Raw genomic sequence first — 72,089 nt, 5'->3', positions numbered from 1 at the left:
AGTTATTCAAGATACTGAACTTCTTTCTGGGGAAAAGGTGGAAATACTAGGGGTACGACCAGAGAAAATGCTGATTGGAAAATGCTGGTTTTATTTGTTTAGAAACTTAGATCCCATCTCTCAGTTCCAGAATAGAACCAGTCAAGCTGGTTTACAAAAGTAAAAACAATATAACCAGCAATTAAAATATAGATGTTATAGACAAGCACAGAACACATTCGATGATAAGAGAGGAGACAAGCACTACTGAGCTGCAAATAAGGGCTTTTCAGGACAGCAAGCTATGAAAAGAGCTTGCAAATATAAGATGAGAATCCAGATGCTTCTGCGGATTGTTACTGTCTTTCCCCCTGGAATCTGATGGGGAGGTCACATGGGAAGCAGGCTTGTGGTGCGATTTCCGCTGCACCACGTGCCCGACAGCTCTTGCTTTCCATCATTAACCCACCATTTTCCAAACTACTTTTCTGGTCAATGTGAGTTAACCGAGTTCTTGTTTTCACAGAAAACAAGAACTGGCCAGCAGATGGTGCAGCAGAAATTGCACCACAAGCCTTCTTTCTGTGTGACCTCCCCGTCAGATTTGGGCAGAAAACAAAGGAACAATCTGTGGGAGTATCTGGATTCTTGGTAAGGTCTCGCCTTATACTTATTTGCAAGTTCTTTTCATAGTGTGTTTTACTGCTGTCGAGAAAAGCCCTAAATCAACAGTTAATCAGAAAAGAAAGGTCTCCAGCTCAGGGTAGAACTCTGGCACAGGTGGAAGTATATGAACTTCCTGGGGCAGAGAGTATCTTGCTGCCACCAGAAAAGGCTTCACATATTCCAGCCAAAACCACATCAGATTATGGTGGGATGTGCAGAAGGCCCTCATTAGATGACATTTGTGGAAAGGAAGATACGTCATGGGAAGCAGTCCTTTAGGTAATGATACTAAATAATGTAGGGCTTTAAAGTAGGAACCAGCACATTGAATCACACCCAGAAACAGAATGGTAGACAGTGCAACTGTTGTGAACTACACCTGGATTCACACTCTGTATATGCTCAGAGGGAAAGAGGGAAAGTCACATCATACACAAACTGAATTGGTTCTTGGAGATGGTGACCTGACCATGTAGGATCTGGGTGGACAAACAGAGATAGAGGGAGACACACTCAGAAAGTTCAATAGGCTTTATTATAGAATGTTGCTCATCAGGATAAAATTCAAACAGGTCATCCAAATTAAAAACATGTTTCCGATTCAAGGAAACAGTGCAATGTGCCTAGTTAACATAGGTGTGTGCGGTCAGTAATTACAGCTATCTAACAAATCCTAATAAAACATTTAGAGAGAAGCAGAGAAAGAAGAAAGAAGGGAGGGCTTAGGAGAGGGATGGCAGTCATTAGTAGGGCGGAGGGAAGGAAGGAGCAGGCTGCGCTGTGTGTTGAATAGGCATCTCACCAGGTTCACAAAGAAGGCTTCAAAGGACTTGTTTGTTGCTGGAGCTTCGAAACGATGCAGGCTTCAAGCAGTCAGGCAGGTTGGTGGTAAATGCTCAGAGCAAAGCAGACAGAGAGAGCACTGTGGCTGGGTAGTCTTGACTTCTCATTCGCAGCGGAGGTCACCGATGGTTCCTGTCCATGGAAAGAGTTCCTGCCATAGCCCTGCGGCTTGAACAACAAACTCTGGGATCGCTCTTAAGCAAAGATATGCTGGTGGGCAAAGCTTGCTGGCTCTATTCGGTGAGCCCAATTCTTTCAGGATACTAGCCCAGTCCAGGCTCTGAGTTCCCTCCCTGTTAGCTGCTGTTTGGGGAGGAGATTGTTCTATTGAGATTTGCCCCAAAGCAAATCTGCATCTCTGAGCTGCAAATGGGCATCTTTTCTTGTCCCCAGATTTCTGACGCCTGGTCCCCCAAGAGTGTTAAAAGGTGTTAGCAAAGAAGAATTGAAGCTATAGGTGTAAATCATTTTCTTTTGTGTGCATCTACTTAGAGTGGAATTCCTAAAGACAACAATTGGGTGTAACAATACTTCTAATTCTACATAGTGAATGACTCTCATTGAGAGAGAGGATTATCCCCTTTGGGCAGAGCAGAGCAATCATTAACAAGTATTAACATAGACTTTTTGCCAGAGGAAATGCAAGCTCAGCTTCTAGCTTCTTCCAGAGACATTATCTGATAGTAAGTTAAATTCTAGCACTTGGATAGACCAAGCTTGGCCATTGTATCTCTTTTGAGTACCCATTTCACAGACATTGAGAATACAATGCTGGATTGCCTCTTCCTTCACAGAGCAGTTAGCAGAGGCAATCATGAGACCTGGGTGTCATGCCCTGGTCAGTGCATCTGAATTCAAGCATTAATTTATTCCTTAATAAAACGGAATCAGACACAGACCTGAATTCTGCACAATTCTGGGTTGGTAACTCTGGGTTTAATGTTGGGGCCAGGGTGTCCCCAACACAACCAAGGAACACATGCTTTTAAAAACTTGGCACTGGTCAGAACTTTAGCAGTGGTGAAAACCAACAGAAGCTTCCAGTGTTCAAACCTGAGGTTATTCAAAATTCTGTCACTAGCAGCACATATAGCCTGAAAAAGAGGAAGAAGCACTGAATCCCAACAATCCAGAGACAAACTTCACAGCTAAGAAGAAATCTGCAGTTCTGTTGAAAGGTTCTGCTAAGGCAGAAACATCTGACTGTAAAGGCCAGAGTTCATTCAGTTGCCAGACTTCCAAGATGGAAACAAATAATGTATGGATGGTTTTAAGCTGGGAAAATGCAACACAAAAAATAAACGGGACACACTACAAAGTCAGAGTCAATCCATTGAACTTCAGGGAATCATAATCCATCAGGCTGGCCTCCAAATAATGGATCATCATTTGTTTTGGAGAACATTCAGGTGTCAGTTACTGGAGTGCTCTGGGAATTGTAGTTCAAATGACCTTTCAGTTAGTCATAACAATACTTCAAAGTGACTTTTCCACTTACAAATGGATTGTACTTTTCCCTCAACACGACCTGCATACAGTTACTGTTAAGTAGGCTGTCAGAAGCATTTAGGACTGCAAGAACTTTGCTAAAATGCTCCCTTTATTATTTCACTTGCAATTTGAATATAAGGAACATCTGGCTAATGGCAGACATATGATCTGATTGATAACTGCTACTCCCATAACTACTAAGCAGTATCAGTATAGCACGGGTAATTAAAAAGAAACCTGGAATTTACACAAAACTTGTCCAGAAAGCAGAGTCTGTAAATGTATATGACGTTTATTGGGAGCCTGCAAGGAATAATAAGAAGGGGGCCAACAATTGGAAAACTCATCCCCTAGCACAATCATGTGAGACTGTTGAAGTCTTTGGATAGGTAAATAGCTTCCTGCTTACCTAGCTCTGATTGTCAATAGTCTTGATAGTAAAGGTTATGGAATGCGCTCCCCAAGGATATGAGGACTGTCTTCCTTGGAGGCCTTCAGGAGAGCCTTAGACCCATCTCTTCAGCCTGGCTTTTAAGGATATCTAGCTCTAACCTTAATTTTAATGAGATTTAATCCGGTTTAAATGTGTCTTGATTTTAATTGTTTTATTCTGTGTTTTTAGTCTACTTTCCAGTAGGCTTATGAGATCCCACGGCTTTCTGTGTGTGTGTCCCACCCATCAACTTTGCAACGCCTGGACCAATATGAACCAAATCGGGTAGAGTTGTAGGGACACATAGGGACACCTCAACAACATAGTTTGTGATGATGTCATCCACCCCGATCCAAGATGGAGGATGCGTAAACATTTGAGGCACAAGTGGGCTAACTTGTGAACCACTTAACCGATTTGAACCAAATTTTCTATAGCAGTAGGGACACATAGGGATGCTCAAATGATATGGTGTGTGATGATGTCATCCACTCCAATTCAAGATGGCAACCATGTGAACATCTGAGGCACAAGCGGGCTAATTTGTGGACTGCCTAACCTATTGAACCAAATTGGGTACATTTGCAGTGAGTGACATACACGGACACCTCAGTGGCATAGCCTATGATGTCATCCATGGCAATTCAAAATGGCGGACACAAACATTTGAGGCGCAAGTGGGCTAACTTGTGAACCGCTTAACTGATTTGAACCAAATTTGCTGCAGCTGTAGGGATACATAGGGACACCTCAACAGCAAAGATTGTGATGATGTCATCCACCTCAAATCAAGATGGTGGACACATAAACCTTGGAGGCACAAGTGCACTAACTCTGGACAGTCTAACTGATTTGAACCACATTTGCTATAGCTGAATGGACACATAGGGATGCCCCAATGGTATAGTTTGTGACTATGTCACCCACCCCAATCCAAGATAGCTGATGCATAAACCTTTGAGGCACAAGTGCACTAACTTGAGGACTGTCTAACTGATTTGAATCAAATTTGGAACAGCTGTAGTGAATGACACACAGGGACACCTCAATGGTGCGGTTTGTAATGATGACATCCACCCCAATCCAAGGTGGGGGACACATGAACATTTGAGGCACAAGAGATCTAACTTGTGGACCTCATTTAATCCAGATGTAGAGACAGTGAAATGAAAGTAGGCTGATTAGTTCTTACTAGAATAACTTGTTTATTTAATGTAAACAGCCCTAAGCCTCTTCAGGAAGGATGGTATATAAATTGAATGAATAAATTAAAAAGTAATTGCCCTATAGCAAGGAGAAAAGCAAGTAAGAACAAAAGACAATAAAGGCCGGGTGTTATGTCAGGTGCCAAGTATAGCGTCCAAACTGCAGGTGATTCCAAGGTGTAAAGGCCAAATGAAGCACACTGGTCCAAGAAACCAAGGCCAGTTATAGCCCAGAACATGTCCTGAGGCAAGCATTCCAGTGACTCTTCTTTCCTGGGAAGGGTACTCTGGTGAATCTCAAAAGGATTCATTTCCAGTGTTTTCTGTACTTGAATAAAACACAATGAGGCTATTCACACATGCTGCGGAAACCAGGCTAAGGGAGCCCAGCCCAGTTTCCCCCGCACATGTGAACCACCGGGAGCTGCACGGCTCCCAGTGGCTAGCCCGCCTAATCCCCCCCCATTAAATAAGCTTAGCGGAGCAAACACTCCACTAACCCCGTTTTTTAGATCATGAGTCACAACAGCATGGCTCTGCACTGCAGTGACTCACGAGGAGACCCCCCCAACCAGGAGGCTACAGCAAGCCTCCCGATGTTGGGGGGCTCCCCAGAATGCCCTGCACACTTGATCAGGGCATTCTAGGGCTTCCAGGAGTCAGGCAGGCCCTGATCCCTGCCGCCCCTACAGGCTCCATCACAGAGCCAGTAATTGTTTTGGCAGTCGATCAGGCCCAGGGAGGGCTGAATGCTCATGTGAGGGGAGAGTGGGTCAAACCCGCTCTCCCTGCCGAACTGGTAAGCTAATCAGTATATTTTTAATGAGCACACCTCTGAGTTCCTATTGCCCACTCAGCTCTTTTGTGATGGGAAGGGTTACATTAGCAGTGCCTTATCTGACTTTCCTGCTGAGGCGATAATCACCAGATTATTGCCAGATAATTTTGTTCGAGGCAATTGCAGAGGAGGGGAAGTAAAGGGTCAGTCTTGGGACAGAAAGGCGTTGAGAGGAGGCAAACTTGAAAGTTACCTCCAGAGTCTACTTAGATGTTTCCTAATATAGGAAAAAGTGTGAGGCTAATCCCCTTTCAATTCGCTTGGCAGCTGTTGAACCTGGGGGCAACCATCCCACTAACTGCTAAGGGACTGGTCCCCATAAGCCCACAAACGGAGAGCCCACGATCCCGTGAGATTCCTAAGCTGTTAAGAGTGAGTGAGAACCTTAAGCCTGTGGACTCAGACATAAGCAGAGAGACTTCTGGGAGTCTGCAGAATAGCAGTGATAGCAACAAGTTCTCACTTCCTGCCCTGACAGTGAACCCTCTGCAATATTCCTGCCACTGCGGCAGCTGCCTGCTTCCAAGGGAAGTACTTTAAACATGTGCTGAATCAGAAGCCCTCAAACTCATACACCACGTTCTCCATCTGAAAGAAGCTATAAAGTAAGGTCTGATGCTGTTTCAGATTACCATGAGATTCTCTCTCTGGGCACTGAAGGAAGAAACCTACATTCCAGAAAAAGATAAGTCGCAGGCACATAAAACAGAGCTTTTGTAAAGAAGGTCCTCCAAAGTTCTTCCAACTCTAAAATTCTATGAATACATCATCAGTAGATAGTCATATGGAAGAGATGCAGACGTAGCTTTGGGGATGAGGCAAAAACTCAGTGGTAGTGCATCTGCCTTGCATGCAGAAGATCTCACATCCCTGGCATCTTTAGGTAGGTCTGAGACATTCCCACCTGAACCCTTGGAGAGCCACAGCCAGTCAGTATGGACAATATTGAGCTAGATGGATCATTTGGTATACATCGCTTCCTATGTTACAGTAATTGAACCGCAATTACTCCGATAATAAATGGGTCTTGCACCTCATGACTTTTAACATTCACGCTTCTATGTCACAGTATGCACCACTAAAAGTAAACAATTTCCATAACTGACTGATCTTCTTGATCCCATTTTTCATTTACAAGAGGCCTTACTATAACCATGGCTTTAGTTCAGACATCATATCAAAACATGTTTTACACTAGTTTGACACACAAGGCATGATATTAATTTCAAAATACAAAGGCAAACCATGGTTTAGAGCTGCTTAGTACTCCCATATCTAGATCAGCAGTCTACTCAAATGTCACACCAAAGCCTAGTTAGCACCAGGGGCGTAGTTATAATTGAGCAGATAGGTTCAAAGAACCTTGGGCCCCCAGCTCCTGAAAGCCCTCTAGCTTCACCCTACTGTCTTCATTATCTCCCTCACTCTGAGGGGCAGTGGGGAGAGGCGTGAACATGGGCCCCCTCTCCCCTAGCTACGGCCCTGGTTAGCACAAACCACGTTTGAAAATGCTGCTCACTATAATTTACCGCCCAATTGCAAACCATGGTTTGACATCAATTTAGATAATCACACAAAAACACAATTATTTTATTTTATTTATTTATTTTACATTTCTATACCGCCTTTCGTTAAAAGAAAACCCCAAGGCGGTTTACAAAAATTAAAACATACAATAAAAGCAATAAAAACACCAAGCAATAAAAACATCAAGCTAAAAACATATAAACAAGCATAAAAACACGACAACAGATAACAGATAAAACACAGAGAAGCTGCAGTAAAAACGATCATGTAAAAGCCTGGGTAAAAACCCAAGTCTTTAAAAGCTTTCTAAAAGCCGTGATGGAGTCTGAGGAATGAATGGCCACCAGGAGAGCATTCCAGAGTCTAGGGGCAGCAACAGAGAAGGCCCTGTCCCGAGTGCACGAATGCCGGGCCTCCCTCATTGTCGGCACCCGGAGCAGGATCCCCTCAGATGTCCTTATCAAGTGGGCAGCAACCCTTGGGAGCAGGCGGTCCCTCAAATACCCCGGGCCCAAACCGTTAAGGGCTTTAAAGGTCAAAACCAGCACCTTGAATTGGACCCGGAAATGAACCGGCAGCCAGTGCAGCTCTTTCAAAATGGGGGTGATATGTTCCCAACGGGCAGCTCCAGATAACACCCTCGCTGCCGCGTTTTGCACTAGCTGCAGTTTCCGGATATTCTTCAAGGGCAGCCCCACGTAGAGCGCGTTACAGTAATCCAGCCGCAACATGACTAAGGCGTGGGTAAAATTAAGCCCCCTTAAACCTGGTTTGATGTTTGAACTGAGCCACAGTCACTTGATCATGTCCTGCCCTATGCAGAAGGGATCCTCTAGACCTCTTCCTCTTCTAGATATTTTAGGGAGTACAGGTGAAACTCGGAAAATTAGAATATCGTGCAAAAGTCCATTAATTTCAGTAATGCAAATTAAAAGGTGAAACTGATATATGAGACAGACGCATTACATGCAAAGCGAGATAAGCCTTAATTTGTTATAATTGTGTGTACAGCTCATGAAAACCCCAAATCCACAATCCCAGAAAATTAGAATATTACATGGAACCAATAAGACAAGGATTGAAGAGCTGAGCCCGGTGGTTCTGGAGCGGCTAACCCGCTCCTGTAGTCCGCCCCTTAGCCTGGGTTTGTGGAGCGAACACTCTGCAAACCCGGGCTATCTGCTCATGAGTAGCCCCCTGACCGGGAGGCGAAAAGCCGCCTCCCGGCTCCAGGGGTCTCCCCAGTATGCCCTGCGCGATCGTATGCCCTGCATCTCAGTATGCCCTGCATCTCCGATGCAGCGATCAGTATGCCCTGCATATCTGTCTCAAAGCCAGCAATCTCTGCTCCCTTCCTGCTCACAGCCCCAAACCGGGTCTCATGGATTGTGAGACCCGGTCCAGTGAATCTTACAACACTCCATGGAGAGTTATGGAAATTTGGTTCAGTGGGGAAATGGCTTGACTACCAAGCCAGAGGCTGACGGTTTGAATCCCCGGTCATATGTTTCCCAGACTATGGGAAACACCTATATAGGGCAGCAGCAATATAGGAAGATGCTGAAAGGCATCATCTTATACTGCGCAGGATATGGCAATGGTAAACCTCTCTTGTATTCTACCAAAGACAACCACAGGGCTCTGTGGTCGACAGGAGTCAACACTGACTCGGCGGCACATTTTACCAACCTTTAATACTGTATTACTAGTAATGAAAGTCAAGCAGCACAGTGAAAAAATGTGACTACGACTAAATGTAAAGAAGACTAAAATAATGACAATAGGTACAGCTACCAGCCTCAGAATTGATAATGAAGACATTGAAGTGATGGATAGCTTCTGCCTTTTAGGATCGACTGTCAACACTGAAGGATCCAGCAATCAAGAAATACACCACAAACTAGCACTTGGTAGGGTTGCAATGAAGGTCTTGGAAAGGATACTTAGATGCCATGACATGTCTACACCTACAAAGATTAGAATCATTCAGACAGTGGCTTTTCCCGTGACAATCTATGGATGCGAAAGCTGGACTTCGAAGAAGCAAGACAGAAAAAGTATTGACAGTTTTGAACTTTGGTGCGGGAGAAGATTTTTGAGGATACCATAGACAGCCAGGGAAACAAACAAATGGATCATAGAACAAATCAATCCAGTATTTTCACTCAAGGCACAAATGACCAGGTTCAAACTATCATACTTCAGACACATTATGTGAAGACCCAGCTCCCTTGAGAAGTCCATAATGCTGGGAAAAGTTGAAGGAAAGAGAAGAAGAGGATGATCAGCAGCAAGGTGAATGGACTCAATTACGACAGCAATGAATGCACCACTGAGAGACCTTAAAGGCCAAGTTGAACACAGATCATCCTGGAGAGAATCTATGTGGTCGCTAAGAGTCCACACCGACTTGACGGCACTTAATTAATCAATCAATCAATACTGTATTACTTTTAATACTGTGGTCTGTATCGAACTACAAAGTAAAGGGGTAGTGCTTATAATCTGAGTGAAATAAAAGTATCCCCATCAGGATGCTTTACATCACTTTTCCATTTACTGTATATTTGGTTTGTATCGAGACTGTAACAGAGAAGTTATATGGGGTGGACACAAAGTCGGACATAGTGGTCTCATACATTTTCTTCCTTTTAGAAAGCAGGCTTAAAATATAGGCATTTCATGTTTGAACAATTCAGCTGGACTTCTAGAATTCATTCTCATTAACTCCAATGGGACTGCTGTACTGCCACCATAGTGGTGTTACAGTGCAGGCCTTTTTTATATACTAAATATGCTTATTAGCTAGCATACAAAATTAGGCCTGTCTCATAGTGTCACCAAGTGACCAAGTTCTTTTATATAGTGACCATGTAGGATCTGGGCGCAAGGAAGAAAGGAGATCAAGCCAATCCTAAATGATTCAATGGGCTTTATTGAGTATAAAAGAATAACAAGATCAATCAAGCTGAGCAGAAAACAGAACATCCTATCAGTATTATTAACAGTATTTCAACCCTAGCCCACAACAATATTCACCCATTGTTCCTAAATAATATGTGTGTGTGTATTAAATCTTCCTAGAGCCTAATACAATTCAGATATAGATGGAAAAGGTGGGGGTAAGGAAGGTTGAGGGCTGGCATGGTTTGGGGAGATCAGGAATTAGTAGAGGGAAAGGGGGGGAAGGAGAAGAAGGGGAAGGGATGAAGGGATCCAAGGCTTGTAGGGGCAGCATATTACCAAGATCAGAGGCTTTGAGAGCGGAGTATCTTTCAGCTGAAGGAGTGAGGCTTTTGGCTGGAGACAGGAGCTTTTGGATCAAGCATGCAGTTTGCTCAGAGCACAGCTGAGAGTCAGAGCACCATGGCTGGGGAAGTCTTGACTTCTCACTGCGCAGTAGAAATCACAGACAGCTCCTGTCCATGGACAGAGTTCCTGCTTGTTGCCCTGTGGCTTAGCCGCAAACTCTGGGATTGCTTGTGAGCAGATCTTGCATGTAGGCACAAGATTGCTGGCTCTCTGTCCAGTAGCCTCATTCTTTATAGTTGTATTTTCCTTTAATCTCTCATAGAGTCTATTCAAATCTCATCTTTTCCTGGGTCCTCAAAAAGGGGTGACAATGCTGTTACCTTCTGGATAATGTCTTTTAATTATTCAGGATATTGGCCAGTCCAGAGAACTCTGAATCTCATCTTCTGTAAACTGTGTGCTTAAAAGGGGGGACATTGCTCAAAGCAAATCTGCATCTCTGAGCTGCAAATGGGCATCTTCCCTTGTCCCAAAAAGGTGTTAAAGTGTTAGTAAAGTAAAAAATTATAGTCTATAGGTGTTTTCTTTGTATGCATCTACCTATGTTGAATTTCTATAGAGAGCAATTGAGTCAATCATTGACAAGGATTAACATAGATTTCTGGCAACAGGAGAGGTGAGATCAGCCTATGGCCTCTTCCACAGACATTATCTGATAGTGAGTCACATTTTAGCATTTGGATTGTTCGGGCCTGGCTTTTGTGCTTCCTTGAGTACCCGTTTCACAATACAATGCTGGATCGCCTCTTCCCTCACAGACCAGTTGAGCTCTGGCGTGTCAATTCACTCTGAGCCCAGGTATTATTTCCTATCTTAATAAAATGGAACCAGACACAGGCCTGAATTCCACATACTTCTGGGTTGGTACCTTTAAGTCTAAGGTTGGGGTACATGTGCCCGTACATGTGCCCCAACAGTGGGAAGAGAAGGATGACTGCAAGGAAGGAACTGACTAATCTGCCAGCACTCACTTCCTCATGGCCTCCTCCCTAAATCTAGCAAATTTTGCACCACATTCTCCAAAAAGGGTGGGGGAGGGAGACACAGAGACCAACTGATGCTGCAAAAACACTCTGTCCAGGAACCTCTAGGCGGTGTTCGATACCATCGACCAAGGTATCCTTCTGGGCCGCCTCTCGAGTATGGGAATCGGAGGTACTGTGTTGCAGTGGTTCCGGTCCTTTCTTGGGGGGAGGGTCCAGAAGGTGGTGCTGGGGGACTACTGCTCAACTCCGTGGCCATTGGCCTGTGGCATCCTGCAGAGTTCGGTCTTGTCCCCCACGCTGTTTAACATCTACATGAAACCGCTGGGAGAAATCATCTGGGGACTTGGACTTTGTTGTCAGAAATATGCAGATGACACTCAGCTCTATCTCTCCTTGTCACCTGATCCTAGGGAGGTGGTAGATGTCCTAAATCAGGGGCTGGAGGCCATGATGGCTTGGATGTGGGCTAATAAATTGAAATTGAATCTGGACAAGATGGAGGTACTGTTGGTCAGTAGGAGAGCCAATCAGGATGAGAAGATTTTACCGGTTCTGGATAGGGTTGCACTCCCCTTGAAGGAGCAAGTACGCAGCTTAGGGGTACTACTGGACCCGGCTCTGCTTTTGGAAGCTCATGTGATGGCGGTGGCCAGGAGTGCCTTTGCATGGCTTCAGCTAGTTCGCCAGTTGCGTCCCTTTCTCGAGAAGGCAGATCTGGCCACAGTTACCCATGCCTTAGTCACGTCACGACTGGATTACTGTAACACTCTCTACGTGGGGCTGCCCTTGAAGAATATCTGGAAACTGCAGCTAGTGCAAAACACGTCAGCTAGGGTTTTATCTGGAGCTGCCCGATGGGAGCACATCACACCCATTCTGAAAGAGTTGCACTGGCTGCCAGTTCGTTTCCGGGTCCAATTCAAGGTGCTGGTTTTGACCTTTAAAGCCCTTAAAGGTTGGGCCCGGGGTACTTGAGTAACGGCCTGCTCCCAAGGGTTGCTGCCCGCTTGACGAGGACATCTGAGGGGGCTCTGCTCTGGGTGCCGACAATGAGGGAGGCTAGGTTGTCGTGCACTTGGAACAGGGCCTTCTCTGTTGCTGCCCCCAGACTCTGGAATGCTCTCCCGGTGGGTATCCGCTCCTCAGCCTCCATCACAATTTTTAGAAAGCATGTCAAATCATGGCTTTTTACCCAGGCTTGTATACAATTGTCTCCACTGCTACTTCTTGTATTTTGTACTGTTTTTATGCTTGTGTTTTAATTTTTTTTTAAAAAAAAATCAGATTTGTTTTTATACTTTTTAGCTCAATATTTTAATGTGTCTTTTTATGATCGTGTTTTTAAATTTTATTGTGAGCCACCTTGGGATTTTCTTACCTTGGGATTTTCTTAATGAAAGGCGGGGTATAAATTTAACAATAAAATAAAAATAAAAACTAAAAACTTGCTAGGCTCACATAGTAGCAACCACACACAGGTCCTTCTGCATCACTAAGTGGACATTGCGAGACCTACCTCAATCTCAGCAAGCAAAGTCATGAGTGATGAGAAGAGGACAAAACAGAACATTCCCTCTCTCTGCAATGCCCCACCCATCCATAACTAGAAATGCTGGAACTGTCATGGCAGACACAAAGAAATAGAAAACTTTCCCACAATGATAAAAAAAAATTGTAATAAATATTTCAAATGCTTAACACAACTTACCAATTACACTTACCAGAACCACTTTCAGTCCTAATACTGAATGATATAGTTTCTATTCTTAATTCTACATTTCTTAAATTCTACTGTTAATTCTTATGTATTGTGAAGCCCACCTCTGTGATAATTCATTGCTAGTGCTTCAAGTGGTAACTATTGAACAGGAATGCACAAACATTTCTTCCTCAGGTTCTTTTTAAAATAAATAAATAAATAAATGATATCAGTGAAGCAAGAAGAAACAGAGGGGGAAAATATTTACCTTTCTTTTTCCTAATAGAGAACAATTCTACATTCCTAAAATGATTTCAGAGCATAATATTTTAACATCATTTTAATATTAATTCATTTTCAAGGCAATTACATTAAATTAACTCTATTTTACATGTAGGAAATCCATACATTCCTGTTTTATGCCCCATTCCAGATAAATTATTACTTTAAAAACAGTATGCTTCTTTTACAACTCAAGATTCCAATGTTGCCTTTGACTAGGTAGGCCATGTGTGTTTCTATGTATTGACAAATATGGTTCACATTACATACAGTAGGTCTAAATATCTGGTCCTATGTACACTTCCCTCACTCGTACATAAACCGAACTCTGCACAACAGAGTCCCTGAGTCCTTAAATTGGTCTTGGGGTTGGCATTGGAGTCTCCCAGGCTTATGGTGGCGGGGGACTTCAATGTTCACTTCGAGACCAAATTTGTCCAGGGTGACTCAGGAGTTCACAGCGGCCATGATAACTATGAGTCTATCCCAAGTGGTCTTTGGACCAATGCATGTTGCTCACACACCTGATCTGGTCTTTAACTTTTATCAGGGTGGTGTTCCAGGGGTGGAGACTCATGATTTTCCCATTGTCACGGATGAATCTGGTTAAGGTTGGACTCACAATCATGTCTCACCTCCTCAGGGGTGAAGGGACTGTTAGGATGGTCCACCTGAGAAGGTGATTAGATCCGATAGGATTCCAAGAAGCCTTGGAAGGGTTTAGTGTTGGCTCTGCCAATGATTCTGTTGATGCCCTCTTGGAGAACTGGAACAGCAAAGTCACCAGGGCAGTAGACATGATCACTCCTAGCATCCTCTCTGATCCACTTTGGAACCCACTGCATTTTTAATGAGTTCTTTTTGGATAAAATATCTCATATTTTGGCCAGCTTAGATTCAGACCCTACAGTTATTCCAGAGTATAATGTGTAGGTGTCCAGTAACTCCTCTTATGTGGTTATGCTGGATGAGTTTGTGACTCCTGATAATGTGGATAAGCTGCTTGGAATGGTGCAGCCTATTACCTGTTCTCTTCACCCTTGTCTGACATACTGTCCAGCAGGGGGACGTTGTAGAAGACCTGGTAGATATTCTAAATGCTTCTCTGAGGGAGGGCAAGATGCCTTCCTGTCTTAGGAAGTTATTAGACCTCTTCTGAAGAAGCCTGCATTGGATGCCTCAGAGTTAAGTAACTATAGGCCTGTCTCCAACCTTCTGTTGTTGGGCAAAGTAATTGAGAGGTTGGTAGCCTCCCAGCTCCAGACAGTATTGGAGGAAACTGATTATCTAGATGCTTTCAAACTGGTTTTCTGGCGAGCTATAGGGTGGAGACTGCCCTGGGCAACTTGATGGATGATCTCCAATGGACAGAGGGAGTGTGATTCGGTTAGCCCTTTTGGATCTCTCTGCAGTGTCTCAGGGGTTGGGAGTGGGAGGCACTGCTTTGCTGTGGTTCCGCTCCTATCTCAAGCAGATTGCAGATAGTGTCCCCTGGAGACTGTTCTCCAAAATATGAAATTTTATATGGCATCTCCTAGGACTCCATACTGTCTCCAATCCTCTTTAACATCTACATGAACCGCTGGGAGAGTTCATCAAGAGATTTGGTGCAGGGTAGTATCAGTATGATATGCTAATCCATTTCTCCATGTCAACACTATCAGGAGAAGGTGTAATTTCGCTAAATGCCTGCCTGGAGGCGGTGATGGGCCAAACGAGGGATAACAAACTGAGACTGAATTCAAGATGGAGGTACTTATTGTGCGGGGTCAGAACTGAGGAGACATTTTGATCTCCCTGTTCGGGATGTGGTCACACTTTCCCCAGGACGAACAGGTACACAATCCGAGAGTGCTTCTGGATCCAAGCCTCTCCCTGATGTCTCAGATTGAGGCAGTGGCCTAAAGTGCTTTCTGTCAGCTTTGGCAGATATGCCAGCTGCCTGTTTGAGATACAGGTGAAACTCGGAAAATTAGAATATTGTGCAAAAGTCCATTAATTTCAGTAATGCAAATTAAAAGGTGAAACTGATATATGAGACAGACGCATTACATGCAAAGCGAGATAAGTCAAGCCTTAATTTGTTATAATTGTGATGATCATGGCGTACAGCTCATGAAAACCCCAAATCCACAATCCCAGAAAATTAGAATATTACATGGAACCAAGAAGACAAGGATTGTAGAATAGAACAATATCAGACCTCTGAAAAGTACACAGTGTACTGTGCTTGATTGGCCAGCAAACTCGCCTGACCTGACCCCATAGAGAATCTATGGGGCATTGCCAAGAGAAGGATGAGAGACATGAGACCAAACAATGCAGAAGAGCTGAAGGCCACTAATGAAGCATCCTGGTCTTCCATAACACCTCATCAGTGCCACAGGCTGATAGCATCCATGCCACGCCGCATTGAGGCAGAATTGCTGCAAAAGGGGACCAAACCAAGTACTGAATACATATACATCCTTATACTTTTCAGAGGCCCGATATTGTTCTATTCTACAATCCTTGTCTTCTTGGTTCCATGCAATATTCTAATTTTCTGGGATTGTGGATTTGGGGTTTTCATGAGCTGTACGCCATGATCATCACAATTATAACAACTTAAGGCTTGACTTAAATTACCTCAGAACAGTGGTACATATGCTGGTAACCTCCACACTTGACTACTGCAATGTGTTCTATGTGGGGTTGCCTTTGTACATAGTCCAGAAACTGCAGTTGGTACAAAATGCTGCAGCCAGGTTGGTATCTGTGTCATCTCAAAGAGACCATATTACTCCTATATTAAAAGAACGACACTGGCTCCCAATATGTTTCTGGCAAAATACAAGGTGCTGGCTATAACCTATAAAGCCCTGAACAGTTTAGGCCCAGGGTATTTAAGAGAACGTCTTCTTCACTATGAGCCCCTTCACCCACTGAAATATCATAATTTGTCTGCAGTTGCCACCAGTTCATCTCATGTAGCTCATCTCATGGCTACACAGGAACTACACAGGCCTTCTCTGTTGCCGCCCCGAGAGACTGGAATGCACTCCCTGCTGAAGTAAAGGCCACCCCATCTCTGACAACTTCTAAGAAGTCACTAAAGACACATTTATTCACCCAAGCTTTTTAACTAGATGTGGTTTTTAATTGTTTGTTTTAAATTTGTTTACATTGCTGTAAACTGCCCAGAGATGAAAGTTTGGGGTGGTGTACAAATATAATAGGATAGTTATGTTTTTCTTACACAGCTGGCACCACATTAAAGTCAGGCTTCTGTCTAGGTGAGGCCCTTCTATCAGGCTGGCTAGGACCAACTGCCATTTGATCCCTCGAACAAGGATTCCTGTATGTTGTTGACTAGAACTCCCAGAATCCCCAGCTGCAATGGCTTTTGCTTGGGGATTATGGAAGTTGTAGTCAACAACATCTGGGAATCCCTGATGGAGGGAACAGTGCTCCCATGCCAGAACTGTCTCTTGAATTTTGCTATTGTTCCTTCCTCTCCTCGCTATTCCCTTTTGCAACATGTATATTAGACTGCAACTCAGTATTTTAAAACTAAACTGTCTTGGCAGAAAAGCAAGCTATACATATGAAGGAAGTAAACAAATATTGTCAACCTCATTTCAACTTCTGTGCAAAGGAAAGATCTTCCACACAAAACTACTTTGAACAACAATAAAATAAAGTATTGACACACTGGAAGTGTCATAGTCCATGGAACATCTGCAGTTTGTACTCACAGACTGATACAAATAAATGTTTATTGTAGGATACAATGAGATGAATATCTGAACTCTGAATATCTCTAACACATTCCTTCCTAAAAGTAACTTTATATCCAGTACCAAAATAAAAAGCTGCCCCTTAAAATAAGCATTTTGTTTAGCTCATAGATTACCAATATGAGCATTTTTACAAATATAACTTATGGGGCTTTTTTTAATTGACAAATAAAAATCCAAAAGAACAGTCATAAAAAAAAATCACTATTCTTCAACAAACACAAGTCAATAATCTGTGCCAAACCAGCTATTCACTTTTTGGGTGCTCAAATAGAGGACCAGATTGACTATATAGTATTCTTTTGTTTCTTCCATCCACACCAGCTCCACATATACTTCTCCAGTTGAATCAGTATGCTTCAGAAAATAGCTGGGTCCCAAATACTCATAGAGGGTTGATCGTTTTGAAGAGAGTTCCATATTGACTGGGGCACTAAAACACCAAAACGGCTTTTGTGAATCATCCAAAACAGTCACATCCATAATGAAACAATTCTACAACACAAAAAGGAGAGAGAGAAAAGCTGTATCAATCTCGATATTCTTCTTTTCATACAGTTACCACAACCATTTATCATGCAACAAAATCTTTATTCCCATCACCCTTATTGTTTTTAGTAGCTGTGACAAACAAAATAAAAGCAAACGAATAATATTCGTTGTAAGAAAACCCTAATGCAGACTTCCCCAAACTGCGGCCCTCCAGATGTTGCTGAACTACAACTTCCAGCATACCCAGCCACAAAAAATTGTGTCTAGGGATGCTGGGAGATGTAGTTCAGCAACATCTGGAGGGCCGCAGTTTGGGGAAGCCTGCCCTAATGCAAACAAATGGTACAGATAAGGTTCCCAATTCCTCAGTGCCTGAAGAGTAAGGTGAAGCTTCCATGTGTCTCCCTTGATTATATGAAAGGTGAGGTAAAAGGCACAAGTCGCACCCAGAAAGTATTCAGCCTTTCTAAAGAAACACTTTTTAAAAAAAGTTCGCAAACAACCAATATAAGACACTGTGCAAAACTGTGGGGCATGTTTTTTTTACTGACAAATATTTTCACCAAATCAAAAATTACCAGAGTTTTGAAGAGCAGTAGTGGGACCAGTGTTTAAACTGAAAGATACCCCTCACTGATCAATCCAATGTGCCTCCCATCCACATCTTGCAACTTGCCCACCTAGACCCAAGAAGACCCAGAGCTCTAAGCAGCCCACAATCGAACAACATGATGCTGGGTTACCCCCATGCCAATACAGCCTATATCACAACCATAAGCATGCCGTCTAAATTGCTTCTTCCACTGACCAGTCCCTTAGACTGTCCGGGACAGTTTACTTTCTGTTCTGGGGTTAAGTTCTCTGTTATTGATTATTTAGCGGTCTCACATGATCTATTTATGAGGATAAAGAACTTTAAAGTTATGACAAGACCAGAAAGCAACCATCACCCCCTCACTTTAATCTGCAGTTTTGAAGATCATCTTTCTAATATACAATTGAATCCAGCTGAACTGAATTCACCCCCCACCCCCAAACGTGCAGACAAAAGGCTCTCAATACTTATGTACGCTGACGATGCTGTGATACTTTCACAGACAAGGATAGGACTCAAGAGAGCATTGAGAGCTCTGGCCCTCTACTGTCAAGAGGAACATTTGGCTATTAACTACTCTAAATCTAGAATTGTCTGTTTCAATAATAAGAGCTAAGAATTTCACATGGTCCGTTGAGGGCCATCAAATCGAACAAGTGAAACAATTCAAATATCTTGGAGTGGTTTCTCAATACAACGGCAGGAAATCTGTACATGTCAGATTGGTTTCTGACATGGCAGAACAAAGTGCGACAGCTATTTTGAGATTTCACCGCTCTCAAGGTGGGGAATACATACCTGCCACTATTAAACTGTTTTTAGCCAAAACTATACCACAACTCTTGTATGGTGTTCAGCTAGGCCCCTATAACAACTTTATTGATTTAGAAAGATTCAGACAGGTTTTTTGAGAGCTCTCTTTCGCACACCTAGATGCATTGCCAATGCGGTGATCTGCCAGGAAGCTGGTTTAGAGGCCAGGGCTTGGCTATTAATTATTTACTACTGGTTAAAACTCCATCTTCGACCAATAGGACTTATACCCAAGTACCTTTTGGCTGTGCCTCAGTCGTCCTGGTGTTTGAAGATAATTGACAAACTTCTCTGCATCAGACTGTCTCCCGATTTCTTATTGGAATTGGGTCTAGCGAGTGCAAAAAAAGTGGTGCACCAGCGATTGGAGGATACTGAACTACAGAATGAGATAGCTTGCTTGCCTGCATTCTACAAACCACTAAAGACCAGGGAGAGTTTTCTATCCGCTTTATATTTGTCCTCCACTACCCTTTTGTAAATTTCGCTGGGCTTTTTCGAGAGCCCGATTTAACGCTTTCCCATCAGCTCTGCTAATTGGGAGGTTTCAACATCTGCCCCTGGAAGCCCAATTGTGTCCCTGTAATTCAGGTGAGGTTGAAACCATTGTTCATGTTTTATTAAAATGTAGGTTTTATAGGAATATCAGACACTGTTTGATTTTACCTTTATTAACTGGATTGTTGAGTCAAACTGATGATTTTTTAGTTAAGTTTTTATTCTCAGATAATGACTCACTTATTTCTTACACAGTAGCAAAATTTTGCTATATAGCTACCAGGGTGCGTAGTTCCCAGACTGATGCGTAAGGACGTTTGGATTGCTCATAAGATGATGGTGTGGTACTGTTTATTGTTGATGTATTGGCTATGTATGTTTTTTTTTTTAATGTTTTGGTCAATGACCGTAAAGTTACTGTAACTGACCAGTCCCTTACATTCAGCTTCTTCCCCAAGCTGAAAATTCCACACTCCACTTTGCTTTGCAGAGCACTGTACAGTACTCTAGTGTCCTCTCCTCTCCACTGACACAGATCTGATTATCTGTTGTGATGGCAAGTAGAAGCTGGCGAGCACCACTTGGGGTGTGGGACAGGAATATACTATTTTATACAATGGCAATCTTACCCACTGCTCGCACCATATGCTCTACGAGGCAGAGGCACCTGACCTTGCAGACAGGCTGCCCCACCACCACTGCTCAATTGGCCTCCGTGAATGCAAGGAGACCATCCAACTGCTTAGTATGGCAGAAACCTGCTGTACCAACCTCTCAAATGGTTTCTGCTCATGCACAGAGGCCAAGTGAGCAACAGAAGCAGGGCAGCCTGCCCGCAGGATGCCGGGTCAGGTGCCTCCACCCTGTAGAGCATCTTGGTACGAGCAGTGAGTAAGTTTGCCCCTATGTAAAGATGATGGCTGAGTCCAACACCTCCTCAGAGAGGGCATCAGTGCTGTCAAGGCTGACAGGGCTAATAATCTTGTAGGAGCTCTGCATACAAAATGTTCATATGCAGGAACTCCATATCAGGATCTGCAAAAGAAAATGCATTCCTAGAAAGATCAAACCTTGGAGTAATGGCTGACATCTAGACTAAATTACCCCCCGTTAGAATTAAGTAGTCCTTTTAGTAATTCCCAAGTAGAACTATTGAGTATCTTAGTCTGTGCGTCAGCCACTGTCTTCAGTTCTGGTCAAGGAAGACATCAATCAACTGGAACAAACTCAGAAGGGAACAGTAAAGATGGTGAAGGGTCTGGAAATCAAGTCCTATGAGCTGGTTAAAGGAGTGGAATATGCTTAGCCTGATGAAAAGATGAGGGGGAAATATGAGAACCATCTCCAAATACTTGAACGGCCTTTACATAGAAGGAGCTGCAGAGTTGTTCTTTGTTGTCCTGCCCTCAGGAGGAACAGAGAACAAGTTCAAATTACAAGAAAGCAAATGCAGGCTAGACATTAGGAGATGTTTGTGAGAGTGAAACAGTTCTCCTTGTGCAATTGTGGGTTCTCCTTTACTAGAAGTTTCCAAACAGAGGCTGGGCAGCCACTTGTCAGGGATGCTGTAGCAGTTTCCTGCACTATGCAAGATGTTAACTTAGATAATCTCCAAGGCCCCTGTCACACACTAGCTGGGGATCACAGTATCCAACTGCCACCCTTCCCCTGATCCTGTTAATAGGCTGTGGAAGTGGCCTCAGAAGTACTGGTGAAGGGGTTAATTGTCACCCTATTCAGGCCAATCCCAACCAGCCTCTCCCAACTCCACCCTCTCCAATGGAGCTGCTGGCATCCTCCCTCCTTCTGCTGTTGCCTGTCTTGGCAGCTGTTGAGGCCCTGCCTTCTCCTCTTTGCCACCAGGAGGCAACCTGTTGGGCCAGGCAGGCCCATCCACGGTCCATGGGTTCCTGTGTGTTCTGGTTTTCCCTGGCAACTGTGTAGGGTTTCAGCTAACTTTGCCTGTAACCGGGGGCTGTATTACCTCTATCTTCTTGGCCTCCCCACTGGATGAGTACTCGGGCCTGCCCACGGCCAGCAGGAAGGCCTGACAGCCCCTTCCCACTCCAAAATTCTATGGTTCCAATAAAGTGTCACAAAGCAAGAAGGAAACCACAGCAATTAATTTACTAGCATCTCAAGTTTGTCAGATAAGCCAATGTTCCATTCAGTTAAAAGGCAAATAGAATTCTGACTTAGTATATTAGAACTAATTTAAATCTTCATTTAACAGGAGACTATACTTTTACTCTCAATGCATTGAACCTCCCTTCCATTTAAAAGGGTATTGCTTGAAATTATCAACCACTTTCCACAGAACATTTATTCCAGTTTACCTGAACACTGCCACCAAGTGCATCTGTTTTCCATGAGAAACCAGCCATTTCAACAAGAGGTAGATGTTGTGAATTATTTTTGAGACTTATCACTTTAAGCCTCAAGTATCCATTTCTAATGTAATCTGTAACAATAAATAAGGCAATAAGATCAACAGTCTTTTCAATATGTCTCCTTTGCTACCATGAAGATACGTTGATGGGATCTGACCTGTCAGTGACTGACCAGGAGAGGGATCTTGGGGTCGTGATGGACAGCTCATTCAAAGTGTCGACTCAATGTGTGGCAGCTGTAAATAAGGCCAATTCCCTGCTAGGAATCATTAGGAAGGGGATTGAAAATAAAACTGCTAATATTATCATGCCCTTATACAAAACTATGGTGCAGCCAAAACTAAAGTACTGCGTACAATTCTGGTCACATCTAAAAAAAGGACACTGTAGAACTGGAAAAGGTACAGAAGAGGGCAACCAAGATGATCAGGGGCCTAGAGCATCTTTCTTATGAGGCAAGGCTACCATACCTGGGGCTATTTAGTTTAGAAAAAAGACAACTGCAGCTCCTATGATAGAGGTCTATAAAATCATGCATGGTGTGGAGAAAGTGGATAGAGAAATTCTTCTCCCTCTCACATAACACTAGAACCAGGGGTCATCCCATGATATTGAATGCCAGGAAATTTAGGACCAGCAAACCAAAGTATTTTTTCACACAACGCATAATCAACTTGTGGAATTTTCTGCCATAAGATGTGGTGACAGCCAACAACCTGGATAGCTTTAAGAGGGGCTTGGATAACTTCATGGAGGAGAGGTCTATCAACGGCTACTAGTTGGAGGGCTATAGGCCACCTCCAGCCTCAAAGGCAGGATTCCTCTGAGTACCAGTTGCAGAGGAGTAACAGCAGGAGAGAGGGCATGCCCTCAACTCTTGCCTGTAGGCTTCCAGCGACATCTGGTGGGCCACTGTGTGAAACAGGATGCTGGACTGGATGGGCCTTGGGCCTGATCCAGCAGGGCTGTTCTTATGTTCTTTTATACATATGCTTAAACTGTATTAGGCTATTCCCCATATTAAGATAATTTGAACAACTACTGGTATAACTATCTAATATATAAATGAATAATATATAAGTGTGATATATGCAAATCATGCATCAGATGCCCAAGAAACCTGTCAGCAGACACATGTAGGGTCACCGTGTCACAGACTTAAAAGTATCAGTACTTTAAAAGATCTACTCTTGGAACTGTGTAGATCGAGTAATAGCAAAAAATTATAGAAAATCTGACTGCATTAGACAAGGATTAACAGAGACGATGTATGTAACCCCTGACCTTTCAAGAATCTTAAAATGTTTCCGTGCTCTGATTTCAACTGTCCATTTTACTTTGTTTCGTTTTACTGACCAAGTGCATTGTTACCCATGAAAGCGTATGCTTTACATAGTATTAACCATCATCATGCTTTATTTACGGTCTTTGACCAAAAAACATAGTATTAAATAATCTTATGATCTTTTCAGTTAGCCTCTGAGTATTACCTATTTCTTTACAAATACTTCATAAATCAGTATGTTAACCAAATCCCCTACATACTGCCATTCACCTCCCTCTAGCCACTGATCATCACTTTCCAATACTCCGGCAATTTGAATAGAGCAACAGTTTGCTTCAGGAAGGGTAGTGTCAAGGGAGAAGCCAACCTTTAACATTATCTTTGGTGACATATCTGTAACTTTAAATAGCTTCGCTCTAACAGTGAAGGCACAGATTTTTAGTTACAGAAAATAAATTTATATACAGAATACTTTATCTTTCAAGCCTACTAGATCAATGCAGCAACAGTTAAGGAAGTTGATGTTGCTAATATGTAATGGCTAAAAATGGCTCTTCCATGTCAAGCAAAACTCCCAACCACTGGCCCAGGGTAGAAGGCAGCTATGGAGATGTAGTACAAAAGGAAAACCGTTTGCAGCCGATGTCCAGTCAGCAGTATCTGGCCAAAGTTCTAGGTCTCATAAGTCTTCCCAGCTCAGACAGAAAAGTCAAAGATCTCTCATTTAGGCTAGAGGCCCCTTCCTATCTCTGGCTGTCCCAACAAACTTCCCTACCCCTCCAAAACTACCCTTTCCAGGCACACGCCTGAATGCAACTGCAGTCTTGCCTCTCAGAACACATAATCCAAGAAGACATAATCAGTTTGGGGATGAGGAGATTCTCCTATTATGTTTAGAAACATATGGATTACATATGCAATCGATACAGTGCCCAAACACAACTATGAAAGCTGAATCTTGCCTACATTGGAATGCAGAACTCATGAAACTGAAATTCTTTATTATGCTTTTGTGTTATTTTAAATGTTATTTAAGATTCAGATGGATTACAATCCATGCTTTATTCCCATGCTTGTTTTAAAATTTTGGCTGATTTTATCTGTTTGTTAACTGCCTTGAGACTTTTGTAGTAGGCAGTATACAAATGCATTAAATAAAAGCAACAACAGCCATATGAAAATGAAAGATTAAAAACAGATAGAGAAGACCCATTACCCAAATACTACCTTTTCTACAAAACAAACTACGGAATGTGCTACACATGTAAGTATTTCCTCTACTGTGCATGTCGATGTGCAGCTGATAGCTGTGCATGCCATACTCTGGGTCACTATCATCCAAGATAACCTTATGTGGGGCTGCAGTATACCTCCTGCAAAACAAACAAAACAAACCCACATATATAAAAAATCTTGCCAGGCTTACTTTTCCTAGCTCCTTTCAATGAAAATTCTATCACCTGAAAACCAATCTAACTATGGTGTCCAACACATTATTAGTCCTGACAGGCTTAGTTGTTCTTTCATCATGACCACCTGGATTGGGCCCTAAAAACTAGGACCTCAGCGGGGGACAAGGATAAAACCCTCCTTCCACAGTTCCAACCCTCAGGAGGAGTCCTGGCTTAGCTGCTCTTGACTAAAGGAAAACTATACCCATAAGAACCAATGACACTTTACTTTTAAAGCGCAGTTTGCCCCATGTGGTCTTTAGAATTAGCAGATTTCAACTGTTAAATACTTTTAAAAGATATCTTTCATCATATTAATATATCATCATCAAATATATCAGTCTCCTGACTTCAGTTCAACAGCAGATTCTGATTATCTTGATTTATTGGCAAAGCTCTATCTCTTGAAAAATCTACCTCAACACATTGGAATAAGGATCACAAGTTGCTGTTTTTTTCTAAATAGCTGTCATCTCTGGGTTTGTTCTTTGGATACTTATTTCAGTTGTTTGTTCTTATTGTCTTCAACTTCAGCACATTTAAAATTGTAAGGAAAACAGCTTATACTCCATCAGGGGGAGGGGGGATGCTCTTCTATACCCAAGAGAATTGAATATAATAGAAGTTCAAATCTGCACTATATTTAAACCTCTCAACTATATTCAAACCTGTCAAGAGTTCAAATAGTGCCTCTGACAGGAGATACCGGGGTGCAGGGAGAAGGGGTTGGGAAAATTCATCCAAGCAGCCAGTCAAACTCAGCCACAGCCATGTGAACCCTGACTGATGATGTCATGAGGGCACGTCAGTGGTGGAGGACCCCGAGCAGCAAGAGTAGCCCCGAGATGGAGAGTCAGGAGGGTGAGATGGGCCACAGCTCTTTCAGCCTTCGCAGGCATGGGTGAAGCCGACATAGATGTGCCATGCCCCGCAAAGGTTGTAACACCTGCTGGGATATATTTAAGCACAGTACGGCCAATGCTAAGGGGCCAAGCACCAGTGGCAGTGAGGACCAGTTTGGTGGGGTCCTGTGAGCCCCGCTCTGGCCGATGACTTCGCTGGGAGAAGACAACTTTGGTGAAGTAACCATCACTCTCCCTTGTCTTAAATCTGAGGCCTCCCAGGGACAGGCAAAGATGGCAGAAAAACACCACCTGGCTGTACATTTTTAATCAAAGTGTACCCTAAAAATCAGAAGTCTCTCTGCTATGCTTTGCAAACAGTTATTACAAATACTGACCCAACATAATTCACATTCTTGTTTAAAAGAATTCTAAGAGCTCCAAGGTCTGCAGTAACATAACTTCCCTTATTGGAAGTACTGAGACTTGAAAATGCTACACCAAGCATTCATAAGGCAACAAAAAAAGTACTTACGTTGTAGCCGAGCCAAGGGTGCTTCTCTCAATGAGCTGATGGTAATGAAGACTTGCCATAACAAAAGCAATTTCACTTTTCTAAGAAGTTAATTACAGAGAACATATTTTTCAGCATGAAGTATTTAATTCTCCCCAGGTCTTTGTGGAGCAAAACCCATTTAAGGCCACAGAAAAGCTGCTCCCGGAATACAATAATTTATCACTGGTATTTTAATATAGAACTTTTATGACTAAACAGCAATACAATTCACATGTCTATTACTGTGTCCTAAAATAAACCTAAAAGAGAAACACATGAAGAATAAGCAACCATGTTTTAGCTCCAAAGAAAGAAGATCCAGAATTGAAAGTGACAAAGCCAACTGTTACTTGTATTAAGTTGGCAACCTGATTCACACCACACTGTCTTCAATGGGACTAAACAACATGAAACTCTAGCTAACAGACTTACTCAGCATTATCTCATCATGCCAAAGCAACTCCAGGAAGGGTAAATGGCTTTGTTCAATCCAAATACATAGTTTGAAACAAAAACAAAACATGAACAGTTTGCCCTTGAATTCCAAATGTTCCCCCAAACAATCTCATGTAGCAACATCAACAGCACTGACAAAACAGTCATTGGTATACATTGTGTGATTGAATTCTTATCTGAATATAGTACTATTGGTTTGCCTGTGTTTCTGAACAATGATCTTAATATGACTATTCATATGATGGTATAACACCACATTATACTTTTAGGTATCTATCCTATATATTGACTTTTCAGAGAGTCAAATGAATATTCACTGGCTGACACCTTGACTAAATTTATTAAGATCAAAAGTATAGTAGTCATTTAGGGTAACTCCTAAGTGGTACTACTACTGAATAATTTAGTCAGGTTGTCAGCCAGTATTCACAATTCTTTGTTAACTCAGAAAATATTGAACAGCTGGTCTATACGAATACGGCAATGAATATTTATATACCACTTCTCAACCAAAGTTTCCAAAGAGGTTTACATAGATACAAATAAAATGGTTCCGTGTCCCCAAAGGGTGCACAAAAAAAGAAACCTGAGATAGATACCAGCAACAGCCACTGGAAGGAAGCTGTGCTGGGGATGGATAGAACCTGTTGCTCTCCTCCTGCTCAATAAAGAGAATCACCACACTTAAAAGGTGCCTCTTTGCTCAATTAGCAGGGGACCTGTAATGATCTATGAGAGTCGAAGTTCAGATCAACTGCCTCTCAGTGAGAATGCCTGACCTGCATCCATTCAGGTCAGGGCAACTAGACACATCACGGAAAACTGGGGGATCACCTGCACCACTGGTTCCTGAAACGTGCACAGGAGCTTGACTTCCCATGTCAGCAGGCTATGCCAAGAATGAGTGTGTCATCGGAACCTGCCAGGGTTGGAATATTTTATCCCACTTGCAGCTCCGAACCAACATCAAACTTTGAAGTAGATATCAAGCACACTAGGAACCAGCAGTTTTGTTGAGCCACTAATTTTCTGTGACGTGTGAAGCTGTCCTTTGATTTGTCAACCGCCCAACCCTTACTGTTGTAAAGGAAGATAAAAAGTGCAAAGATTAAGAGGTGGAAGTAACAGATCAATGTACTTTCAACTCTGGAAAGTGTTGCCTTGGAAGGAGAAGAATAAGGAAGCAATAATAAAAGAGCTAAGGTCATTTCCTTATGAAGCAGAATGCAAAGGAAGCTATTAAACTGCTAGTTTCAGAGCCAGTGGAAGATGTGCATATAAAATCACTGACATGTTTTTTCTCTTTTCAGTACCCTCATCTCCTCCCTCCTTAGATATTAGTTATATACTGATCCAAATATGTAGCTCTGTCTCTATCTCCGAGTGCTCTTTGCATGGGACTGTTATGGGAAGACCTACACTAGACCACCTTAAAAGGTAAAGTGTGCCATCAAGTCAATTTCGACTCCTGGCACCCACAGAGCTCTGTGGTTTTCTTTTGGTAGAATACAGGAGGAGGATACCATTGCCTCCTCCCACGCAGTACAAAATGATGCCTTTCAGCATCTTCCTATATCGCTGCTACCCGATATAGTGCCAGCGGGGATTCGAACCAGCAACCTTCTGCTTGTTAGTCAAGCATTTCCCCGCTGCACCATTAGGTGGTTGGACACTCAAATTCCAAGAATTTTTCAGTGACACTCTGCAAGGTCCTGCCACAGGGCCATCCCCATGCCGGCCAGCCATTAGGCCATTACAGCCTTCAAGTCTGCACTCCCTATTCAGTCCCTGGGAGCTGCCTTCACTCCCTGAATAACTGTAATGAATTCAAAGTTACCAAATATCACCATTTACATTGTGTGTCTGCTTTATCAATAAACATTTATTACTTGGATTCAAAAGCCTTGTCTTTAAATCTGTCCGTGTACAGGAATACCTCAATGTCAGCATTTGCCTGTGTCCAGACTACAGCCCATTTGTTATGTACACTTACAAATTCAGTTTTGAGTTAAATTCCCTCAATACAAAAGCACAGATGTACATACACATGAGTAAGTAGGGCAACAATGTATATTTTGAACTTATATAACCCCCTCTGGATGAGGAGGCAGAAAATTAACCTCAGATAAACATGAATGCTGAATAAATACAATCTAATTCAACTCTCTAGGAACACTTCCTAAGCCAATAATAGTCAGCAAAGACTAAAGCAGGGGTAGGTAATGTGCAGCTCTCCAGATGTTGATGAACTACAACCCTCATCATTCCCAACCCAATTTATTATGACTGGTAATGATGGGTGTTGTAGTTCAGCAACATATGGACAGCTGCATGTTGCCTACCCCAGTCTAAAGGATAACATTAAACAGCCAATCTTACTTATGGAATAAGAATTATTAATGCAATTATTTTTTATAGTTGTGAATCACCTGGAAATGTCTTCATGTAAAAAAGAAACTGATACATTAGTTTACATTAGAAGAAATAAGTGTCTGACTTTCCAGGAACCATATAAGAAAATCCTGTTTGGGAAAATCTTACCTTCCAAAGTCCCACCAAGAGTTCATGGTCAACACGGTAAAGTTCAACAAGAGCGTCATGACCAATCAACCAATTTTTAGTCAGATTAGCCATCTCATATTCAGAAATTAAGGAACGGCGCCTAGGACTTTACAGAGGCATCAAGTAAGTTAAGCAAAGAATGGATATTTTTAACATGGAAATTCAATAGCTTTTGAATTCCTCCCAAACAACTGGCAACAAGACAGAATAAAAGCAGTTGCATGTTACTTGTTCTAAGCCCAATCTTTCCATTCTTACTGAAGGCGTGATCACCTTATCTCATTTCCAGATGCCTCCCTTCCCTTTCTTCCACAGAGAAGCAGCAGCAGGGAATGCTTTTTTCCCTGCATTTGTGCATGGATGCAAGATACAAGATCAATCACCAGTGCTCTTTTTCTGGGATCCAGATGCCTCCCAAGCCCAAAGAGGAGCAGTGGAAGCAATCACCATGCTACTAAAGGCACATCTCTTTACCTTCCCTTCTGGCGTATGGGAGAAAGGAGACATGACACATGGCACATGCAGCATGGCATATACTGCACTGTGTCACCACAGCACAATTACTAACTGGCACTGACAAGAAGCAATGCGGCCGTAAGTGTCCTTCTGCAATATATGCCGAAGGCACATTACTATAAGCACTGGGAAAATGAGAACTCTGAGAAAATAGTGTCAACAACAAAAATTACCAGTGAGCTCAAGCAAATGACCTCCACACCATACACCAAAGGGGACTTAAAGATTTAACTTTAAATTAACTTACCCATTCTTGAAGCAAGCGTCATCCTCACCTAGAAGTACTGGTGTCACTCCACATAACTGTAAACTTGACAAGGAAGCTAAAGAAGGCCACTGTATACTATACCAGAATACAGTAACAGACGTCTCATTAAAAAAGATGTCTCTATGACGCATTACATGTTCCTTTCCATTTTTGTCCTTCAGTATGATCACCCATTTCAAACCAGATATCCTATTATTGGAAAAAGGGGAGGGGGGATTTTAGATTGTCCCTTTCTGAAAACAGTACAAATACAGATCACAGAGAATTCTGTCTGTAGTCAGTGCATGTGTCTGAACTTTCACAGGGAAAGGGCATATTTTCCTAAAATGGGGAAAACAAAAGTAATTTCTTCAAGATGCTCTCTACAAGCAGAACTTAAAGCTGACAAAGTATTCACAAATATTATTTCAAATGAAGTTTTATTTCTACTATAGTTTAAATAGCAACCAAAAGCTATAACATTTTATATGGTATGCTAAAATGTCCCCTTGTTTGTTCAAATAGGTAGAGGCATTAAGAGATACAATAATGATCTATGTATAACACATTATAATATTGCTTACTTTATGGCTTCTTTAGTTTTAACCGGAAGGCCAGTATAAGTATTTATGGGCTTCAATAGCTGAATTATATCATCTTTGCCAGCAGCTATTTTTTTCACAATGTACTCTTTCTTCCAAAATCCTAACTCAAGAAGGCTCAATGGGACCGCTGGCTTCTGGACTGATTCAATCTTCCATAGCTTTCTTTTAGGGGGGAAACATTTGGAATATATTTTGAACCAGATCGAACTGCAGGGGGAAAGCACACATACATACAAAGCATAATGATAATCGAATCATTTGCAAAACATTAACACACATAAATGAAGTGTAAAGTCTATCTTTAGGGCTCAGTTAAAGCATTAAAAAGGCAGCTGGTTCTGACATAATGTTCAACTCCTCACTCAAAATCATGAACAATCTGAGGCAAATATATTAATTTCTATTTGAATACAAGTGGTAGAATGTATCTTCTAATAAAACAAATGCCAAAATTTGTACTGATATTAATGATGCTGGACTGCCCTACACGTTCATTTAATTAACACTCATACTATCCAAGTTTATGCAATTCTCTGTGAGTGCTGATATTCTGAATTAATTCCTGGAGAATGCATGCATCACATTATTTATTGATTCTTTTAAAAATTAACTCCCTTAAAAAAAGCCTCAGGGTGGCCAACAAAAATAAAAGCCAAACAATCCAATCTAATAAGATCAATTGGAAATTAAACACATCATAAACAACAATTATAAACTCCTAAACAGCAGCAGGATCAAATACGAACTCTTTCTCAGAATAAGAAGGTGTTACAATTACTAAAAACCAAAACCAAGCAGGTCTGTACCCTCTAGTTCCATAAGGGCAATACCATATGGTAGTGTTCTTCATTTCAAGGGTTAGGAGCCAGTGGCAGCTCCCATCAATCCTAAGTGTGACTTTTTGACTAATGGTTTGTTAGGCTTGTGCAAAGCTTTGGCTAAAGCTGAATACTCCGCACAGCCCCCCTTGTACTGTGCAGAGGTGGTCATTCCCACCACACAGTGCTGTACTTTACCCCACACCAGTGGATCTCTTTTAAGGAAAACAACCCTTTCAAACCCCAGTGCCATCTTGGATGGTACACACTAAGCACTGGGACGTTTAAGTCCTTCCTAGCCTTTCCTCATTGTGCTGGCCATGTTTGCCTTCAAAGTTGGCAATGGGGCTTGACAGGAGCTTGTCATTTCTCTTTAAGGTCCCTCCCCTGTGTTGTGGATACCTCAGCACTCTGTGGAGGTCAGCCTAGGCCACCTGAAAATTGAAAGTTTTTTGCCAAAGTGGCCCCCGCTTGAAAAAGAGTGAAGATCAGTGCCATGCAGTATATCACTTTTGCCAGTCAACCTAGTATAAAACCATGCAGGCACTCTGAGCTTGGCCCTGCGCAAAGACCTAAGTGTACAGGGAGGTGGTATTCTCCAAGAACCCAAGTCATTTGGGATTTTAAAAGATCAAAACCAGGACTTTCGGTTGTGCACAGAAGCTAATTGGGAGCCAGTGAGATCCAAATGACACATGCATAATCACCACGAAATCTAAAATTTGTTTTCAAAAGCTACTCAGGCATTTTTGCTGCTGCAGGGAAGAAGGTTTTAAATGTCTAAAAGACAGCTCAACTTCTTAAGTCTGTAGATCTAACATAGGATATAGATTAGTATATCAACTTTTTCAAGAAACATCTTTTCAGCAAGCATGTCCAAACTGTGATGAGGAAAGAGAGCATTACACAGCATATAGAAGCAACAGAGGTGTGTACGCACACACACACACTAATCTTTCTTATTATTTATACAGTGCCATTGTGTGTGTCACACTTTACATAATAATGGGAAGACTAATGCCTATCCCAATGGGCTCACAATCCAAAGCATTTACAATATTTGTGTTCATATTTAAACCATAAGACTCAAACTTCTTGGAGTGGAACACCACCTGAGCAATTCCACCTGCTTTGCCCCACTTGTTGGGGCAGATCAGACTTCAACTGATGCAAAATGCTAAGGAGCTTAAGAGTGCTATCAACCAATCTCTCATATAAACTCTAGTAACATTATAAAATGAAATAAGGCAGTTATTTCTTCCTCCTGCACTTGCCCAACTCAACATACTTTAAAAAATTATACTAAATGATGTCATCTTATAAGGATTTCCTATCCCTTACTTGTCATTGGACAGCTGATAAAATTGTTTATTCACACAGCCAGAACACAGCAAGGACAGAGCATCTAAGTAGGAGAATATCTTCAACAGTATCTCTGATGGCATGCTGGAGGATAAAGATAAAGAATAGTGCACATGTGTTGGAGGGAAATGAACCCCAATCCCTATCAGACAAGAGTCAATATTACAATCTTTAAAATCCAAAACTCAAGGTGTATCATAAAACCAAAACAAAGTTTTTCCCCAAAAGCTGGGCACCATAAAAACTTACCTGCTGCTTGCAGTTTAGGGTGCAATCTACTGAGAAATCCCCCGAAGTAAGCCCTATGTACAGTAAACAAATGGAAACTACAGCCACTGTGATCCAGTATAGCTCCCATTTGCTTCAAGGCACTAAAGAACTTTCCATTCCAGTAGACTGTGCCCCAAATTTTTATTCAGCATCATTGTTGACAACTTGTCCAACAGCAATTAACAAGTCCAATAGAAAGAGTGGCATCACATTTTTAAAGCACTATTTTGAAAAATAATTCTTTAAAGTATTCACTGCTCTTTTAATAAAGACTACTACATAAAAGTTAAAAGGTACAATCTTAAACATACTTGCTAAAGAGTATAAACCAATGAACTCAATGGGACTTAATTCTCATTAAACATGCTACAAAGTATACTTTACCTGTCTATTCCTATGGTAGAATTTGATTTCATAGAAGACTTTCGGTGTCGCATGCAAATATGCATCTCTTTTATTTTAGAGAGCTGCATACCTGTAATAGGTGAGCATTTCAACTTCGCACTAGAAAAAAATAAGCTATCATCAACTCAAGGCAAAATTAAATACATGCCTCCAAAAGGTACATTCTGTATTTTGTCCAGTGGTTTTAAGGTCATCCACAACAGACATCCCACTATTACTAAATAAATAACAGAGTCCTTTTATATGAAGTTTCATTTTGTCCAAAACAAAAACACAAAACAAGATAATAACCCAACTCAAAAAGTGTATACCTAAAGAAACTCAGAGCTGGGATCAATAGTAAATCCTGCTACATTAACAATTTAACACACACAACCTTTCTGAAAAGCAATAAGCTTTGCAACACTTGGGGATCTACCTGTATTTAAAAAATGATTTTCACAGCGTGAACTACCACTTTTTGGGTATGTATATCCATATCTTCAATCCATGATACTGCAATGAGTCTATATTAAGACCAGACGACCTACACAGAAACCTTTTGAAACAGTCTGACAGCTTTTTGTGTAGAGAACTATGTTCTCTAATTGGATTTGGGCTGTCACATGCAAACCAATGGGTAAGGAGATTTCCACAGATATGTTGGCCTATTTGATGCTCTATAGTTTTAGACTTTTAAATAACAAGATTTGGAAGGCACATGACAACTGGTGTTGCAATCTGTATTGCAACACCAAAACACATGCAAAGTTTTAACAATTGTTTTGTACTGTATTTTGTATTCTTTGTTGGTGTGTTGTGATTTGATGCATTTTATGGGTTTTTATTGGATGTTTTAATATTGTGTTGTGAGCCACCCAGAGAACAATTTGTTATGGAGTAGCTAACAAAGATTATTATTATTTTCTTTTAAATATCATATAATCAAATTATTGCTGTGTGATTTACTGTTACTTATTATATGTTTGTCCCTTCCTTCCTTATAAGAAAGCTCAGATTGATGTATGTAACTCTTCCCCCAACCCTTATCTTAACAACCCTGGTTTTTAGCCTCATTTTGTGCCACTCTAAGTCCTTAATCACAGTCTCCCCATCCCACTGATAGCAACAATTTTCACCATCCATTCAGGCAGTTAGCAAACACACCTGTACTTCAGAAAACAGATTTTTAAAAATTTTGGCCACCATATGCTCAACTGGCTGGACAATCAAAAACATATAGAAAAATCCTTTAGAGCAGAATTTTCTGAGGCTTTCTACATGGCACAACAATACAGGCAAATATAAGGTACTGGCTGAACCTACAATAGAGTTTTCCCCTCTCTTTTAAGTTGCATTAACACTAGTTGCAGTTGTCAATCCAGGGTCCACTTTGTCCAAAGTAGTCAATTTCCACAGATTTCTATGAAACTTATCTGGTTTTCAATAAGCCCATTTAATTCCAAGACCACATTTTTAAGCATAATCATTAACGTTATGGTGAACGTTGCCAGGAGAGAGGGGGAAAACCATGTTCCTGTTCAGTGGCATTCACTTCACATATTGTTGTGGCAATCATGCATTCTAACCAAGTCAAAGATAGTATCAATGATATGTTTATAAGTAGTATCAATAATATGTTTATAAGACTCCAGGGATTTGTCAACAATCTAACAATCCAGAATTTCAAATTAGATAAAGTATGATGTACATTACTTAAAGATTGTTTTTGTTCAGAATTCTTAACAGATTCATTTAAGACATGCATATTTGTAAGCCAACTAGGGGGTAGCTGATATGGGTAAATGTTAAGACTTGGCCAAGGAACAACAGCCATGTTTATATAGGAAATGAACAGGGTTGCCAACTTGTTTTCCCTTGCAGTATTCTATGCCCTTAAGTCAATTGTTTGCTTGTGTGAAGCTCAGAAAAGCTAACAAAAAATAAAACCAAACAGAAAATTAGGAATAAGTTAATAGACAATACTTAAAACATGTTCTTAAAACGTTCTTGAACTTATAACATTCTATTTTATTGCCCCCAGCCTTTGCAATGCCCAGTGGGCATCCACTCCTCAGCCTCCACTATAGTTTTTAGAAAGCAAGTCAAATTGTGGCTTTTTACCCAGGCTTTGATAGGAGTCTTGTTTTCTTGTTGCTGAGTGCTGCTTCATTGTTTTTATAGTGTGTGTGCTTTTAACTTTATTATTAATTATTATTTATTTATATTCCAATGTAATATTTGTATAGTTTCAACTGTTTAATAGCTTTGTATTGCTCCTTAAATTTAGCCTTGAGTTATTTTAATGAAAGGTAGTATATAAACCCAACAATAAAATAAAATAAAAATCAAACCCAAGTAGATACAAGCCAACATCGGCCACCTTGAGGATCGTTTGATCAAAAGGCAGGAGGGCCTAAGTAACTTCTACTGAAGGCACAAGAGCCGAATCATCAGCCAAGAGGGGAAAAAGCGGGCAAGAATGAGAAGACATAAACTAGAATCCACCTTCTTGCTCAAGGAGAGGGAAAGTGGGGGTCGGCCTGGGAGCCGCCATCATCACTTGGAAGGGAACGTCTATTACCTATCCCAAGCGGGGGCGCCGACGAGGACTGAGCGGGGATTAGCCTGTGGTGGCTCTGGAGGGGAGGGCGCCTGGCCCACGCTGGAGGAGGCAGGCTCCGCCGGGCGAAGGTATCCTATTCCTATGCTGTGCTGCCTCAAAATCCAGCCGCGTCCTGTCGCCATGGCAACCTCACTAAGAATCCCGCCGCCGCCAAGCCGAATTCGCGACTCTGAGAGGTAGTCCTACGCTGAGCTCCTCCTCCGCCGGCGTCCCTCCAATTAGTGCAAGTGGTTTTCTCGCCGCGCTTCATTCTCGTAGCGTTGCTGGAGGGGTGGATCAGATCATTTCGCAAAGCTTTCGGATTGGGCGAAGCAACTCTGGCCCTCTTAAAGGGGAAGCGGAATCTCGGAGAACAATGGGGCCTTTCTGTGTATTAACAATTCATTCGTCCCCTTAACAAGATCAGGGAGGAGTTTTTGAGCTTCACATTCCAGAGGCGTCGCAGTGTTAACGTGCAGTCCTTTAAGTCAACATGCCTAGGATTCAAGGGTGACTCTACTGAGTTCCATTCACATGTTATGTTCAACAGTGCAAACAGGTATAGATCTGTACACAGGTACAGTCATTCCCATGTTATGTTGAACAGAAGTACACTTCGTATCTGTAGCACACATTTGAACACTCTGTATCCAAGTTCACTTTTAAAGTCAACACAGGTGCAGTCATTCACACAAACACATGTACAAGTGTACAAACATCTGTACACTTGTACAGCATAATGTATGAATCAGGCTCCTGTGTTCATTTTAAAAGTGAATCTGAGAACAGTTCCCTCAAATACATGGTGGTGCAGAGAGGAAGTGTACGGCTGTATCTGTGTTCAACATAATGTGTGAATAGCTGTATACGTGCACAGATTGTATGCTGTACACTTGTATGAGTGTTGAAGATAATGTATTAAGGCTATGGTTCTATTCTTTTCCAGCTCTTGGCCAGGAAGGATTCTAAGGGGTTGGCCTGGCTCCAGGGAGGCTGGAAGAGTCTCCTACCTTTTTGGCAGCACTGTCTTCTGCTGCTCGTTCTGGGGCAGAAAACAGAATGATGAGGCTTTTTTAAACAACAGCGGCATTTTAAAATAATTAATTCAAACTATAAGACCATAACATATTATGGCTGTATTGTCTGACACTCTGCTGTATGGGGGAGTGGGATCAAGAGAGTTGATTCTCTGTTTCAGTGGTTCCCAACCTGGGGGCCTCCAGATGTTGCTGGACTACAGCATCCATCATCCCCAGCTACAACCCGTTTTAGCTGGGGATGATGAGAGTTGTAGTTCAGCAAAACCTGGAGGCTCCCAGGTTGGCAACTAAGAGTGTGCCGAACACAGGCCAGCTCAGTTGAATCTGAACCAAATTTGAACCAAAGTAAATGGCCTGTGTGCATGTGTGGAAGTCATTAAAATGGCCTACGCGTGTGTACAGAGCCCCAAACTGGACCGCAGCTGGCCTGGGCTGTCATTTGGGAGGCCAGCGGGGCAGAGAGTTGGAGGAGCCCCCACCACTGACTCCGATGTCTCCAACACCTGCATTTTAAAGTGCAGCCTTCCCCCACCCCCCCACCCCGATTTGCCTTTACAAGTATACTCCCCAAGCCGGCCCACGAACTGGTTCTTGAAACCGGGGATCGGTCCAGTTCAAACCTGGACCGGGCTGGCTTAATGTCAAGCCCAGCTTGAAGTGAGCTGGCTCGCACATCCCTGGGAACCACTGCTCTATTTCACTTCAGAATGAGAAATACCCCTTGGGGTAATCTATGCTAGAAATGAGCCAATAATCACTATCAGCTAATGCAGACATGCAAGGAGTCCTAAGCAAAGAATCTTTAAAGACAAATAATTCTTTGGCATCACAATCCTGAGCATACTTATATGAAATTCAATCTCCTTCATTTCAATGCATCTTACTTCCAAGTAGAGCTGGAATATGCTGAATTAAGCTAGCCTATTTCTGCATAGGATCCAGCTGTATGTGTGCTTGGTGCATCATAATAGTGAAGTTATCTTTTAAACTATATTTTATTATAATAATATACTACATAATAATATAGTTTACATCATCAAGTGACCTCCATTGAATTACAGTAAAAATCTATGATGCAGTGTAAAGATAAAGTGTACCGTCAAGTCAGTTTCGACTCCTGGCGACCACAGAGCCCCATGGTTGTCTTTGGTAGAATACAGGAGGTGTTTATCATTGCCTCCTCCCACGTATTATGAGATGACACCTTTCGGCATCTTCCTATATCTGAGAAACATACCAGCAGGGATTCAAACCGGCCACCTCTGGCTTACTAATCAAGTCATTTCCCCACTGCGCCATTAGGTGGCTTCATAACTCTTTTAATTTCCACCTAAAAGGATAATATTACCAAAGGCATATTCTGATTAAATTCTAATGTTCATAGTAATTCTTTGCCTCTGTAATTCCTTTCATCTTTCCTGAAAAGACACTTATGTGTGATTTAACTAAGCGGTTTTTAACTAGTCAGCTACTGAAGGACCTAATCACTATCTTAATTTGGGCAGCACTTCTTATTTTATTTATTATTTCTTGTTTACACAGTCAGACAGGTGTTATTGGCTGGTTTGTTTTATCCAGACATCGAGTCCTACCCAATGGCTGAATTTTATCGTCAATACTGTTGGTTATTATAGATATCGTTGCAAAATATAGGCTGTTACCAGTAAAGCTGCTTTTTGTAATTGGCTGATGGTGATTTCTGTGGCCCCTATGGTGTTGAGGTGCTCTTCAAGGTCTTTTGGAACTGCACCCAGGGCGCCAATTACCACTGGGATTATTTTGGTCTTTTTCTGCCACAGCCTTTCAATTTCAATTTGTAGATCTTTGTATTTGGTGATTTTTTCTATTTCTTTTTCTTCTATTCTGCTATCCCCTGGTATTGCTATGTCGATTATTTTGACTTGTTTTTCTTTCTTCTCGACTACAGTGATATCTGGTGTATTGTGTGGCAGATGTTTGTCTGTTTGTAGTCGGAAGTCCCATAATATTTTTACATCTTCATTTTCTTCAACTTTTTCAATGTTATGGTCCCACCAATTTTTGGCTACAGGTAGCTTGTATTTTTTGCAGATGTTCCAGTGTATCATCTTTATTTGAATGGAATTGGCTATATGTGCGGTATCGGAAGCCATTAATGTTTTATCCATTTTATGTTAAATGTATTGTATCTATTTTATGTATTTATTCTTGCTGGTTTTTGTTGGGTTTTTTTTTTTTTTTTTGGTATGCTGGCCTTGGGCTGAAATAAACAACAACAAACAACAACAGTGTATCATCCCTGCTACCTTGTCATGCCTTTGTTTGTAGTCAGTCTGTGCGATCTTTTTACAACAGCTGATTAGGTGGTCCACAGTTTCATCTGCTTCTTTACAAAGGTGGCACTTGCTGTTTGTTGTGGATTTTTCAACTTTTGCTCTTATTGCATTTGTTCTTAGTGCCTGTTCTTGCGAAGCCAGTATTAAACCCTCTGTTTCTTTCTTCAAGCAACCATTCGTAAGCCATTGCCAGGTCTTGGTGATGTCTGATTTTCCACTTATATTGTGCAAATATTGACCATGCAGGGGCTTATTTTTCCATTTTTCTGCTCGGTTCTTGACTTGTTCTTTCTTGTAGGCCTGCTTTCTTTCATTGGTGTTGAAAAGTTTTGCGTTATTGACCATTTGAAGTGCATCTTCTTCACTGTCCTTGATATATTCTTCAAGGCCTCTTTTCTCCTCCTCTACTGTTTGATGGACTTGCAGCATTCCTCTTCCACCTGAGCTGCGAGGGAGGTATAGCCTATCGACATCACTGCAGGGGTGCAGAGCATGATTGATGGTCATTATTTTCCTGGTCTTACGATCCAGCGTCTCTAGCTCTGCCTGGGTCCAGTCTATTATCCCTGCAGTGTATCTGATAACAGGTATAGCCCAGGTGTTTATGGCTTGTATGGTGTTCCCGCCATTGAGTTTGGACTTGAGGATTTTTCTAACTCTCCTGATGTATTCACTTCCAATTTTTCTTTTCACTTCAGTGTGTGCAAAGTTATCAGCCTGGAGAATGCCCAAGTATTTGTAAGGTTCTTTCTCTTCCAGGTTCTTGATCTTGCTTCCATTGGGCAGTTCTATTCCTTCTGTTTTTGTTATTTTTCCCTCTGTTCATTATTAATGCAGCACACTTGTCTAGTCCAAACTCCATTGCTATATCGCTACTGAATATACGGACAGTGTTTAGCAGTGATTCGATTTCTGACTGGGACTTTCCATACAATTTCAGATCATCCATGTACAGCAGATGGTTGATTTTACTTGATGTTTTAGATGTTTGGTATCCGAGGCCTACTTTGTTTAGTATTTGTGAAAGTGGGGTCATGGCGATTACAAACAACAGAGGGGATAGTGAGTCCCCTTGGAAAATGCCTCTTCTAATACTAACCTGTCCAAGTGTCTTGCCATTGATTGTTAACTGTTTTATTATTATTATTATTATTATTATTATTATTATTATTATTATTATATTCAATTTCTATACCGCCCTTCCAAAAATGGCTCAGGGCAGCTTACACAGAGAAATAATAAATAAATAAGATGGATCTTTGTCCCCAAAGGGCTCACAATCTAAAAAGAAACATAAGAAAGACACCAGCAACAGTCACCAGGAACAGTCATTTAATAAATTGACTGTACTAATTTCTTGATGTTTATTTTCACACCATACCATATCTTATCTTTTCTATACATCTTAATGGTGACAGGTGCATAAAACTTTTTTTAACTGCTTCACGTGAAAGAAGGTCTGAAAGAAGAGCACAGACTACCTTCTCTACCTTTCCAGTCACACCTACGGTTAAATCTTGGATTTTCCATTGTTTCCTCTAGACATCTATCACTTCCTGTATGGGTGAAAATTGAAAAACTGGCTTGACAACGAACCAGGAAGCCTCGTTTGTATCTAATCAATGGGGTTTTTTTTAAGTCTAGCCTTTTTTTAAGTCTATAGAAATCCAGTGGAAGAACTTCTCGAATGAAGTTTGACCTCCACCTCGAGATGTGACGCTTTGCATTGCGGTAGTTGTAGTACTTGTTTCCTAAATACGTGAGGATATCAGGTTTTCTGCAAACTACTATTCCCGGGAAGCGTTGCGAGTAGAATGGCGGGGTAATTTGCGACTATGAGGGAGTGAAAGGTCGCGTGCCCTTCTGTTTCTTAAAAGTAAATCAACAAGTGAAAGCTGCACGAAAAGATCGGTTTGGTTTTTCTTACCACACCCATGCATAGTTCGCGAACGGAATAAACTAGGGACAATAAATTCGATTCTCTGTATAGGATGGAAGAAGGTTTAGTATAATTGCTATATAGTGGGGCTTGATCTGACCTCGCTATGCTTTCCTCTCTCATGCGGGGCATTCACGTTAGTGACAAGCTCCTGGGATCCCCGGTGTTGCTTGCACATCACAGGAAGGTGTTTCTAAGAACTTGGGCGTGCTTCAGGTTAGGGCAAGGGCTGAGTCATGTCAAATCTGGCTTGCGCCCTGGGATAGCCTTTGAGGATGCGAAGCGAAACATCTGGAGGTCCGAAGGACCCGTGCGAGCTGGGAAATCTGAGAGCAGCAGCACGCAGGTGCCTGTGCAAAGAAGCCAAAAAGGAGGAGCATCCGTGTCAGCTACTCAAAAAGGTAAGGATGGAAAAGAGGCTGCAATAACTTCTTAAGAACCACTAGGAATTTAAAACTCTCAAATCCGGAACTGCTGTGAGTTTTCCTTCTTCTAGGCATATCCCTCTTAAACTGTTAATTTGCACTGTGTTCAGTCCATAGGCTTGTATGTTCTTGTGTTTTGACTGGAAATTCAGTGAGATTACTCTGGGACTCATTTTTGGGATACTGTTTCATTTGTTTATCAATGGCTGATATGGGTCAGGGAGCAAAGTGGATATTTACACTTTCATAAGCAATAACAGTTGCTTGTTGGGGCTGAGATTTTCAGGCAAGTTTCATCTTCTGCCCTGGGAGTTATTTTCCCAAAATGGTTGTGATTACATAGTAGTGAAAGGCATTCTGTACGTGTTTTAAAATAGGAGTGGGCAGATCTCAGTTTTCTGTGGTCTACATGTATTCTTTAAGTGGCGCAGTGGGGAAATGCTTGACTAACAAGCAGAAGGTTACCAGTTCAAATCGCCACTGGTACTATATCGGGCAGCAGCGATAGAGGATGATGCTGAAAGGCATCATCTCATACTGCGTGGGAGGAGGCAATGGTAAACTCCTCCTGTATTCTACCAAAGAATACCACAGGGCTCTGTGGGCTCCAGGAGTCAAAATCAACTTGATGGCACACTTTACCTTTACATGTATTCCTAGAATCCTTGTGGTCCAACAATATGTGTTTGATTTACAAACCAAGAGGCCATACCCGAGATAATTTAACTGTGCCTAATCTGTGCGAAATGATCATAAGTATGCACTTTTGCTTAAGAACACAAAAAGTGCTTCATGGGATTAAAACGAAGTCCACCTAGTCCGGCACTTTCCCCAAAACTCCCAGAACTAGGTGAGGAACAGAAACTGGCCAGTTGTCTACGAGTGGACTGCAGGATATCTTCTGTTCAGTACTGCTGTAAGAAACTCATTCCTTTACTATGACTTTCACTGTTCCATGGTTAAAAGCTGACTGAAATTAAATCCTGCAAATACAGTGTAAGGGGTTAGTGACCACCAAGCTAAGACTGTGAGTGGTTTAGCACAACTTTGCACAGAAGTCCACCAATGTTATTAACCCTTACTTATTTACATGCCTGTGTCTGCCATCACATACCTGTCAGTCATTTGTCACATTGATGACCTGGGAGGAAACCTCTATTCCAATTAACAAAAGTTGCTCTGGCTGGTTGCGTACAGATGATTCTTCCTAGGCAAGAGAAAGTACACTTGCATGGAAGGCTTAACCTTTTCACCTGCATTTCTCAGCATCCTTGCAGCATGACAATGTTTCCAGTAAGAACTCCTGGATAATTAAATGTTGTTGTAGATGTGGCTTGAATGTCATCAGTAGGGTTCAAAGAACACAGGAAGACAATGTAGCCTAAATTCCTAAAGCTTCAGTCTTATGCAGAGTTAGGCACACATACGTCCCTTGATTTTTGTAGGCTTAGTAAGCCTAACTTTGCATAGGAATGATCTGCAAATGTACCTAAAGATCAGTATATTTATTACATTGTAAACTTTACACTGTTTACATATTTGATATTCATGAGGCAGTGTGCATAGCAATTCCATGTTATATTTTCAGCCATATAATAATCTATTTGCAGGGTATTATATAAAATGAATACCTGTCTGACTTTAAAAAGAGAAGCAGAGTTTCTTGATGGAAAGCTATTACACTTTAACATTTAAAAATCAATACTTCGGGAATCCTTTGAACAACCTTTGGTTAGGCTTAGCTTAGTCTGTATCTCAGTTCGAGTGAAAGGTTGAGGAAGGGAAAACAATCAAAGCTGGGAACAGAGAGAGAACAGTTTATTCAAGGAGGTGATATGATTAATCTTTTGTTGCCTGGGTCCTACACATTTGTCCACTATTGAATCTCGTCAAAAAGATTTTGCATGTTTCTGCTTCAAAAACCTAGTCAAATGGCAGGACAGGAATGTGGACAATGATGCTTCTGTCATACCATGTTCAATCTTAAAAACCTGTCTTATGTCTCAAGCCCAAGGCAGGGATAGGGTCTTGTGGTAGCGAGCATGAATTGTCCCCTTTGTGAAGCAGGATCTGCCTTGTTTGTATTTGTATTTGGATGGGTGATTACATGTAAGGACTATCAAATGTTCCTCTTAGGGGATGGAGTTATAGCTCATTGAAAGAGTATGTCCATGTTTGCATGCAGAAGGTCCCAGGTCCAGTCCCTGGCATCTGCCGCCTGGAACCTTAAAGACACTACCAAGTCAGTGTTGACAGTACTGAGCTAGATGGTAGGGATGTGCACGAACCGGTGCTGAGGCTGTTCTAAAGGCCTCCGAACCGGTTTGAAGGCAGCACCGGCTCAAAGGTTCAGTGCCAGGGGGGTGCCTCTTTAAGGGTGTGGGAGGGTGCACTTACGCCTCCCACCGCTTCCTCCACCCCACTGGCACTCCGTTTTTAGCGAAATCCACAGAGCAGCAGTGTACCTCTCTGCCCTCCCTTCCCCCGTTCATGGCCGGAAGTATCGCCTCTGCATGCACCCGTCATGTGTGCATGATGTGCACGACGTGCACACGTGACAACGGGGACACGCACAGGAGATATTTCCGGCCAAGAATGGGGAAAGGGGTGGCAGGGTGGTATGCTGCCGCCCCATGGATTTCGCTAAAAACGGAGCACCAGCGGGGGGAAAGCGGTGGGAGAGATAAGTGCTCTCTCCCCGGCTCTTAAAGAAGTACCCCCCGGTGTCGAACTGAACCTCCATGGTTCCGTGCACATGACTATTAGATGGTCCAATGGTCTGATTCAGTATAAGGCAGCTTCCTATGTAACAGAAGGGAGAGGGCATAAAAAATAACCGTGTCTTGTGATAAGAATCACTTGGCCCAATAGTCATGAGTAAGAAGACAGTACAAGCCAAACAAGAAATTAGTGGGCCAAATATATGCTGCAGTAATGTGCTATTAGATAATTTGTATTATATTCAAAGAAATACACTTCATTCAAGATTTAAAGGCTCATGAAAGTCCAAACTTCTCTCACATTCAGTCATTCTGATGCAGTTACACACTGAATTTTCTTCAGAGAAGCCTGTTTATAGTCTGTACAAGTCACCACTCTGGTCTTGCCTCCAGATCAATGATATGTAAAAATACAGGGGCAGATTCCTTTGGGTGGGTAATTTTACACTTGGAAAATATACCGAGCTCATATCCTTCTTTTCAGAGCATACAAGTGAAGTGTGCCTTGACTCTTAATTCTGTGATGGTGACAAGAGGGAATGTGCCACAGGTATTGCAAGTCAAGAAATACTAGGGAATTGTAATTTACTAGTTAGATGTCAGTATATCACAGGAACCTGATCACACAAACTTTTACCCATACCGCGAGCTCGTCTTCAGAGGCTCTCATTTGATTGCCACCATAGGAACATAGGAAGCTGCCTTATTCCAAGTCAGACCATAGGTCCATCTAGTTCAGTATTGTCTTCACAGACTAGCAGCTTCTCCAAGGTTTCAGGAAGGAATCTCTTTCAACCCTTTCTTGGAGATGCCAGGAGGGAATGTGGAACCTTCTGCGTGCAAGCATGCAGATGCTCTTCTTTTATATATTCAATATGACTAAGGAAACAAAATAAGAAACAGTTTTTCAAAGCACTGAATGTTACAGTCAACAATATACTACAGTCTTGCAACACAATCTTTATACTGTAGGTGCAAAGTCTTTGGTCAACCAAATACTAATCAGGCAATCTATAGCACTGTAGCTGTCTGATTAGTCTATGAACGCAGAAGATGGTGAGGTAGGGAACATAGGAAGCTGCCTTGCACTAGGTCAGACCATTGGCCCATCTACTCAGTATTGTCTACACAGACTGGCAGTGGCATCTCCAAGGTTGCAGGCAGGAGTCTCTCTCAGCCCTATCTTGGAGATGCCAGGGAGATAACTTGGAACCTTCTTCAAGCACGCATGCTGATACTCTTCTCAGAGCGGCCCCATCCCCTAAGGCAGTGGTTCCCAAATTGGAAGCCTCCAGATGTTGCTGAACTACAGCTCCCATCATCCCCAGCCACAATAAATTGTAGCTGGGACTGATGGGAGCTGTAGGAACCACTGCCCTAAGGGGAATATCTTACAGAGCTCACACATGTAGTCTCCCATGCAAATGCATTCAAATGCTAGGGCAGACCCTACTTAGCAAAGAGGATGTTTCATGCTTCCTACCACAAGAGCAGCTCTCCTCCTCTCCTATTCAGAGGTGAAAAAAGAACTGAAAAAAGAGCCTTCTCAGTTCTGCGGGCCTTGTAGAATTCTATCCCAAGGGAGAATTGCCTGAGGCTGACACTGTGGTCTTTCACACACACTGGCCACAGACTTTTTAATTTCCCCACGCCTTCTAGGAACAGTTCTTTTTAGTGCTCTTTTAATCTGCTGTGGCTAATTATGCTGTATGTGTTGTTTTAGCCATTTTTATTTTTATTTTTAAATTGCAGGTTACTTTGTATGCTTTTTAAAAACTGAAAAGCAGCCCTAAAATGTCTCAAACAGCATGGATTTTATTTCCAGATACAGACTCAGTGGAAGCCACATTTGTCAATAAATGTTTATGCTTTGTTCTGAGAGACAGACATTAAAACATTTTTTGCAAGACTATCATAGCCCTAAGGGTTAGTACATCTGGTAGACCTGATATAATATCGTTTTATGTCTGCTATTATTCTTGAGGCATGTGCCACACTACTTTTATCTTTATACATTGTAGTAGAAACTATTAGGAGCCATGGAATATGTGTAAGTGAGGCATCAGTGTGAATTTTGCTATGTCATATTGTACCTCTGTTTTGTGTTTTTGTCTCTTTCAGTGAAAGAAGCTGGACGAGATTTCACCTACTTAATAGTGGTGGTGGTTGGGATCGGCGTTACAGGTTGTTGAAACAGGAAAAATCTTCCAAATACTTTAAAATTGGTCATTTTTAGTAAGCAGATTCTACAGTCAATCACCTTTGACTGTTCCTCTGTTTCAGGTGGTTTATTCTATGTGATTTTCAAAGAGTTGTTCTCTTCCTCCAGCCCCAGTAAGATCTATGGAGATGCCTTGGAGAAATGCAGAGCTCACCCTGAGGTCAGTTTTCATATTTGAGTGCTTCTCCTTGAGAGTTGCCTTTCTTGTCTTTGGAATAAAACCTTACCGCCTTTAGCTCCTTTAAACGTATGCCACTTCCTGTTTGCTTTCTCTAGTCGTTTTGAAAAGAGGACTGATTCACAGTATTTTGAAGTGACTTGAAATGTGGGATTGACCGTATGTCTTTTTATGCACTGCACACATGCTGGCAAACCAGGAGCACTGCTGAGTGAGCTCTCAGTTAGTTGTGAACACAGTGTGATCATTATTTGTCAGCTGTTTTCCTTGGTAAATCATAATATAGTCTCCCCTGGAATGTTTTTTTAGCTATCTGCAACAGAATGATTGAAAGTTGAAGGATAGTAACTGTGGAGGCTGGCTACAGGAGAGTCTTTCATTGTCAAAGGTGCTGTCAGAATCCTTGGTAAATTCCTGCAATGACCAGACAGCAATGAGCAAGAGCCAACCTGAAAAATATTTCAAAAGATTATGTGTGGAAAATTAGACTGCTGAAATAACCGAGTGCAGTCTTTTTCTAGCTTTGGGAAGGGAATCCTTTCTATATCAGCCAATCTGCCAAGAAACCCTGCATGCCTACCACGGATCTCCTGTACATCTCAGAGGATTCTGGGATATGTTGTTGTTTATTATTTATTTATCCATTCATTAATTTGATTTCTATACCACTTGACTCCAAAGGCTCTAGGCTATGTTCTAGGATTTGTTCTCTCAGGAAACATTGGTTAGACCTTCTGGACTTTACTGTTGCCTTGTGTGAACTAAAAGTGTGTCCTAGAGCACATCCAGACTTCTTTATGGCTGCACGTCTTAGGGCAGGCTGAGTAGTGGTGGGCATGCTTTCGGGGAGGCATTACTGATGGTATTATTGAGAAAGCCACTGATCTAGTGCTTGAGAGCTGGTTGACCATTAATCATCCTGCCCTTATTGATTAGGTAATAGGTGTTTTTGGCGAGCCCATAAAAGGTTATGGCGAAGCAACACGCCGTGGAAGAAGACAACTTGTCAGGTACTTGCTAATGCATGAATGTGCCAGTTTTTCCTACTATTATTCTCTGTGAATTTGCCACTTACATTTTTTCTCTTGTATAACAGTTGTCATAGTCACTTATTTTGAGTTCATAAAAATTTGGAGAAAATTTAAGCCTTTGTGCCTAGGCTTGTAGTCCAGCTCTCACAAATGGACCTGCTTGCCAGGAAACCAACCAACACTTTACTAAATGTTGTTTATTGCCAGCAGACATTTACACTGACTCCCGCAACTCTTAGGGATTAAAATAGTACTGAAGGTGACCTTATTTCTCCCTTACACTTTGATAGAGCTGAATTCAGGATATGTGTACTGCACAGCAACACTAAGAACACCACCGGCAGCCATTACATTGGAGATGGGGTTGGATTCTTCCACCAGTGCAAGAGAATTAGTAGTCTCCTCATGATAGGACTTTGATGCTGCATCCTGCTTCATTGTAGCTGCTTTTAGGGCAGGAACAAAGAGAGATTAACCTCGCATGGGTTAATCATCATTGAGTAAAATGGGAGGATAACAATCAAGGACAAACCTTTCCTAAGTGCCCTAGCTGCAATCCTGCTCACACTTACCCAATAATATATGCTCCTGTCACATTGCCCTATCCTTGTGGTGAAAGATCCATATCATAGGGCCCCCAATACCCATAACTTCCAATGAAAGGCCAGCAACTGGCATGATATGTCCTTGCTTTATTTTGTTTCAGTCTTGGCAGTCTGCTCTTTCCCACCTCTTCTTCCTGCAGAACCAGCCCCTGCAAGTCCTCATTCTGCTCATCATCTGGTTCTTGACCAGTGCAACATAATCCAGGGGCTCAGATGTGCACCCTCGGTAGTGCTAGCTCTTCTACCCAGCTCCACCCTCTGGCCTGCCCATACCTGCCTTCCTCTCATCCCTGCTGCTTTAACTTGAAATTAATCTTCATGTCACAAAACAAACATGTGAAGCAGGTGTAACACGTTATCGAGATCCGTGCCGGCATATAAAAAGTGAGCAGCCGTGGTTCTAAAAGCTGTGGGTGGGTCCAAGGCACCTGGAGGGTAGACGCAAAGTTTCTGGCTGAGCAGAGGCCTGCAGAACCAGATCTACTTTCCTCTGAGCAGCAGAGATTTAACATTGCAGCCACCAACACTGCTATACTAATCTTGGAAGCTGCTCAGGGAATCTATATATATATAATTCTCCTGGGTGTGCCCAGGAAAAATGCGTCCCGGCAGCCCAGCTGATTGGCTGGGCTGCGGGGGCGCCTGATTGGTCCTGGCGCACCCAGGAGAATTGCCTGGCTGGGCGGCTGCAGAGGCAAGGCGGCGGGCCCGGCCGCAGCGGCGGGCCAGCTAGAGGCACAGATGCTCTGTGCCCGGGCCCACTAGTATATAGTTAATCTCTGGCCACAGCAGCTATTCCCTGCTCCTACTGCTTTCCGTGGCAGGCTGGTTTTAATGGGGAGTCTGAGACAGCTTTCTCTTCTATTAGTGCTCCAGCCCACAGATCCTTCTGCTGGTATGGGGTGGGGGGCTCCAAAGGTAGACTAGGTTCAGAGGGGGTAGCTTCAAAACATTCTGAGAATCATTAAATATAGCATTAGAGTTTAACTATATTTAGTCATTTATGAGACTTAAGAGTGAAATCTCATCTACCCTTCCTTGGCTCCACTACAGTGGGACTTACTCACAAGTAAAATGTGTAGAATCTGACATAAATCAGCTTAGCTCCAAATATTCTGGCCCAGCTTGCTTGTGGACTGAGCTACCAAAGCTGCCTTAATGTGAAGGACAGGTATAAGCAGTGCTTTTTTGGTGATGGTTCTCACTGGTACTAAGTACCAGCACCTTTCCTGCAGCTGGGATCACAGGGCATGGCAGGGTCTTTCCTTCATTCCCTGCAGGGAGGCAGGGAACAAAGGCAAAAATCTTGCTTCTGCAATCCCAGCTGGGGGAAAGGTGTCCCCTTTGTGTGTGACGGGCCTGTCACATGCAAAGCGGGTGTGGAAAAGCCCAAAAACACCCAGTGCTGCACTTCACAACTCACTTCCCAGCTGGGATCACAGCACCTGGCAGGGTTTTGTCTTTGTTCCCTGCCTCCCTGCAAAGACAAAACCCTGCCAGGTGCTGTGATCCCAGCTGGGAAAAGGTGCCCCCTGAGAATGAGCGTATTGGCACCTTCCCCCCACCACTGCCCCCCCAAAAGCACATGGTATAAATATAATTCAACAAGCTTAAGTAGGTTCTGAAGTGAGACAGGATTTCCTATTGCAAAGATATGGAATTTTTGCATAAGAACCAAGGCTTGACCATATGTAGATCCAAGACATGTACACTATTCACCAGACCACAGTGTTTATAATTCTGTGAATTCCTTCTCCAGCATACATTCACACCTCCTGCAATACTGTTAAAGAACCCTTGTTCTTGAAGATCTGGACTTATTGGTTAAACAGCACACACCTTGAGCAGTGTTCCCTCTAACAGGGATTCCTAGATGTTGTTGACTACAATTCCCAGCATCCCCAGCTGCGATTGCCTTTGCTTGGAGATTATGGAAGTAGTAGTCAATCAATCAATCAATCAATCAATCATTTTATTTACGGCCATAAGCCAAACAAAATTAAAACTTTGGACTGTTACCATAGATAAATATACAGCATAAAATAACTAAAAGATACACAAGGAAGTAGTAGTCAATAATATCTGGGAATCCCTGTTAGAGGGAACACTGACCTTGAGAGCTGGTCTTGTGGTAGCAAGCATGAATGGTCTCCTATGCTAAGCAGGGTCCACTCTGGTTTGCTTTTGAATGGGAGACTACTTGCAAGCTCTGTAAGATACTCCCCTCAGGGGATGGGGCTGCTGTCTGGGAAGATCACCTGCATGCTTACATGCAGAAGGTTCCAAGTTCCCTTCCTGACATCTCCAAGATAATGCTGAGAGAGACTCCTGCCTGCAACCTTGGGGAAGCTGCTGCCAGTCTGTGTAGACAGTACTGTGCTAGATGGATCAATGGTCTGACTCAGTATAAGGCAGCTTTCTGTGTTCCCTGCCTCACCATCTTCTGTGCTCATAGACTATTCAGACAACTGCTGTGCTATAGATTGCCTGATTAGTGTTTGGTTGACCAAAGACTTTGCACCTATAAAGATTGTGTTGCAAGACTGTAGCATATTGTTGACTGTAACATTCGGTGCTTTAAAAAACCATTTCTTCTTTTGTTCCCTTAGTCATATAGAATATGTAAAAGATGGACTGAAATATATGCGCCTAAAGTTCTACATTGAAGGCTCAGAAAAAGGAAGACAAGGGACAGTTCATCTGGAAGTAAAAGAGGTACAATGCAGCTATGAACTGTGTGGGCCCAGAAGTACTACTTAATACTTCACTTACTGTGGACAAAAATAAATGAAATGTTTTCTCTCTTTGCAGAATCCTCAAAGTGGAAAATACGAGTACCGTTACATATTTGTAGATATTGATGTCTACCCTAGACGGACCATAATAGTTGAAGACAATAGATAGTGACAGAATTGAAAGAATCTTTTGCTGTTGTGATCCTTGGCAATGGTAATGGAAGATACATAATAAGTTTACAAAAACGGAATTAATGAGGCAAACAAGGACTGCAAGGTCATTGGCATCCCTATGTAACAGCCATGGAATGGTAGTAATTCTGCTAGATAAATGGTGGAAGTAGGGAATCATGTTTTTAATAGAAAATCCAAGCCTGTTGACACACTTAATATAAATTGGCAGTGAGCAGTGACAGCAGCAAAGCTATGATTCATCAAAGGAGCATTAATGATGAATCACAGTTTTGCATTGTATACACACAGTGTCCATTGCCTTCTAGGATTTCAGGGTGAATTTCTTTGCTTGAATTTGGATTTCATGTCACTGCAATAAAGAAGATATACAAATACCCTTCGTGTGCATTCGTGCACAGAGTTTGTGTACATTTTAATTATGGATATTCTGTTCCTAAATCCATCCTCTAACAAGAATATGAAGCAGAAAATTACTGAATTGATGTTGCTTTATTCTAAGGGTCTAGGAATGTGCTAAATGTCCTCCCATTTCAATTTTTAGGTTGTAAGAAATGCTTTCAAGAGGCTGAAATATTTCATCCCAGATATTGTAGGAATGTCTGTCTTTCTCAAATCTGTTTGTCACCGTTGTTTTCTTTCTCTGATATTACATTAACACCACGTCCTCCCCCTCCCCCCCCCGTGATTGAGTTGTTTTTCTCAGTCACATGAACAATTCCATGCAGTCAGATATCAAACTGGGCATAGTGAAATGACAAAGTTACATAGCCAATCGGATCTGGATATGTGACAATGTCACTGAGGGCAAACAAAGCCAGGTGACAATAAGGGCAATGCCTTTTGGATCAGTCATTTGGGTGATCTCAGTCAGTAACAAATCATGAATGAAGGATGCTATCCCAACATTATGCAGTTTAATCAGATTAGACTACCTGCTAATGCTATTGAGTACAAATAAAGTCAGTTCAAGAAGCATTATACTCTCTGAATAGACAAACATTTTCACACCCACCCACCCCTGAATCGTGGGTGAACAAAAAGTAACTGGGAGGCTGCCAGAAATGTTAACAAAAGCACACGAATCCTTGGCTTAAGCTGAGCAGGGTATATTCTATTTGCTGTTCATTTGATATTACTGAGGGACACTGCAATGTCTCACATAGATTTGTTATATTGCTTGGCTAGAATAAAAGAAAGGACAATGCCATCTAGTGGGCTTTATGACAAACTACATCATGTAATTCCTGTTTTGCTCTCCCTGCTCTATTATTTAACATAAAATGTGGTTATTGTAATATACTATTTCTTGATCTTGATTTTCAAATTTATTTAATTGAGCAACTGAGATGAAACTTTCACTGGTATTTAAAATACTAGAATCATACTTCCAGCCTATACATTCTCCTTCAGGTTTAGTTTTTAGGGCATCTGAAGTGAAAAGTCCCCATACATTGATTGTGGCACAAGGCTAGCTTCACTTTTTCAGATACATGAAATAATCTAAGCTGATAGGTGATATATGGAATATAGTTGGATGAGAGCCAGCGTGGTGTAGTGGTTAGAGTGCTGGACTAGGACCAGGGAGACCCGAGTTCAAATCTCCATTCAGCCATGAAACTAGCTGGGTGACTCTGGGCCAGTCACTTCTCTCTCAGCCTAACCTACTTCACAGGGTTGTTGTGAAAGAGAAACTCAAGTATGTAGTACACCGCTCTGGGCTCCTTGGAGGAAGAGCGGGATATAAATGTAATAATAATAATAATAATAATAATAATAATAATAGTTGAAATAATAGTTTTAACAGTGGAGAAAGGCTCCTAAACCACTCCTGTATTCTGCCAAGAAAACCAAATGGCTCTCACCAGGAGTCAACACCAACTTGATGGCACAATCTTTCCTTTCCTTTCCATACATTTGAGCTTGCTCAGAGAACTACGACTACACTAGTTCCCCTAGAAGCATGGTTTAAGGTACTAAAAATATAGAGTAGCAGATTCTCCTTCTACAGCATTGAATATTGCCATCACTGACATCCTTTCATCCAGGGAAGAGAGCTGGTCTTTTGGTAGCAAGCTTGACTTGTCCCCTTAGCTAAGCAGGGTCTGCCCTGGTTGCATATGAATGGGAGACTAGAAGTGTGAGCACTGTAAGATATCTCCCTTAGGGGATGGAGCCGCTCTGGGAAGAGCATCTAGGTTCCAAGTTCTTTCCGTTGCAACTCCAAGATAGGGCTAAGAGAGATTCCTGCCTGCATTCTTGGAGAAGCCGCTGCCAGTCTGGGTACTGAGTACTGAGACTGTACTGAGTGAGATGGACTCAATGAGTACTGAGACAGTACTGAGTGAGATGGACCTATGGTCTGACTCAGTATATGGCAGCTTCCTATGTTCCTATCCTACCTAGTAAACTTTCCAAATTATTCTCCAATTTAGCTAACACTTTATCATTTGTTCTCTTTTGCATGGCCTCTACTTTCTAAGGGTCAGGGGCACCCAAATGGCATTAGAAATGTTTGTTTTCCAGGACACCAATGTAAATGGTTCTTTTTTCAAGACCATCAGAGCTATTTACACAGGCTTCTGGTAGAATCTGCTATCCAGGCATTAATTTGACAATGACCTGCTTGGCTTTAACAAAATAGCATTATTTTTACTGCTTTGTTCATTACTTTACAATGATCAGCCCAGTTTTTACAGGAAAATAAAATAGATATGCACTAAAAAAAAAAAAAAGTGCAACATGCCAATGTTGCCAATGGCAAGAGAGCAACCCAACCGAAGTTCAACCAACTGCACTGGTGCAGCTAGGAACTGGCAGTTTTTTACATGTTCTGTAGAACCCAAAAATATGTCCCTGAGGGCTGCACAGGGAGGGACATAACCTGGTCATGTCAGCAAATGTTGAAAACATTAAAAAGCAAAATACTGAAGATTATGAGAGAAGTGCAGAGAAAGCAATTTTTTTCCTATCCCTTTGTTATTCTGTAAAATCCAATAGTCTCTCAGATTACTAACAGCTTATATTGGACATGTTTCACCTTTCCTACTGAATAACTGCATCTAAGAAAGCATGTGCCATTCCAAGAGTTGAACTCAGTATTTTAAAGACTCATTAGTCCAATAGAAGGCATTAGCTTTCTTTGGAATGTAGTTTTCATTCCACAGGGACAAACACAGTAGCTGAGACACTGATCTACTTTCATTATAGTGATAAATGACCAGTTCTGCTGCTGGCATAAATTAGCTATTTAAAACTTGCTGAGAGTCTGCTTTAAAGTAAGTACAATTATACACCTCCAAGATGAATTTGAGACAGCACCTGGAAAAGTTTGGGGATTCAATCTATAATGTGGATTACATATACAGTATGATAACTGCCTTCTCCCTTAGAGCTGGGAAGTGAGTGAGAAATCACAGCCGCTGTAATTCTTTTCTGATCCATTTGCCATCTTCTTTCTGCAATATGGCTGTGCAAGCACATTCAGAAACCAGTGCTGGCTTCTTCTGACAGGGCACGTTACTAGCTGTAGAGTCAATTTATCAGAATAAAGCACTGGCAAGCTGGCTTTTGCAGAAGACTTGGCAATTGATTTCTAGGCTGGATTAAGCTTTCCCCTTCATTGCCTATTGACTTGATGTCCAGCAATAAATTATATGAAGGTTTCCAAGCATGTGGGATCATATTTGGGATGCACAATGGCTTGCTAATTTGCAGACAAATCTATGGCAGCAGGAATGGAACTGAAAGGCACTTTACAAAGAAACTGGTTTGCTAAATGAAAAACACCTGTACAGAATCAGAGTTTGTCAACTGCCATTTTTTGTCAATATGTTCAAGTAACATGCTTGTACTAATGAGTTCAAAATGGTACACTGTGACCATCGTCTTATGGCGAGTTGCCATCTGTGAGTATTGGGGACAGTTTAGTACATGGAGCTAATAAAGGGTTCTTTGAGAAGGAGTAGAACTGCCAACCAGATAATGGAAAAACAAAATTTCTTTTTGTGGGTGGTCTGGAAAGAAACATTTTAGATCAGCTATGACAAGCCAAAATAATCCATAATAACTTTTCCCTGTGAGCCTCCCATTAAGAAGCCTTTGTTTGAATGTGCTCACCCCTGTCCCTAATGATTTAAAAAACTGATTTTAAAATTGACTGATTTAAAAAATGAAGCTTTCTTACAATGTAAATAGAAATCTGGCTGAGCTACAAGAATGCTGGTCATGAAAGATTCACCATGGAGTGACCTTCTCCTTTTATACATGAATATGTTTTAGTATTTATATAGCTGCATCAATGTGCGTGGTGCTTTATGTAGTCAAAGCAGAGAGGCCCCCATCCCAAGTGGCATACAAGCTAGAATGGAACAGCAGGAGGTAAATGGAGCAGGAGTAAACAAGGGTAGAATATGTGGTTATTTCACTTGCAGGTACTAAGGCTTTCTTTATCAACTCATATTAATATTGGAAAGCATTGGAAAGCTGATAACTTAAGCCAGGGGTTCCCAAACTTGGATTCCCAGATGTTGTTGAACTACAACATCCATCACCCCCAGCCACACTGGCCTTCGGACACTGTGACTGGGGATAATGGGAGTTATGGTCAAACAACTTCTGGAATCCTAAGGTTGTGAACCTCTGGCTTCAGCTATAAATAGTAGGGGTTGTGCAATTCAATTCACCCTCGAATCAATTCGGATTGAATCAGAAGTGATTCTCAGATTCAACCTCTAATCAAATCACCCTTAAAATAAAGGGCCCAATTCAAAGTAGAGGAGAATCCAAATGGCGCTTTTATCTGTGGAGAGCTGATCTATCAATTGGGATTGGCAGACAGACCAGTAGTCTGCTTGGGACTTGGTGCGGCTGCCCACCTCAGAGGACTGATCTACCTGGATAGACCAGTCCTCCAAGGCAGGCAAATGCGCCAAGTTTGGAGCGGAGAGCTGGTCTACCCACCAATCCCAATTGGTAGGAAATGGTGGTCAAATCACTCAAATAGATTCAAGTGATTCAAGGTTGATTTGTAGAGGCAGCTGGCCAAGCCGGCTATACTCGACAAATCAATTCAGGTTTGTGTGATTGAAATTGAGCTCAAATCGAATCACAAAAACTGATTCATGCACAACCCTAATAAATAGCAATTTCTTTACTTTAATACAGTACAGAACAAACTTTATATTTGTTCAGGGAAAACCTGTTGGTTCTTTTCTCCTACTGTCCAAAGAGTTTTCAGTTCCCAGCATTTTGGACTCAGTACCCACTGATGGCAATGTAGTGCTATTTTGTCTTCATTTTTATATTATACTTCTGTCCTTAATTCCCTAGGTGGTGCACATTACAAGTGTTAAAGTATACAAGATCGAAGAAAAAGCACAATATTCTACCCATATTGCACTAAACTGGGATCAGGAGTGGCCTGGATGGGGCAGTAAACGTTCCACAGGTCATCTTGTTCCCAATCTCCTCTTTCTTCTCCGGCTGCCTCGCTCTGCCTCATTTCACCAGCTGCCATGTTGACCCCAGGCACATGGGCTGTTTTTTAATTTGTTTGTTTGTTTGTTTGTTTAAAATATTTATACTCCGCCCCTCCAGTACACAACTGCTCAGACTGGCTCACAACATTAATGAAATAGAAACAATGTAAAATAAGACTAATCAAGCCAACCAAATTAAGTTAAACAAGTTAAAAGACCAGGCTAAAACTACGATTAAAATTACAAATTAAAAGTTACTTCAAAAGCTAAAAACTGGGAGCTATAAAAACTAAAGAATCTACCAAGTATACACAGCAGATGGAACATTTAAAAGCCTCTTTTAAAAGATGTGTTTGTAATTGTTTAAAAAAAAAAAAAAACCACTGAGGAAGGGAGCATGGCAAAGTTTTTCGGTTATGTGCTTGGTTCCCCAACCAGGTGAATAACCAGTCTGCACAACTAGGGTTAATGCAGCGGTGGGCAAAATGAGGCACAATTAAGCCGAGGAGGAGGGGGGGGGGGAAGAAAAGTGGGAACAAGCTGCACCTGCTCCACCTGTACAAGCCACTCCTGACCAGGATGCACCACCAGAACATACTGTTGTCCAGAGAAGTAATCACTATAATTATAATATTAGGAAAAATATCTTAACAAGCCAGCTAAACAGGTAGGGTGAGGCAGTTCTCAATTTTAGACTGTCCAACTTATCTGTTATTTATCCTATAAGTAGGAACAGCAGACAGCCTATTACAAAAGCACCTCCACCAAAAGGTTGCCAGGACCCAATTGCCAAGACTCAGTATATTTGGAAACCAACGTTTGATTACAGTACACTTGTTTCTACCATGTCAAATTTCAATTTTACAAAACTTCTGTGATCAAGAGGAACCTTTTTGTACTGTATTTTTGCCAATAAATTAACAGTGTCTCTTCTGGCATTCTTCCATAGTTGCTGTTTTAGCACAATGTCATGAAGCATCAACGTCGTGAAGTGTTAATACATTGTACATTGCAGCCAGAATAGGACAAATGGATAGGAAGGATTTACAAAGAACTGAGACCTGAGACAACAGCAGTACTGATTACACAAGAAAGCACAAAACATTCTGAGAGAGCAAGAGTGGGCCATTTAGGCCTCAGCTTGCTAATCCTCCAGAATTGGCCTGGAGTCTCCAGGCACATCAATCTCCAGGTGAATATTGAAAGCAATCCTGGAGATTTTTCATAACAATAAATCACTCAAATCTCCAGGAATCACATCAATCAGAGTTGGCGACCCTAGATCCCTGAACTATAGTCTGAATAAGAGTGACCTGAAGAATAGAGAAGCTGGCCATCCCATACATTTTATGGGACATAAGATGGCCATTTTGAAGAAGATAATGTGCTATTTGCTGGACACATGGCAAATCTGCTGTGCAACGCACATAACCAATGCTGTATCATAAAGCTTGATTTGTTTTCAGTGTGAGGAAAGCTAAGTTATCAAGTATATTTTGTCACATGCTGAAATTTAAGTTGGAGAAAAGTCAGACAACTACCATATGGTGAGCTCTAGTGTCCATTGGGTTTGCAATACACTTGGGCCGCTTCACATGTAGCCACAATGGTGGGAAAGCCACTTCCCCATGGTGTGATGCCACATAGCCACAGGTTCCACATAAGTGACAGGCCAATTGCCTCAGGTTGTAATCCTAAGCACACTTACTAGAGAGTAAGACCAATAGCGCTCAGTGGAATTTATTCCTGAGTCAATGCATTTAGGATTATAGTGTGAGCTGTTCACATTGAAGAAGACCCACATAATCAATCCGCCCACATGATTACGAATACGATGAATATTTATATACCGTTTTTCAACCAAAGTTCTCAAAGCGGTTTACATAGATATATACAAACAAAATAAATCATTATACACACAGCCTACAGCCACATGAAATTACACAAGGAAGGTTGCAGTTCCCATATGGCTTGAACTATGTGTGAAGTCCAAGTTGTTTTGGTGTGTATTGTTTGAATCTGCCCTTTGTCTCAAATAAGGTTTTGGTTTTGTTTCACGCTAGACCAGTGTTTCTCAAACTTTTTGGAGTCAAGGACCGCTAAATTCTTCGTGCAGAGTTTCAAGGACCGCTACATTCTTCATGCGCATTTTCCCGGACCAGCAGTTAGTAAAGGGGTTTCAAGTCTGTCTGTCTATCTATCTATCAGACTTCTATACTGCCCAAAACTTGCATCTCTGGGCAGTTTAGAATGAAAATAATATAAGCATTGAAATAATTAAATTTGGAATCTTTTGCAAACATGGAATATTAGGGGTTCTTAACCTTGGGTCCCTCAGTTAAACTCCCATAACCCCCAACAACAATGGCATTTGGCCATTATGGCTGGGGATTATGGGAGTAGAAGTCCACCAACGTCTGGGTACCCAAGGTTGAGAACCCCTGAATTTAAAAGCCTGGGTGAACAAATTTGTCTCCAGTATGTCTGGAGTGGAGGTGCTTGTGATTACTCAATGGAGAGGGGATGTTGGGCCATTAGAAAAATTCAAAAGCTACATGGGGCCAATGAAAACAACATACAAGCAAGCCCCACTGATGCAAGAGGGAAACAGCGTTCCCTCTCAAGACGCCTCAACCACAACAGGCAGCTGGGTTTCAATCAACCAACCTTTGGCTGCAAACAATGAGCATGCAAGAACCAGTAGCCCTTGAAGTGGTGCCCACTGCCATACTTTTTCCTCCATGCCCCCGCACCGCATACAGTTTGAAGCTGTAAAGATAGGGAATAAGATAGCTGTAGGAAGATCTCAGCAGCACGTGGAGGCAAGGCACAAGAAGGGTCCCATGCCTCCGTGATACTCTTCCTCTTCCATGCCATGTGCAAAATTGAGGAAGTGAGTGCCTTGATTTCAGTTGGGGGGGGGTTGACTCCCAGTCAGGGACCGGCACTCAACCCTTCGGGGACCGGCAGCGGTCCAGGGACCGGTGGTTGAGAAACACTGCGCTAGACTATAAAATTGCTGTTCCACATGAGAGTCTATAAAATTGGCAGTCCACTAGTGTTTCAGACTATTGGTCTGAAAAAAGCAAACCATGTTCATCTGTGGAGCCAGATGGATGCCATTTTTGAATGAAGCTGCCCTTTAATGTCAGGCTGCAGCCCCTGAACTCAGTTCCAAGGGACTGATTCCAATATGGCTTTACAGGGTTTTTTTTGCCATTTTCCCAATCCCAGTGTTATTAATTCTCGTAATATATGAGCTGATATAGTCAATGCAATCCGATAATACGAAAATTATATATTGCCAAACTGGATGCCAGAAATAAGCCTCTCTGCTCTGAAGTTAATTGGTTCCATTTTGTTGGCATCTGTTTTGTGAATTTTATGTGTTTGCATTTTAAAATATGGCAGTACTTTGTTAGGATAGATAGAATCTGTAGAATTGTGGTTGGTTCAGTAACTCATGGCACCAATTCAGATTCTTAAGTTATCAAGACCAGTATGTTTAAATCCATGGAGCAAAGTTTTTTAAACAAAAGGATCAAATGATGACAACAATGCCTAGTCTGAACACATGAAGATGGACAGGTCCTCCAATTCCCATATATTGTTGGATCTAAAAGTGGTTGGTATCTTATCTGGTTCCTTTTCATTGACTCATCCTCTAACTAATATGCAGCAAGTAAAATGTACATGTGCTGCAGAACTGTGAATAAATTCACATTGAAGCTTGTGATAGTGCAGCAGTTCCCAATCTTTTAAAAGAAGTGAATCCCTTCCATCGCAAATCTTCAGGTCAGGTACTCCATAGAGTGAGTGAGTGTACTCGTGCACGTGTGTACACATGCGTGTGTGCGCACACACACAAATGCTAGCTACATTTATGAAACAGGTTACTCCAGTCAGTGGCTTACATCCGGAATACGCTACTCATGAGTACTCCAATTTAAATTAATGGGACAAAAACTTGTCCCGTTATTTTCAGTAAGACTGCTCATGAGTAACTTAATCTATATGTAAGCCAGTGACTGGAGTAACATACGTGTACGTACGTGTGTGTATTTTAGGTAGACAGGTTTCTACTGTTATTGGCTCACATCTACACTAAAATACTCATAAGCAGCCTTATTGAAATTAAGTAACTTGTCCTATTAATGTCAATGGGAGTAAAGGTAAAGTGTGCCATCAAGTCGATTTCAACTCCTGGTGCCCACAGAGCCCTGTGATTTTCTTTGGTAGTATACACTGAGCTTCAGCACATAGCCAGTCCATCAGAAGCAAAGGAGTTCTTCACTCTCACCGCACCCCTTCTACAGCAAACACATCACTGAGGCAGCATAGGCTTCAAGTTGGAAATCCAATTGAACCCCATGTTGAACCCCATGTATCCCATGTTGGGAATTCCTGTGCAAGTAGATATCACTTCTCTTTCAATTTTATATCACTCCCAGTCAATAGGATCAATTAGAATCTGAGAAGTGGGTTAATCACTAAAATCTAGCTGCAACATTCTAAAAAAATCTTATGGTACAAGCACCGATAACAGCATCATCTGTTCCCTGTGCCTCCTCCATCAATGATCATTGAGCCTGCTCTTGTGCCTAGCCAGCCTCTAAAGTATCCCATTATGGGAGAAATGTTTCTTTAGAGGGGTCAATATTAGGAATATGTGACTGACCTAGGCTTACAGTGATGGTCAGGTGAGGTTTTCTCACTTTCTTTGACAACAAGAAGGTATTTCCAGTCACAAATCTTGCCCTCATTGCTGTGCTTACAGTATCTTCTGAATCAGTATGATGACAGCATCCAAATCTGTAGATTTCTTTCCCCCTTTCCCATTTCCTCACCTCCATTTTATTTTCTTTGTCATCTTGGTTGAATCCAAGATGACATATTGGTTGCTGGAATATTGCCAGCAAGCTGAAGCTGGGGAAAAGAATAATATAAATCTTAACCACTAACACAAAACCATGCAGTGTCCACCTTCATTCTCCCCACCACCACCACCACCCCCCATTTGATTGATAGGAGTCATCTAGGCAAGGAAACACATTCCAGTGTTTCTACCACAGAGTTTATTGCATCTTTCTTTCAGTGTAAGGGCAATGCTGATCAACTGTCAGATATCCTGCTAAGGAAAGCCCATCATGTATCTCAGATGTCCCATCTAGGGTGAATTTTGACAGTTCCTTCTGGAGTGTCTTGCACAAAAGGATAAATCATATACACAAAGGATAAATCATAGCAAATCCTTTCAGGACATCCTGCACCCTAGTTAATTTTATTTCCCTTTCAGGCCAGCATATTGTGAAGATTCTTATTTCAGAGAACCATAAATATTTGCAGTGGTTTAGTTACGACTCAAATTTTTGATGTAGCATGTTTCCTTACGTGGCCAAGTACCCTCCATTGATATAATTTATTGCTTAAAGCTGTGTGTAGGAAAGAACTTTGTGGACACAGCTCTATTTTATAACAATTTTATGAAAATGTTATACAATTACATGGTCAAAGGCAGAACATGACTAGGGGCAGCTATACATAGGTTGAGATCTGAGTGAATGTTTGCCATCCTCAGGCCTCATGCTCTGGAGAAGTACCTGTGAAGTACATTGCAATGAAATTTCCTGTAAGCTGGCTTTACATGTGAAATAATAACAACTTTGCATTAAAATGCTATCGTTCCCATTCTTATTCATCCCAAGGATACTTGCAGGCCTTCTCAAAACAATAAAATGGTTTTCAAATTTTTCACATGTTTCTTAAAAATATTGGGCAGCATCCAGACTAGTTCGTCGTGAGTAAACACCATTGAAATAAATGGGACAAGTTTGTCATCACTGCATTAATCCCATCAAATCCAAGTTTCAATTGGACTTAGCCACGATTAGTCTGGATGCTGCCCATTGGCTGTTGTATCCTAAGAAAGTTAGTAATGAGTAATCACCACTGAAATCAATGAGACAAGTTACTAACAATTTCAAGGAGACGTCAGATTCCTCACTTTCTTAGATAAAATCCAGTAGATTGAAGGAAAATCAGAGGTGTTTCAGAGGCAGAATGTAATGTGTGTGGGGGGGGGGTCTACACTGCATCATAGCCTGCCTTTGAAACATGTGCTAGGTGTATATGTGAGTGAATGAGTGAGTGAGTGATTTAGAAGTGTGTTTGTGGTGCAGCTGGGACAGAGAGGGAGGGGACAGATAAAATCCCGGCTGCACATGCAGATCTGTGCTCCTAGATTTATAGGTCAGAATAGAACTAGTTAAGAGGAAAGAGGGTATCCTTATAATCTCATTTGAAAGGCAAACAATTTTAATTACAGATGACATTTAGATGAGAAAGTGGCTTAAATATTTAATGATATAATGAAGCATTCAAATAATTTTCATTATTCTCAGATTAAAAATTAACAAGGATTCTCAGAACTTATCTTTATTGAATGTATTTCTTACAAACATTATCTATTTTCATAAACATTTAATGAGGACTAACTGTTGGAGTTGTAAAGCTATCTCCCCCCCCCACACACTTTTTTATGTGTAGCAGTAGCAGTTCCAACACAGCATATGGTAATACAAATACTTACATAACATCTCAACTTAATTGGAACGGATTTAGAGAAGGATTTAGAGTACAAGGTTTGCTGCTTGATGAAGAGGTCTGTGAACCTCAACAGCCTGCAGACTCCGACACCAACACAAAAGGCTGGTTTTATATTATTTTGCTTGCTTTCTAGCTCCTTCTAAAGACATGAGAGCCATTTTTATTTGTTAAAAGATGTCTAAGGAACCTAGTCTTAAAATGGAGTACTATGAAGTGATGAAGCACTGATTATGATCACAGCTACATTCCTTTTTACTCAATTTGCAGTTGGCATTGTTCCTTTTCCAAAAAATCACCATTACTACTGCCCTTTTCAGAACTTCCAGGAACTCAAGGGGACAGCAGGATCATGCCCACACTAGCTACACCAGGAACACACTATCATTTTTGTCAGTATAAATTTAACAAGCTCCATTTTAAGCAATGTCATGAGTTACATGAATACAAAGAAAGGAATAAGAAATTAATTAGTCCATTTTTTTCAAATCTGCAGAAGACTAGGCCATTCTGAGACATATCATGATAGGTGTGTGGTACACAAAATAAAATGCAATAAACTGTTTTCATAAACATTGGAAATATATTGCTGTACAGCATGTTCAGTTCCACAAGGTACAAAAAGAAAGCCTTTCCACCACAACTACACAAGAGCCTATTGCCATCAAAGACAATTTTATGTTTCTGAATTAAATAAAACCCATTATTCTCAATGTAGCATATCTGTTAAACATTTAGATCAGAAGAGTGTATTCATTATTATGGTAATTTCTGAGGTATAATTAAAGCAAAGGAAATACTTGGCAGTATTAATATGAATTTTTATTTTTTAATTTTCTTTTACATTTTATATCCCGTTCTTCCTCCAAGGAGCCCAGAGTGGTGTACTACATACTTGAGTTTCTCTTTCACAACAACCCTGTGAAGTAGGTTAGGCTGAGAGAGAAGTGACTGTCCCAGAGTCACCCAGCAAGTATCATGGCTGAATGGGGATTTGAACTCGGGTCTCCCCAGTCCTAATACAGAATGGTTTGTTTCGTGCCTCACAACGCCTCTGAAGGAACTGGAGTCTAGGGATGTGCACAGAACTGTTGGGGGTGGTTCGAAGGCAGGGGGCATACCTTTAAGAAGGGGAGACGTGCCCTTATCCCTCCCGCCACATTTCCCACGCCAGCGCTCCATTTAAAAGGTCTCCATCAGGGCAGCAGCATATCTTCTTGCCGCCCGGATGTCCTCCTCAGCCAGAAGTAAAAGGAAGGACCCAGCGCGCATGCGCGCACGCTGTGCTCATGTGCACTTTGGGCAGGCACACGCACGCCGGGCACTTCCTTTTACTTCTGGCCAAGGAGGACACCGAGGTGGCAGGGAGATATGCTGCCACCCCGTCAGAGACTTTTTAAATGCAGCACCAGAGGGGGGAATGTAGCAGAAGGGGTAAGAGCACCCTCCCCTGCCCTTAAAAGTATGCCCCCCCTTCAAACTAATGGAACCAGCAGTTGTTCCAACTGGTTCAGAGGCCCGTAAAGGGCCTCCAAACCGGTTCCGTGCACATCCCTATTGGGGTCAGTTGATACCTCATATACTATTAATAAATCAAGCTTTTCTAAATGCCTCCAGTTACAAGAGAGGTGAAGCAGGGCTGTCTTTTAGTTCCTATTATAATTAGGTTTCTATGTTAATAAATTGCTCCCAGAACAGCATTTACAATGTATACTTGCTTGTGTCAATTCTGCACTATAAAGTAAATTTATTGTGTTATGCTGATGTCATGGTGCTACTGACCTTGATTCAATCAAGCTGAGATAGTATTTGAGAAACAGGGAAGTGAAAAATACTTATATGCTAATTGTAGTAAAATTAGCACAAAGTAAAATTAGCACAAAATTAGCACAAAGTGGTTGTTTTTGGAAATCATCCCACACACCACAAAAGGGTACCAGATGGTCAGAAGATTGAAGAAGAGCATTATTTTAATTATTATTTGAGGTGATATTTGCTGAAAAAGGAGCATAGAAATGTCCCATAATGTTACCTAAGCCAAGAGCTACTAGTACATTCTCCTAGAAATCTATTCTTGGCTTTCGTGAAGGTAAAGGTATAATCTAAGGTTCTAATCATTAAGGTGTGTAGAAGGGAAGATTCTCCACAATTATCATAGGGGGCTGAGATTTGGTATTACATGGAGATCAACTAATTGGAAATCCCACACAATAACTTCTTAAGAATCCTGTGTACTCGACCTTATTGGTGGTATATACACATTTATCAGATGCAAACTGGCACTTTTAAAAATTAATCATAATTGCCATTGCATATAATTCAAAAGTTGGCAACATCGAATGCTGTCTGTAGTGCAGCAGAAACTAAAAACTCCAAGTCTCTACATAGTATAGCCCTCCCTTCCCCACCACAGCCCCCAGAAAAAAGGAAGAAAAGCCATCTAAATATGGTTCCTCATCAAGCCAGTTTTCCTGTACAAATACAAAATCAAATCCCGAAATACAAATTTACAAATGAAACATTTTTGACTCATGAGCTCCAGCCTGCATCATTCAAAAGATAAAATAAAAATTAAAGGCTGCAATGAGGGGAATGTCATTTAGGACAAGGGTGAAGGGGACCCAATGGTCTGCAGACTCTCTTGCTTTGCCTTGTTCGCATCCAGAGGGTCTAAACCAGACCTGCACAACAGAAGGCCTTGAGGCCAGATCTGGCCTGCAGGGACTTCTGTGTTGACCACAGGAAGGAATGTTCTGCAGCAACAGCAAGAACCATAAAGAGCTCTTGGCCTGTCCCGCTGACAAGCATTAGTGGCTCAACACAATTGGCTGCTTGAGACCAGCTGCCCCCCACCTGCTTTGCTGGTCCCACACTCGCTGACAACATCCCTCAACTCTCTTTCCCCTCATCTTCCTGCCTGACTCCAACCCACTGCTCTTCACTTTAATATTCTTAATAATTAATTTTAATGCAATAATCGATGTGCTGGAAATTGACCTCAGCCCCCACACACCAAGTCATGGTTCATTCCAGCCCACTGGGGCATTTGAGTTGTTCACTCCTGAACTATTTTGATTGAAGCGACTCTTCAGTAGAACATCCGGATCTCTAAGCTGTGATTGTGTCACCAGCAGAGCTTGACTTTCGTGGGAGTAACAGGAATCGGAGGACCAGAGATATTTTTTGGTTTTTGTTTCCCATCCCTCTTTTGAGGGGGATCCTAATGATGTCATGTGAGTTATTTCTTCACTATCGGCATCACCTGAGTTAGCACCCTAAAATCAGGAGCCTCCTGATCACTTCCCCAAATTCAGCACCCTGAAATCAGGAGCCTCCTGATCATTTCCCCATAACAACAACTTAGCCTGCTTCAGAGATTCAAATGTTCAGTCTGGTTCATACCAGTTATGACAGCTCTGACCATCTGCGACCATGGAAGCATTAGTCTCCAAATTTAAAGATCACAGATGACAAGGACACAACTGTCTTCCAATTTTTAGTCTAGTTTCTTACATCATTGAGAAATAGAATGTCTCCCATTCTTCCATGTTATCACTTTGGCACTCGGATGGTATATTCACCATGCCTTGGACTGTTTTAAAAGGTCTCCTTATCTTCAGTTCTGGCCAGTAAGTTCTCAATCAGACGGCCTTGGGTCTGGACAGAAAGTACATCCTTATCTGTCCAGTTGGCTGCTTGCCCAGAAATTGCCTTCCTTTGAAAATGCTTTATCAAGCCTACTAGGTGCAGCTTGTTTCAGGCAGCCATCCAGAGCACCTGACTCCAATCTGCAGCATTTGTTGGTGGAATCTCTTAACAAATTTAAAGTTTTTCTATTTTCATTTTTAATTTTAATTCTATTTTCATTTTCAATCTTTTCACTAGTTACCAAGCCAGCTGACCTAATTTTATTATTCTGCATTATATCAGAGAATATTCTTCTTGGAAGACTCTGTAGTGTGGACAAAAACAATTTCATTAGCATAGTTCGAAATACATGCTGGTGGAATGAGAGCAAAAGCCTTCTAACTGCAGGTCTACTAGGTAATATTTCATTATGAAGATAAATCAATATCACTGATTGGACAATGCAGAAGGTGTCCAAGAGATCGTACAATGTTCCATTTGTTATGTCACCTCCCAAAATTTAAGGTATTATTCACTATTATGAATGCAACTTGTTTAGGTTGAAATCCTCCACTAGAGCCATAAGTGGTTTGATTATTTAGAGTTGTTCCTTGTTTTGTATCTACAGGTGGAATTGGAATTTGAGGAGTAACCTGATTTTCATCCCTCCATTCAGACTGCATCGTGTTTGACTCGGCACAACATGCCTTTCCAAGCTCTCTCTCTTTTTTTTGCTCCTCTAACATGCTTTTAATTATGTCCAGTTTTTCCAAAACTTCTGTTAGCCTCTAAAATATAATTTTCACAGTTTGTGCTGTTAATATGCTGCCAGCTGTTGGGAGCAATCCAATGGTATTCCAGATCCCTCCACTGAGTTTTTCTTGTACTCATTGAAAATTCAGTCCTTTTATTGCCTCAGTAGGCTTTTTGTATGATCAAACCCAAAACCCAGTGACCAACCACACCTTTTAAAGCTTAAAAGTTTTATTCAAAGACTTGAGGCATGTAGAATGGTAATGTGCAGCAAAAGATACATAAAATATAAATGCATGGCAAAGATACATTAAAATATAAACATAAGCAAACTAAAACATTCTAAGAAGCACAAAGTATGTGGCACTTGAAGCTACTATTAAAAAGTGATATTGTGAACAATATAATCCTATATAATAAAACCCTAAGGTACCTGCATCCGTGTCTCTTGCGGGTGTTCTGCGCATGCGTGGCGCGCTGGAACTCTCATGAGATTCTGCGAGAATTCCAATATGCTGCCCGATAACAGCCGGAACGAAGGCAATAACTGAAACGGAGGACGAGGGAAGAGGAGGACGGGGCTCCCGAAAATGGCAGGGAGGTTGCTGAGGAGGAGGACGGAGGAGGACGGGCGGTGGGCGAAGCCCCGCTGCCCTTTGGAGGGTCAAAGGAAGAGGAGGACAAGGGAAGGGGAGGATGGGTCTCCCAAAAATGGTGGGAAGGGAGCCGAGGAGGAGAACAGAGGGCTGGGACGGAAAAGGGCGGAGGAGGACAGGTGGTGGGCGAAGCCCCGCAGCACAGCGCCTCTGACACTGCCTCGCCGCTGCCCGCCGCCGGGCTCAGCACCCGCTCTTGTGAGCCATCATAAAAGCCACACAGAAGCTGAGCTGCAGCCCGCAAAGGAGACAGGTTCTGGGGTCGAGGTTCGGGCCTGAAGGTGGAGGAGGAAATGGTTTGTACTCCAAGGCCGGTGGGGGTCAGAAGGGGAGAAGCAGGGTGGAGCCCCACATGGCAGGTTGAACCTGGTGGAGACGTGCTCATGGCTCCGGAGACACCGCGTGACTCGGCCCACCCAGTCCCACCTTGCCCTTGAAGAAAGACTGTTCTTGCAAACATTTCTACACAACTCTTCTAGCGCCCGTTAATGTAACGGGCTTCATGTCTACTAGTCTACCCACTAAAGGATTAAAACTCCTTAACCTATGCACCAAAAATAAAAGTTATATTTACCCTTCCAGCAGCTTGAGATATTTTCATGTTTCTCCAAAAAGGATTAAAAAGCTTAAAACAAGAAACAAAGTAAATAATTAGCTATTTTGTGGATAGGTAGGTTTATAGGAATGTAATTAGTTGTAGAGATAAAGTTTGTATACTTAGAATAGAATATTTGAGTCTATTGTTATGAAGGAGAAAAAGGAAGAGAAAGAAAAATAGGTCCTGAGAGATAAAGCATCTTGGCTGAAGAGAGAGAAAAGATTTAGGAGGCAAGAAGGGAAAGTAAAATATGTGAAGAGAGACAGAAATCTGTATTTTCCCTACTGTTTCTACATTTTATATTCCAAAAGTCAAACTACCACCCCCCTTTTGTTTTTTCAGACTTCTGATTGGTTTCTACCTGTTGCACCCAGGATTCCTATTGGCTCCTTTGATTCCCCCTTCCCATAAATATTAAACTTTTAACATTCTGCTTTGATCATGGCCGCAAGGATCCAATCAATCATCCAATTCTCCCACTTTTGACAATGATCTGCTGTCATCAGGCCTGGTAATTCTTCTTTGCTCAGTATCTTGACAAGGCACAGGTAGAAATGGGTCTTCCAGCTCCTCCCTACACATGTTCCATAACCTACAACCCCACAATTCATTAGCTGCCTTATCTTCAAGTTCTCTCTGGCTAATAGGTGTCCTTGCTCAAAAGCCCCTTTCTTCTTTAAAGCAAAGTTAGCCTGAGTATGGCTTCTCTGCTAGAGTCATTCCTTGTACACTTAAAATGTTATGTTTCTTTTTATTTGGTTTAGATTCTGGTTCCATTGTCCCTTTTTCAGTATGAGCTTCCATAGTCCAACATACAAGCGGTCCAAGTTCATCTGTAACTTTCCAGTCAGAGGAGAGCTGGTCTTATGGTAGCAAGCATGACTTGTCCCCTTAGCTAAGCAGGGTCCACCCTGGTTGCATATGAATGGGAGACTACATGTGTGAGCACTGTAAGATATTGCAGAAAGTTCCAAGTTCCCTCCCTAGCATCTCCAAGATAGGGCTGAGAGAAATTCCTGCCTGCAGCCTTGGAGATGCCACTGCCAGTCTGTGTAGACAATACTGAATTGGATGTACCAATGGTCTGACTAAGTATATGGCAGCTTCCTATGTTCCCATGCCCTGAGTCAGTCCACCTCTTAAGTCTTCAGCAGACCTGCCAAGGCGATAGTTTCCTCAATGGTCAGCATGAACTGGAGCTCATCCATTGTCTTCTCAAGGAGAAGAGCAGTTGGAAAACCTGGCTCAGCATTGCTATCTCAGCACACAAGCTGTTTGTGGCAACAAAGAACAGCTCGAGTGCCAAAACAACCTCGAAAATGCATGCCCATTCCTGGTTGGATACGTTGCACACTTCCAAGCCATGCCTTCTTGCCAGGGCATGGATGGATGTCTCTTGCTCCTGCAGGTGCTGGAGCAAGAGAAAGGTGGAGTTCCACTGGGTCAGAACATCCTGAGGGATCAGGTGTTCAGGTAGGCCCACCTCAAATTGTCTCTCCTTAAGCATATGCCTATCCTTTTCACTCTGGTGGAAGAAAACTGCAATCGTGCGGGACATCTCCACAAGAGCAGCGGTGGCAGCACCTTGAGTGGAGATGTCTCACCTGGCCACAGCTCCAGAAGGGTCAAGTGCATCCCACACAAACAAGTTCATAGTGTGTGCCACACAATGGATGGACACAAAATTAACCTGCTCGGCTGCCTCATTATGTTTGCAGCATTGTCATTTGTGGGTCACCATAAACCCTCAGCAAAGGTTTGGCTTCCAGGACAGCCATCCCCCCACCTGGCCACCAACAGCTCATCTGCCATGTGGTTAGTGTCCATCACCTCCACATGCAGCACAACCCACCTGTGCTTTGCTACATGGGAGGAGCTGGCCATGCCACCACCAGCAGATCCCCCTTGCTCTCCTGCCCCCACCAGTGCGCTGTGAGGGACAAGAAAGAAGCGTGCAGCCCACTATGGCTGGTCCACAGATCCGCAGTGAAGTACACGCTTGTGTCAGGCACTGTTGCATGAAGGGATTTTGTAGCTGGGGGAAAGCAGTAAGAACAGCTGGTGGAAGATGGTGTTATCCACCACGTGGAATGGCTGGTTGTCCAAATTGTTCATCTTGGCAATGGCCCAGGTGATGATATGTGGCTTTGGATGAACAGACCACTTGCCCACTGACTGCATTCACCACACAGGAAACTTCCCCTGCTTGGAAGCAGGAGCAAGTTCTTTGCTGCTAATCGAGGGCACACCAGGCCTATTGCTGCCAGCAGGAGCAGGGTCTTCTGGGTGATGCCATCACAGGTGCTGCAACATCCCCAACATCAAAAGATGCTTAGCACCTTCTCCTTGCTGACCTGTGCCCTGCAGTGGATCAAGGCAGCATGGGTTGGGTCACCATGGCAGAACTCAAAGGGGTCCCATATCATGCTGCCCTCAAATCTGGTCTGGGTCCATTTCAGTGGTGGTGGTACTGGGGATGCTGGTTTGTTCTCAGGCCCACCACCACTGCCCTTGGTCCAGGGCTGAGAAGGTCCAGAAAGCAGAAGTACTTTCCCTTGCTCCTCCTCAGTCTCGAACCAGGGGCTCACACTGCTAGCAGGGATTGGAGAGGATGGAGAGAGTGATCTGGCTGGGCTAGCAGAAGACAACACCTCCTCCTTTGCTGCCACACAAAGAGCTTCTTTCCTGACAGAGGAAGATCTCCCCCATAATTCTAGCTCAGCTGCCAACAGCAGCTGCGCTGTAGGACCAGACTCCTTTGGAAAGGAGAGCCTGTGCACAACCACATCAGTGGGGATGACTTGGGGAATAGACCCCTCTTGCCATCGTCCACCACAACCAGCATTACCCCTCTCTCTGCCTGCCAATCTGCTCCTGGCTCTGCCTCGCACCCTCCCAAACATCTTGTGGTTTTTAAATTCAAGCCCTAACTATGATGGGAGGGGAGAATAAGCTCCTTTAAGGGGGTGTGGGGGTCAGAGGTGGGCCATTTATGCTGTGTGTGCCACACACAGCGCTATCTATATAGCACTGTAGTGCACACAGAGATACTAGAAAAATTAAATCCCCACAAATAAATAAGCAGGCTTTATGAGTGTGGGGGGAGGCTTTTTTTTTTTTTTTTTTGGAGTGGCATAAGCAACAATGGAGTAAGGGAAGGGAAAGGAAAGCAGATTGTGCAAAT

The 72,089-nt window shown here is 42.1% G+C and overlaps 2 protein-coding genes across 5 annotated transcripts; one reads left to right on the top strand and one right to left on the bottom strand.

Annotated features, from left to right (window-relative positions):
• Window positions 1-17,002: 17,002 nt before the first annotated feature.
• Window positions 17,003-40,643, bottom strand: FBXO15 (F-box protein 15). Of its 4 annotated transcripts, none has more exons than XM_053245781.1 (10): window positions 40,624-40,643; window positions 33,183-33,302; window positions 32,508-32,612; window positions 30,328-30,555; window positions 29,744-29,953; window positions 28,960-29,086; window positions 25,942-26,021; window positions 24,341-24,486; window positions 21,775-21,899; window positions 17,003-17,535 (listed from the first exon to the last, which is right to left on the bottom strand). In XM_053245781.1, the coding sequence occupies exons 2-10, from the start codon at window positions 33,269-33,271 to the stop codon at window positions 17,266-17,268; spliced, it is 1,380 nt and encodes a 459-aa protein (XP_053101756.1). In that variant the 5' UTR covers window positions 33,272-33,302; window positions 40,624-40,643; the 3' UTR covers window positions 17,003-17,265. The 4 variants fall into 4 exon arrangements, with proteins under 4 accessions (XP_053101756.1, XP_053101753.1, XP_053101755.1 ...); XM_053245778.1 differs by lacking the exon at window positions 40,624-40,643 and adding an exon at window positions 35,767-36,111; XM_053245780.1 differs by lacking the exon at window positions 40,624-40,643 and adding an exon at window positions 35,691-35,820.
• Window positions 40,644-40,723: 80 nt separating this feature from the next.
• TIMM21 (translocase of inner mitochondrial membrane 21) lies at window positions 40,724-68,089 on the top strand. Its single transcript, XM_053245782.1, has 7 exons — window positions 40,724-41,482; window positions 46,348-46,410; window positions 46,510-46,607; window positions 47,562-47,635; window positions 50,871-50,976; window positions 51,073-51,210; window positions 67,527-68,089. The coding sequence occupies exons 1-6, from the start codon at window positions 41,188-41,190 to the stop codon at window positions 51,163-51,165; spliced, it is 729 nt and encodes a 242-aa protein (XP_053101757.1). The 5' UTR covers window positions 40,724-41,187; the 3' UTR covers window positions 51,166-51,210; window positions 67,527-68,089.
• Window positions 68,090-72,089: the final 4,000 nt, after the last annotated feature.

The sequence above is a fragment of the Hemicordylus capensis genome, chromosome 4 (assembly GCF_027244095.1).
Source record: "Hemicordylus capensis ecotype Gifberg chromosome 4, rHemCap1.1.pri, whole genome shotgun sequence".
In the NCBI taxonomy this organism is placed as follows: Eukaryota; Metazoa; Chordata; class Lepidosauria; order Squamata; family Cordylidae; genus Hemicordylus; species Hemicordylus capensis.
The sequence above is the reverse complement of the archived record's forward strand: the minus strand, read 5'-3'. Positions and strand labels throughout refer to the sequence as shown.

What these genes read in the sequence shown, in the direction of transcription:
- FBXO15 (XM_053245778.1), bottom strand. Translation starts at nt 35,930, where the DNA reads ATGGCGACAGGACGCGGCTGGATTTTGAGGCAGCACAGCATAGGAATA. An exon ending in GACGCTTGCTTCAAGAATGG is followed by an intron (nt 29,087 to 29,743) that starts GTAAGTTAATTT and finishes GCCTCTGTAAAG; the next exon opens with TCCTAGGCGCCGTTCCTTAA. An exon ending in TAGTTTGTTTTGTAGAAAAG is followed by an intron (nt 21,900 to 24,340) that starts GTAGTATTTGGG and finishes TTATTGTTACAG; the next exon opens with ATTACATTAGAAATGGATAC.
- TIMM21 (XM_053245782.1), top strand. Translation starts at nt 41,188, where the DNA reads ATGCTTTCCTCTCTCATGCGGGGCATTCACGTTAGTGACAAGCTCCTG. An exon ending in CGTGTCAGCTACTCAAAAAG is followed by an intron (nt 41,483 to 46,347) that starts GTAAGGATGGAA and finishes TGTCTCTTTCAG; the next exon opens with TGAAAGAAGCTGGACGAGAT. An exon ending in TTCATCTGGAAGTAAAAGAG is followed by an intron (nt 50,977 to 51,072) that starts GTACAATGCAGC and finishes CTCTCTTTGCAG; the next exon opens with AATCCTCAAAGTGGAAAATA.